Source organism: Amblyomma maculatum, chromosome 3 (assembly GCF_055883805.1).
Source record: "Amblyomma maculatum isolate TAMU_Amacu chromosome 3, ASM5588380v1, whole genome shotgun sequence".
Taxonomy (NCBI): domain Eukaryota; kingdom Metazoa; phylum Arthropoda; class Arachnida; order Ixodida; family Ixodidae; genus Amblyomma; species Amblyomma maculatum.
Genome location: NC_139346.1, coordinates 118,039,780 through 118,111,868, shown reverse-complemented (window position 1 = coordinate 118,111,868; position 72,089 = coordinate 118,039,780). Strand labels below are relative to the sequence as shown.

The window sequence follows — 72,089 nt, the reverse complement described above, 5'->3', positions numbered from 1 at the left end:
GGGTCGGAAAATATTGAGCTCCCCAAGGTGTTCATTCACCCCTTAGAATTTCTCATTATTGTGATCTTAGAGGCGAATGTTCAAAGAACGCTCGGTTTGTTTTATGTACGCTAGTACGCAAAGAAAAGGAGTTTCCTAAACCACACCGGTTTCACAGCATACAAACTTCTTTCTAGGCTTCACTTTGCAAGAAGGGGAAATTGTGCCAAGCTTTTCCGCTTATCTTTGCACAAGTGGACAAAATTTACTCAATCTTAACAGGGCGGAAATAGCCGCTCCTAAGTCGTATCGTTTTTAAACGATTCTTAGCCCTTGTGATAAACGGTGTATATAAGGAATAAGAGCATGCATTTTTTATCGCTTTTGCAGGGAATACAAGACCTTTAATAACACTTCTTTTTGGGCGAGTTGGTTCATTTTTGGAAAACTTTGAAAGAGCGCAAACACACACGACCACTAAGGACAAGGACAACGGCGCTTGTGTCTTGTCTCTTGTCCTTAGTGGTCGTGTGTGTTTGCGCTCTTTCAAAGTTTTCCAAGAACAAGACCTTTAACACAATTCATTAATTCGCAGAGGACTGGACAATGGCACTGTTAGAGTAGCATGCTTTTATCGATTTATCAATTATGGCATTGAAGCTATATCGTAGAACATGTAGGCAAGGTTTACTAAGCCCGAACTTGAGACAGGTAACACCGATTTCGTTCACTAGCTCCGAATGTTCAGAAGTGGCTTTTTCAACCTAGGCCAATACTGACATTAAACACGCGTGACATTGAAGCGCAACATGAGGTCAAGGAACTGTAACTGGTTTTCTTTTGGAAGCTCGAGAATGAAATTGAGAACCTAGACACATCCTTTGAAGCTTTTCAAAATTTTTACCATGCGGTTATTGAACCTCCTTCTATCAACAAAAAAATAAACATCAACAAAGGAAATAAGTTTTTCTGTAACCCTTCCATCGTGCGGCTGAGTACGCGATACTCTTTGCTCAAATAAATGTTGCTGAAAACAGGTGCTTCGGGCAAGCCAACGCAAATAACAGACCCCTGAAGATAAAATCTTTCGCTCACCATACGTTATCAAGATACCCAAGAATGCTGCTACTGAAACTTCTGATTCATTCACAAAGTTCATTTCATGGTTTTCTTGACAGCAGGGGGTAATGTGGCAAGAAGTAGTACATGTCTTCTGAGTCCATACTGAAGGCGTACTACGTGCAGGTGTCAAAGAGCACAATAATGACAAATCTTTAGGAGTTAATGAACACATCCCGGAATGCGACAATTTCCGACCCATCTTCGACACCACGCAGGTGTTTTATCCGCATCCAGAGCAAAGAACTAGAGATGTGATGGAAGCATTCCACCTCTCCTTGTGTAGAAATTGTGTGAGAAACCCTTCGCTCTCGCTATCGAAAAGGAAAATCGGCTATTTTTTTTAGCGTTGTGTATTGCCTGAGGGCATAATGGAATATGCAAAAAAAATAAAGGGCGTATTAGTTAAAAGAAAAAAGTTTATCTGATCTAATCAAGTTCAAGAAAGAGCGATGATAAGGCCCTTGAGTCTATGCAATGTATGAAGATGAGGCTATCTTCGCAGGTTTTGAGCTTCGTTTCTCTTTCTTTTTTCTTCCTGCTCCAGGTTTTTCGTATTCAATAATCTTCGTTCTCTACCCAATAAATTTGTTGTTAAAAGACTGTAGTCCCATGTTTTTCTTCTTTCCGCATTGATGTTGGATAGCGCCCACCCAATCATCATGAACAACAACTCGCCGAACTTACCCATGTGTTGAGCTAGTTTGTATGGCTGAATACTGAAAATCTTCAGTCCAAGCACTGTTTCATATTTATTTTCATAACTTTAGAAAATATAATGTAACGCTTTTTGTTGCGGTATATTTTTGAGGTATTGAGGATTGTTGAAGGAGAACCTAATAAAATTGAAGATGATGTTTCTTTTTAAACTGCCATCATGTTATCATTTGTTTACTGTTTTCGGGTGTTGGGCAATTTCAATGCGTTGTGGAGGAAACGCCTAGCAGTGCAGAGTTGCAGCTTTTGCCTGAAATAAAGAACATAACCCCCGTAATTAAGAGAAAATGTTTATTGATAACAACTTCAAGCATCGTGCCAGAACGCAAGGTTTAAACTGACTTTTTTGCGGCGACTTCGGCACGGAGTAATGTCTGCGAGCTTTACTTGAACGAGTGCGACAGCGCAGTGTTTCTAATAGTTCTTCTCAGAGCAAAAATTACATAGATTCACTGACTAAAAATTATGCTTGACGAAATCTTGCTCCGAGAAGAGCGAATCTCCAAATCAGCAACTTTCTTAAATTGAAAAACCAGCCTTTTTGAACTTTTCCATTTCAACTCAATATTTATTTTGCTGGAAATGGTCAAATAAATATACTCGTTAATAATATGTGCCTTTAGCCATCTCGGCTGGACTCAGGCCCATGCAATGTGTACAGAAAAGAAAGTGGTGAAAGAAACTCAGAGACAGTTGCCAACAAAAATATACACTGGCAAAGTTAGAATGAAATAGGTAAAAGAATGGTGAGCATAAGACATAACTAATATGTATAACCAATTATGCTGGCAAAATTTATATGATAGTTACACAGAGAAGTGAAAAAAATTAAATGCACTTAGAGCAACACTAATTTATAAAGGTGTCACATACTGGTCACATCGGTAGAACTTTTGGAGTTCAGCGATAAAAAGGTAGCCTGTTTTTAAGTTCTATGGCAGCATAATTCAAATTGTGGCAGCAGCATAGATGAGCGTTCTTTTGCCATTCTCGTTATTAATAATGGGAAGGTAAAACAGAACTGAAAATGATGTCTTGTTTCACGAGGTGGGAGTATGAAAGCAGAAGAGGGTAATTGAGTGCTATGATTATGTATGCGTATAACCACACATGCTAACTTATAATTTATAGCAGCAACGAAAGGCATAATACTTAAGTCACGGACGATTGGAGTAGATCGGTCCATACCTTTACTGGAACTTATAAACCACAAGGCTGTGTTTTTGTAATTTAAGAATTTGGTTTAGGTGCATAGTATGCGTGAATACAGGAAGACTCAACACAATAAGTCATTTAATAGTGGAAGAGCCAATATTAAAGAAATATCTTTCTAGCTTTTAACAGGATGTAGATAGCATGTCGTAGCTTGCAGGCTAATGGACATATATGCGTAATTAAATTACACGTTGATTCAAGAGTTACACGTAATAATATGTATTGAATGACTTTTTCGAAAAAGTTTCATATCTTAACTGTAATTGAATGTGACGGGCATAGTGAGGACTGAAAACATTATGTATTTACTCTTAGAAGTATTTGCTTTTAATTTGTGTTTTTTTAAACTATTGAGTTACCGCATAAAGGTCTGTATTTTCTATATCTTCAACCGCATTCCAGTCCTGACTGGAGAAGAGAATGGCAGTGCTCCTCAAAAGGGCTGCGCTGCTTAGTTGGACACAGACAAAGAAATTGGACAAACGCTGAGGTTAAGCGCAATCTACCAACTGAAGTTTTATTCCTAAAAATAGAGAAAAAAAAAGAAAACACAAGCACGCGACGTAATCTGAGGATCGCGAATACACATAAATCATAACAGTGCACCTTAACAGCAAGAACACCTAAGGAATGAAACCATAAAAATGCACATATGAAAATAAAAATCGCACTCAAACACCCCCCCCCCCCCCCCCTCCGCTTCTAACAGACATGCGCGGGTGATCCTTATGCAGTTCTTTTGTCTCTCCGCAACATATATATTTCCCTGCGGGAAAGGGCTACGGAAAGTGAGCTAACGTCCAACTAAGCGTGTCCAACTAAGCAGCGCCGTCCTTATGAGAAGATGTTCCATCTAGCCCAGTTCCAAGCACTTCTTAAAGGCAGTGCCATCTTCATACATAACAGTCACGCCATGACTCGAAGAACTCGGAAGGTCATTCATGTACAAACAAAAAGTAAGGGGTTCTGATACAGATCCTCGCGGGACACCACACAAAAGGGAATCAACGTTGGATAAAATACTGCCAATTTTAGCGCAGTGGATGCGGTCAGAAACATAGTTGAACAAGAACTGCTGAGATGGTCCTCTAAATCAATACCATTTCAAGTTTGATAGCAGGATATTATGATTTACTGTGTCGAAAGATTTCATAATGTAAATAAAATGCAGACTGTGCATTTTTTGTTTTTTAAAATCTTGTTTACGAATTCGCTCAACCGTTGCATGGAAGTTGAAATAGACCTATTTTTTTAAAACCCGTGCTGATTGTTTGCTAGATTATTGTACTCGTAAGAAGCGAGTCTTTACCAACAGTTTTTGGGACACCGTATTAAGAGCAGAAAGTATAGATATTGGACGGTACTTTTGCAGTCCATTACCAGACTTAAAAATATGGTTGACCTGAGCCATTTGGATATGTCAATATATCAATTGTCGCATGAAAGGAGGCAATGAATAATAATGCTAAATACGCAGTGAAATTTTCAATGTGTTGTTTTATGCTGAAAATGGGAGCCCTGTCTATACTCCGTGTACTAACATTGCAGACAATTTTATCACTGGTGTAGTCACCATAGAAGAGTGTTTGGGGACTAAGAGCTTGTAACTCACGAGCTATAAATATATTTATTTGATTTGTAAGACTTGCTCTTATGTTAGAGAAATTTTGATTGAATTCTTCCACTAGGTTTTCTGTGGTTTTATTGGGCGGTGTTATATCTGGTAATATACGACTATAGTTGCGACTTTTAGTTAGAGAATTAACTATTTGCTATATTTTTTTCGCAGCATGTTGATTCTTATCAACCAGGGCGGTGTGATATATCTATTGTTTGCACGAAGAAAGTCGAAACGTTTTATTTCTGTACTGTTTGTACTAGCTTCTATAGTAATCGTTATCTGTGAATTTATAGTGCTTCCTTATTTGAATAGTTGCCAAAATCTCACTTCTCACTCCAGGATACACTGGATGGGAATAATAGTATTTTGCATAAAGATTTGGTTCGGTGAGACGAGATGTAAGAGCACTGTAGGTAGTCAAACACTGCGTCAAAATTCATGTCGTTGCGAGTATTTAATTTCAAGCTGCATAAGCGCGGACTTAAAAAGTAGCGATCTACAGTTGTGATTAAGCTTTTTTCTTAGTTTTCTATCTAGGGAAATGGATGGCTTTAAAAAAAATGCGGGAAAATCATCAGAGATATAAACATCTATGGCACCGGTGAAGACCACTGAGGCATAAAATTTACAAGAATGTGGTGAATAAAAATAGCGGTGGAGGAGGCCACTCGAGTTGGATGTCTTAGTTAATTAAAGAACCCATAGGAATAATTCAAGTTTAGATACTGTGTTTATACTGACTTAGCGTGTCGACGTTCATGTCACCGCATATTACTGCATGAATATTATAGGAGACAAAGTGACCTAATATATCTTCTACGTTGCGAAATATAGGCTCATATTTGATCTTGAAGAAGTAAAAAACCCTACAGTTAATTTAAACATGGACTTCAAAGATAACATATAATGTGCTCATGGAATCTGGGTGGTCACTTTTGGACAGAGTTTGAAGGAGATATTCTCGAGCACATACAATGCTACTCTACCACCACGTGCCAATGTTGGCCATGAGATATAGACGGCGTTACAGTTAGGAATATTAATGAACTCCTCAGGCTTCAACCAGGTCTCAGATAAAGTAGACATCATACTGAAAAGAATTGGTAGCTAATAAAGCCGATTGAGAATCTATAGTTTTACTTTGACTCCTATATTCAAATGCAAAATTGTGAGTTTATTTGCAGTTCAATATAACTCAATTAGAAAAGACACCCAAGATATACATGGAGACGATTACTTAAAGAAGAAGTGATGAAAATCAATTTTTTCAAGTCATCTTCAGAGGTGCTGCGGATGGCCGACTAGTTGTCACTTTCTCAGGCAAGTATTTTTTTCATTTCAAGCCCAAGAAACCTTCCACACTATTTCTTATCTTTTTTAGTAGTTTTGCCAAGCAGAATTTTCACTTCAGGACACAAATGCTTATTTATGTATATCGGATTATCATCTTCAAAATGCAAGCTTGCCGTGGAAATTTTCGTATTTATTGCCAGTTAGAGCACACTGCCCGTATTTTGCGCGAAGCAAACCGTACCACAATATTGGACAGTTTTTCATCTTTGGTTGGTACTCGATGAACATCATCAATGTCTGATGCATAGACCTAAAAACACCGAATTTAACTTCGAATGCCTGCACGGAACCCTCAAGGTTATCAATTACAGTAACAGGCAGACCTCTCATGTCCAAATTCATTGACCTGCTGTGTTGCTTTAGGTCTACAATGTCTTGCTTTGCAGCAGAGGGTTCCTGTTTGAGCTGTATGGTCTCTCTTTTTAGGTTTGAATTTTCATCTTTGAGTAACTTGAGATCTGCACAAGCACTCTCCAACTTTGCCTTAAAATAATCACGTAATTGTTAAGAAAAGAAGTGGAGAACTTCGATGTCATCAAGATCTTTCTTTACAGTGTCTATATTTATTTATTGATACTGTCAGCCGTAAGGCCGTTCCAGGGTGAATACAAATACAAATTAAGGAACACACAGCCATAAGTACCACCTTATACAACTTCTAGAAAAATCAATTCAAAAATGACAAAACCGTCCCGCTTTGTAGATACAGGACTTTAGTACAACACTGGCGAACAAAATATTCGCTAAATAATTCGGCCTGCAAGCCACCAATATCACAACAAGGGAAAAATATGAAAAACTAAAAGTGGCAGGGATATCTAGTCGGGTATGTGACAATATAAGCATTTTTCAAATTGAAGCATATTGTGTGTGTGCAGAAAGGCCTGAGGCAGGGAATTCCATTCTGTTATTGTTCTGGGGAAAAAAAGAATATTTAAAGCAGTTAACACGGGCATTCATAGGTGTAACCTGATAGCTGAGAGAGCTTCGTACAGGACGACAGGAACGCTGTTGCAAATAGGTGCTTGTGTTTATGTTGAAGTGATTATTATACAACAGATAAAGAAATTTTAGCCTGCCGATCTTTCGTCGTTTAGATAGCGAAGAAAGTTGAAATTCATGTAGCATGTCAGTCACAGAATCTGTGTATCTAATTTTGATAAAATAAATCTGGCCGCCCTTCTTTGAACCTTTTTATTCTTATCAATATGTTTTGACTGATAGGGATCCCATATGACGCTCGCGTATTCCAATGTCGGACGTACCAGCGCGAGATAGCCAGTCAGTTTTGCTTTTGTGGAAGCAAGCTTCAGTTTCCTTCTAATAAACCACAACTTATTTTCGGCTTTTGAACACATGTTATTAATGTGTGAATTCCAACTTAGGTTGGAGGATACGGTAACACCTAAATATTTAAAAGAGCTTACGCGTGTTATAAGTCGCCCCTCTATTTCATAACCAAATGAAAAAATATTTTTAGTTTTGTTAGTCACTGTAATATATGAAGTTTTTGTGCAATTAATTTTCATTTGAGAAGTTGTGCACCATTGATTAATAGAGTTCAAAGCCGAATTTAATGCCAGCTGGTCTTCTGGCTTTGAAATGACTGAGTAAATTGAACCATCATCCGCAAACAGCCGGACTGTAATATGGAGAGGAGCTGAGACTGCAATGTTATTGACATAACATAAAAAAATGTGGGCCCCAGCACAAACCCCTGAGGAACACCTGATGGCACACCCAGGATGTTAGATTTCACGCTACCTCCACAAACTGGGTTCTGTTTGTGCGATAAGCTTTTATCCAGTGTACAATATGTTTGTTTACGCCACGGCCAATCGGTCTGTTAAGTAGTTCATCATGGGGCACACGGTCAAATGCTTTGGACATGTCTAAGCAAATTGCATTCACTTGATTCCTATCATTTATTGCTTTTGAAAAATCATGCAGGGTTTCTATAAGTTGAGTTACAGTAGACCATGTTGATTGGGATTTAGCATGTTTGTGTCCTCAAGGTATTTGGATAAGCAGTTGGCCACAACGTGCTCAAGCATCTTGCAACAAGTGCATGTGATAGAAATTTGTCTGTAATTGTCAGGAGTGTGCTTGCTTCCAGGTTTGTGTGCTGGTACTATCCTAGCCGGCAGCCAGTCGTTTGGTAAGGAATGTTGCTTCAGAGATGCGTTGAATATAATAATTAGATATTTAACGACCGCCTCAGGAAATCATTAGGAATAGCATCAGGACTGGAAGACTTTTTTGTATCTCAATTAAGGAGGAGGGAAAAAATACCTTGTTGGGACAAGGTAATATCTAGTACGTCAGACGGCGGGGAACACAATTCCCTTCTAGAATTCTTGTTTCTCGTTTATTTAGTCCAAGCGCTGCTGGCAGCGCTGCATTACTATAACGCACTAGCGCAGTGAGAGAAATTTTTTCATACTTAGTGGGCTTTCTTGAAACGCCAGAAAAAATGGTCACGTCAGAGGTATATTGTATAGTTCCAATAACATCTGAAATGTCTTCACAAATTCTTTGATGTGGCAGGTGCCTTATCTGTCGTATCTCCCATCATGGGTCATGAGCAAGAGCAGCGAAAACTCGGACAAAAGTAAAGTCGAAATTATCATACCTGCAAGATTGTTGACGGTGATTTTATCGGTGAAGTTTCACGTGCTTCTATCACTGAGTCGCCCGCTGCTCTGTCAAAGCTATATCGAATTTTTAGCGACACAGGGTTTTTTTCCGAGAAACCTACGGCATATATTTCAAACCTAAAGTTCATTTCTTTATGTCGAGACGTTTACCGACCACATATAAAAATTTAATTGGAAACAAAAATTGTCACGAGACCTCAATTACCATTATTTTCAAATTTTTCGGAGCCTTCCACTACGGCTCCTCTCATATCCTGCTTTTTGTTTGTTCACAGCAGCAGCATTGTCATCTCGTGCCTTTTTATATGTCTTATCCTTGCCTTTTGCTTGTTTTACCTTTGTTTGGAGTATTTGTTTACATTTCTTTCAGTTAGTAAAAATACAGAATATTGCAAAACGAAGTGCTTTTCATTAAGTTGTGGAAAGGGCTCATATACGACCGACTCAGTTTTTTCGGCTAAGGTGCTTCGCGCATGATTTTTTTTTTCAGTATTAAAAAAAGTGGGCGAAATATCCAAAATGCGATATGACTGCATCCTTGCGCTGCCGTAGTTTATGACTTCCAAATGCGTTTTGAATCAGCGAAGCGTGCGCGCTCGCTGTCTTTCAATGAGCGGCCGATGCCACTTCTAGCAGTCTCCAAACTGCGTTAGCACATTTTCCGGAATACGCAAAGCACGAGTCACAAATAGAGATGAACAGCCAGTGACAACCCACCCGGACGAGCTTTTATCGGACTATCACACTCATAACACAAAACAACAAGCGAAACACTGCAGTCGTTTGATTTCAAAGCAGGCTCAGTTTTCTTTATTTATGGTATGTGCAGCCCGTTGAAGTGAGCGGTGGCCGCTCACTTCGGTGGACTTAGAGCACTCGTTTCTTTCGTCCAAGCGTTGCTGGCAGCGCTGCAATATTATAACGCACGAGCGCAGTGAGAGAAATTTTTTCATACTTCGTGGGCTTTCTTCAAATGCCAGAAAAAACGGTCACATCAGAGGTACGTTGCTGGAAAAAACAATTGGATATGGTAATTCCAAACACCCTCCACAACTTGATCAAATCAACCTGGCCCCAAACTGCATAATATATTTTTGCACAAGTCATCTTAGACAATGAACCTATTGAGTGGAGAGTAAAATATTCTGAAGAGGCCTACATGACGAAAAGCGATATGCCGTCGTTTCACCAAGCTTCGCTGCATAGCTTTTTTTTATCCTTGGTTCATTTTACGAAATTTTTTTTGTTAATCTTCCAAGTCGACACCTCTAACATCTCCGAATAAACTGTACGGCTTCAGACAGCTGTCAGCCCAGGACATCTTATTTCAGGTCATCGTGGATGTTTACTGACCGCCTTTACAAAAACAGCAGAAGCATTATTTTTGCTTTGCATATTAAAGGTGCGTTTTACAATGTATCTCATGCCGCAATTCTTCGCGATCGGCACGACAGCAGATGCGAGGAGGGAGAATATAATAAGGCCCAAACGTTCTTGAAACATCGTACGGCCACCATAAGCCTGCGGAACCTCAAGACGGACAAATTCCAAGTATCTGAAAAATGCACCCTTCAAAGGTCAGTTATATTGCCCCTCTTATTTAATATCTCTATGCTGAAACTCTCTAAGGCCCTTAATAAAATCAACGGAATACTGCACGCCCTACAGGCCGACGGTATAACAATTTCAATTCGAGGAGCTGCCCACGGGAGCCTCCCGTGCAACCAAAGGACACCAAACAGCACGTCCGGGGATCTGCTCATATACCACCGTAGCCCCCATCCCGCAAAATACGCCTCCTACATAGCATAAAGACCGGCACAAGGCCTGATTTCGGGCTCTTTGCAAAAGTACAGAGAACAAATTCGGAAACAAAGCACACTGACGCAGCATGATAATCAAAAAGGCACGCCCACTCAATTAGCGTCATCAAGTCAACGTGTACAGAAAAGATATCGGCCACTATTCAAGCAAATCACACTGACGCAGCAGAGGAGTATGCAGTTGCCTCTGTCCGCGTGAAATGAACATGCCATAATCTCTAGTGATCCGCAGTCTGCATGCAGAACTTGCCAAAAGGAGGAATTTCCAGCAGAGCACTTGAAACCCTTTATCGTACTACAGGACGCTAACTTCCAGACGATTACACCATATAAACTCCGGGCGACAGTTAACTAGGAGGAAACGATTCGGCCAATACATCAGACCACAGGTACGTTAAATGGACACCAATTCCAAAGGAATTTTGGACAACCCAAGATATACCCAAGAGTACACCGATATCGTTCTGCATAATACTGAGTGTCCAAGCTAACTTTAGCAGCCAAGGGTTAAAAAAATAGAACATTTGAAGCAGACCAGTACAAACACTTGTATACAGCTGCCAGCCATCATGGTGCACCACAGGCAGTTTTTTGTATGTTTTTAGCGTAATATGGTTAAGATAATTGTTCGAAGTTACTATTGCCTTTAGACAATAACTGTGATTTGCAAAGTTGGAGAGTGCCTTCTGAAACCCCATTCTATTTATTTCTGATAAAGAAAGCGTCACGTGTATGTTGTTTTGAAGCTCTAAAGAAAGCCTGCGAAATACAAAAATATCATGTGACTTACGCATCCGCGCGCCACGATTGTAGTGCTCTCAACCGTAGTTTGACTGAACTAAATCAGCTGTAGCCATTGATTTGGTTCACTCAAACCACGGCTGAGAGCACACAATTGTGGCGGGCGAATGCGCCAGTCGCGTGATATTCTTTTTGTTTTTAGTATTTCAGAGGTTTTCTTTGAAGATTGGAAGCGAGGCTTTCCTTACATAGAACTAGTTAAGTCAGCGCTGTGTTGTCCAATCTTCCTTCGTCCGTGTCATAATGGTGCGTGGTTTCTTTCCAGTCGCTTAAGATTTATTGAAACTTACTAGAGAGCAGTTTTCGCATTATGGACAGTAAGCGTCGGTACCGAACTGAGTGGTAGTATTGCACAGTGCAATGTAACAATCGTAGCAGGTTTCACTCGCACAGTTGTGTTGCGCAATCCAAATACAGCATATGCGTTCCGAAGGTCACTTGAGACGCGTGGAATTTTAGCGTTCCAGCTCTTGTTCGCAGCTAGGTGTTGATGATCGGTGAAACGATAGTTAGCATGCAGGGGAAGGGCTGGAATCATTTTCTATTTTTTGATACACGCTATGTGCTTTCATCACACGTCAGCTAATACCATCATTCAAATTTACTGCAAGCAGCGAAAAAAACGTCTCAGCTTACCAGAAAAAAGCGCAGAGATTCAAAGGATCGATAAGCAGTGCGAAAAAAAAAAAGACTCGTACAAAACAAATTGGCACATTACAAACGACATCAAAGGCACATAATTTAAGGTATTCAATGATTCAAAAGAATTCGTGCGCAGTATATGAAAAAAGTAAATAGCAATAAAGACGATCGCAACCCCATATATCATCAGCGCAAGCGCCATCATTAATCGCGGGTAAAGGAATAACCTCATCGTGTGCGCCGTCGCTTTGAAGAGCACAAAATACTAGCGCCTTTCAAGCGGCCAGATACACCGTGATATTACAGCGTTCCTTGGCACTCTCGCAACGGTTTCGGCAGTCGCTGCTGGCAGACGGCTAATCAGCAATCGCCCTTCGAAGAGCGGCTGTGGGCAGAGGTTACGCGTGACTAGCATGAAGCGCTCCTTTGCGCGTGCTCATTACATCGTATTTCCGCCTCAGATGAATAAAAAAAGTAAAGAACCCGTTGTCCAAAGTACGTACGCTCACTCTCGTCCACAGTCATGTGTGGCAGTGCTACGACAGCAGCAGACCCGTGTACTTTCTCCTTGCTGGTGCAGCAAAAGAAGGCTGCCTTCCGTTCTTGTGTATCTCAGCGGCGTTTATGAATCACCTTTTGCTCGTCAAACCATTCAAGTAGGTAACTTTGGCCTTATTCACATCAGCGCGCCTTTGGATTTTCTATGGACGTTATTTTAATTTAGGCATTGTGAAGTTATTAGTATCCAAAGGCTAAGTTTTGTGTTTTAGTTGCGTAACGCTGTACTTGGAGTCTTTTGCAGCATAGCTCGTACAATCCAACTGCAAATCGCCAGAGGCACTAGATAGGGTGTGGTATCTATCACAGTCGCATTTTCTTGCAAAGGACCGCACTTCAGATCACGTGCCGACAGTTAACAAAATAGTGCCGCGAATCTTTCTGATCTGTATTTCTTGCCTCAGGCAGCCGCTGGCGTGTGGCCTTATCGGTTTACGTGTACCGCACGGAAAGATTGTGTGTTCTTGTTTTTTTAGTCACGTTTTGCATCCTTATCTAGAAGTTTCTTCGCTGACTTTAAAGTGGGCGTTCTCAAGTGCAACGGAAATGCGTAGTTCGATAAGCAATGAGGGCCTTTTAATGCCATAACTTCTGCCGAGTTGCTTAGCCTTTTGAGGGCGCAAGTCAGCCCAGTAAAGAGTCCTTTTCAGTGCCACACCTGTAACGGTGGTTGCAGACAGCATTGTCACTACCACGTGACAATGCTGTCAGCAATATTGTCACTGGTCACGTGGCGAAACACTGCAGGCACTGCAAACATAATGAAGATGACGATGATACCGACGTCTGTGCTCCAGAGTATAAGGAATGTGCAGTGATAGGAAAGAACCGTGACTCGTTAGCTAAGGAGATGATAAAAGCTCACTTGATAAGAAGGCTCTCGGAAGTATGCGTCAGAGGTTCATCTGTCACGTCGACAGAAAAAGAAAAACGATACCTTAACTGTGAATATTGACAAGTGCCTGCTGACTGATCTTATCGTATTCGCACGCATATCAATTGCGTTTTGACACGTGCCTGGTGTGCTAGGGGTATGTCATTCACGCATGTCAAGTGTGCACTGTATTCTTCCTGGCCGCCAAGGAGGTATTTGTACCATGTTGGCATCCAGTAAATCTTTTAGCTGTGAGTAAACGCTGTGTGGTGCCCCTCTTTTTTCTATGTCCCGTCTTTGCGCTGTAGTCATGGAGCATAAAAAACACCAAGGCATACCAAGCGTAAGCCTCCTAAAACCATCTATGTATAAGTAATATAAAAACAGGTGTTTAAAATGCTATACTATATGCCTAAACAGCCAGTTTAGCTCCCTTTCTGTAATGTGCAGATTGGACGGAGAACTGAGTACCACTTCTGCCTCAGAACAGTTTGGACGGTGACGCGTAGAGCGGAATAAAGCTACAGCCAATCGATATGGCGTTTTTTTTCTACGATACTTTTGCAATAAATAACTGCGAAACTTTTTAAGGGGTTAGCTGGTGCTTATATAATTGGATTTCCTATCTAAACTTAACCGCGCAGATCTTTCACACCGCGCATCGACATAAACAAGCCAGTGTTACATTTATCCCGTTTTTATTCCTCGCTAATCAACACACCCGCTGCTCCTAATTTACTTTTCTAAAAATTTTGGCGCAGACCTCACTACACTTGACATACGCGAAGAACTTCTTCAGCAATGGCCTTAAAACGTTTAGTTTCACATTTCGCAGGACAATGTTAACCTTACAGTTTAAAAGAGTGCGTTGGTGGGCGAGTCGGTCAGACATATCTTCAAGGAATACTGCGCAAACACAAAACAAGGACGAGAAGGGTACACAACAAGCGTACCCTTGTGTACCCTTCTCGTCCTTGTTTTGTGTTTGCGCAGTATTCCTTGAAGTTAACCTTACAGCAGCGCGACTCAACAAACTTGCTGTGTTCAGCACAGATGATTGCTTGAGGAGGAAACCACTGTGCAACGACAAAGTTAGCAAAGGCCAAATATTGAGTAGATAATCTAAAGAACATTTATTATGCACACAACTGTATCTGTCCTTGGTGTGGTAAAAGTCACATTTGATTACCTCCTCAGCATCCTACTATTCACCCACCTGGAATCTAATGTGTCGTTGTTTCAAATATCTATTACGTTTTCGTTTTTTTTTTTAGTAAGATAGTAGAAAGCCCATGACCATAAAATGTTTCCGGCGCTGACGCTTGAAATCGTCGTCAGTAGGAGGAATAGTGAGAAAGATGTATATACCCTTGTGTGCTTTCATTATATAATTAGGATTGAAAATTAAGGTTACCAAGAGGAAGAGAGGTTAGGCTGCTACGAGCGACGACAAGTTATGGGGGGCGAAAAGGAAACGCGGTCACAATCAAAGTTCAGAAGTGGGTAGGCTCGATTGGAAATTTCCGGGTCTAACTTTGTCTACTGAATTGGATTGGAACAGCCGAGCGAGCATGTGTGTTTTCGTATAGTGATTGATCACGCTCCTCGCTCGCATGATCTGAAACCGTCATTGCTAGTATATGCTCTATCCGCCGGAACAAAAATGCTGATGGATTATAAGCTGCATAAACTGCATCAACCGTTTTCATATTAAGATCTACGAGTACGTTCTATTGTTTGATATTTGAAATGTGCGTATCCGAAGGTATACTAAGCATAAATATTCTCCTTTCCTCAGTACCCTGGTTTTCTGCCCTAATGTTCTGTAGCACGTTGTTCTGCTAGTAACATCTGGCATTAGAACAGGAACAACTCTACCAGTGGCACTGAATTTTGTAGTGCAGGCCGAGCAGCAAACATTTATTTGACAACATTCCGTAAAGACAAAAAGGCATGTTTGGAATCAGTACGCTAGAATCGCTTCAAAGTGTGTGAAATGTTTAAGAAAACACCTCTAATATATTACGATTATTCTTTCTTATCCTCAGGCATTTTCCTAACTCTTCAAACATTTATCCTCAAACATTTTCTTAACTCTCCGTGAAAGTCAGACCAGATAATCCGTATTTGGCTTCATCAAAACTTTTATAAGCCGATTGAAGCACCAGTATAATAGAGTACTATATACGGCTAAAACGTCAAGCGTGGGTCCTGACTGTACCGATATAAATGCTGATTTCTCGTTTAATTCGCACGGCAAGCTAACTACAGCCGTTGCGCAGATTTACACAAAGGTGTGAATGTTAGCTCGGTACTGTGCCACTCTGGGCGGATATTCCATAATTCCTACAGCCTAAAACAAAACCAAGATAGCAGTCGGAAACAATTGCTAAGAAATAGGACTGAAGGACATTTTAAGTTGGGGCTCTGTACAGTGAGCACCACAGCAAGGGCTAGGTGCCTTTCGTGAACTTGTGGGTCGATATGAGTGGCAATATGGCAGCAGAGCAGCGTATGCAAAGAGCCTATGTACCACTGTATTTCTTTTCAAACTTCCCGAGTCAGGAGCCGTCTTCTATGGTACGAATACTCTGTTCCCGATGTCGTTTTTTATAGCCAAAAAAATTGGACCGTTTGTAAGTGTGTCGAAGGTCGAAGGCGGCAGGAGTTTTTGATTTGCACCATGCCTTGGTGCCATCCATAACCAACGCTTTTAAACGGACACAAACAAAAATTGCATAAAGACTCTTTTGTTCATTATTTAACGCTGGAAGGGAAGCACATATTTATTATTTCTTTTTTATGATTAAAGACTAAAATCGCGATAATTCCGTTTTCGTGGAATCAATTGTACAAAACACGTGATGTTTACTTGTCGCATTGTGCATGTCAATTTTAGTAAGCATCCGTCTGAAAACAAATTAGAAAAAAGAGAAATCACCGTTGAGAATATACAGCGAGCTTCAGAAGAAGTTCTTTGCCGCAGTAGTACGGTAGTCTTTGCTTTGGGTGCCTTGACCCTCTCGGTTGTAATTAATGAGCAAATTCATTAAGAACAGTGAAGAACATAGATAACAGAACTATTCTGACACCGTGGGTGCTTTATGCCTTTTTGTTGCTCTGTTGCGCACAAGGCTGCTTGGACGTGCGTGCTCTGTTGCGCTTCACGCACGTCCAAGCAGCCTTGTGCGCATAAAACACAGTAAACATCACATGATAATAGATGGTAATATAAGGCAATTAGTCGTTATTTAGAAAGGACGCGTTATTGAGTGCTGCTGATACTGCCACGCATGATGCACCCTCAGTAAATCTAGCGCATATATTGTACAACAAAAACTTAGCGTACGTTTAAAAAGATAGCACAGAGCAAAGATGCCAGACCAGGCAGTGCTGAAGCCTCCGTTGATACTTATAAGCGAAGTTGTGGCTTTTCTTGTAGCAAGTATTTGCCATGGCACATTTTTACCAGGCGTTGGTCAAACTTGTGTCGTTAAAGGGGCATTTACCTAGGGGATGCCGGCGAGGCTGGGTGTTTAGGAGGTGCTGGACGTCATTGGTAGGGCAACTCCCCTCCTTGTACCGGACTCACACGTTCACATGGGCGATGAGAGCCGACAAGTGCCATGTCGCTTTTTCCAGCAGCACGCAGCGTGCTGACGCAGCGAGGCAGGAACGGCGAAGGACGTTAAGCGAATGAATAGCTGCGCGAAATAAACAAACTAGTCCAAAAGTGAAGGGATGCCCGGATAATGGTCGAATACAAAATACCAGGGTGCGGCAGATGTTATCGGCTTGGACGCTGCCAAGCGTCTTTTCCTTTATCGGGGAGTCGGGGATCGTTTGTGCCGTCCCTGCGAGATGTGCCCCTGTCCGGACACGGCGAGCGGCGGTGCCAAATCGGAAGTTGCGATGCCACGCACCCTCTCAAAAGCGGCACGTGAACATATATAGTCGCCTTTTCTTAGAGAGGTATGCCATCAGCCGTGCGAACACAGCTTAATATTTGCACGCATGACCTCAGAAAAGAATGTGAGGCATTAGGCAATAGATAATGAACATTGTCAATATTACTCGAGTGGACACTGTTCTCTACTTATATTTAGTTCTCCAACAGGTTGAGACCGCCTAGGGAAAGCAGAAATGTTTAGTGGACACGAAAAATCCTTTAATCCGAATCTGCTCTTGTTTCCCTTCGGAAGCTGTCTCTAGCATGTAAAACATTTTTAGACAGTAAGCTGCGTAAGAGTTACGTAAGAGTCAGTTATGCCTTCAACGTTTTACGTTTGGTTTCTTTGCATCCGATCAAAATATAGTTGGTATTGACGCGTAACGTAAGATAACTTTCTACCTTTTTTTCTGCCGCAGGTTCGACCCTGGTAAATAAGAAGAATGATCCGGCCTTGCGCAATCGCCTTTTTGCTACTTCTCATTCAACTATTCGGCAAATCTCGCTGCGATCTCGCTGCGACGAGGTGTACACTTGCGACAGTGACAGTGTCCTTCCATCCGGTTTGGTGCGTGAGATTAGGAGTTATGCATCAGTCGTCAACCAGATCATCGACACTGTGGTTTATGGTGCAGAACAGAACGTGACTTATGATGAGCTGGCCAAGTTTGTGGATACCTTTGGAGCGAGGCCTTCCGGCAGCCAAAGCTTGGAGAACTCTATTGACTACATGTTTGAACTGCTCCGGGACAAAGGACTCGACTTTGTGCATTTGGAGAACGTAAGCGTAGTAAACTGGCAAAGAGGCCATGAGGAGGCCTGGATGATAAAGCCAAGGCAAAAGAAGATGGACATCCTAGGATTAGGCAACAGCATTGCCACACCGACTAAAGGCATAGAGGCTCCAGTGCTGGTTGTTCAGTCCTTCGGTGATCTTGAAGCAAATTCTGTAAAGGTAAGTCAGAATTTCTCTCTTAATTTTTGTAGATACCGCAACAGCCGGTAAGAAATCATGTAATGAGGTATATAATATTGGCTTCATTTACCACGTATTAAATGGGTGTGAAGTTTTATGTTGCAGATCCATGGCCATATCATTAGTTGAATCCCCCACAACTTTGTCGTTACATAAATTATGTGAGGTTCTATTTATGTTCTCTTAATTATATGAATTCTTTTTAGAAGTTTGTATTTTGCGCAATTGCATTGCTTGTACTTTTATTTCTTGTTGGTATTCCTTTTCAAACAGTGCCACAAAGGTTAAACCATTCATTCTCATAAAATAAATGCGAACAATTAAGCAAAATACACGTGCACGGAGCAAATGCGACTTTTCGCTAACTTCACTTTGAGGAGAAGCAGATTATCAGGCGAAAGGAGAACTTGTTTCGTTTCGTTTGTCACACTTTACCATCCCAAAGCAGCTCAGGTTATAAGGGACGGTTTTGAGAGAACATCTCTCGCTAAAATCATTTTTGTTCATTGCTTTAAAATCTGCAAATATTTAATCATATATGTTTAACCAAGCCCTACGTTTAATACAACTCTGCATGAAATAAAGCAGGGCATTTAGCTTCAGCATTGAGTGTATGACCCAATAGCGTTAACAACATGCCAGCTCCCCTTGGGGGTCGCCTTTCGCGTAATTACTTTTACTACCCGGGTATCATATCTCGTTAATTTTTATTTTATTATTCCCCTATCAATATTTGGCAATCCTACTGCCATGCGGCAGACCAGCCGACGCATAAAGCTTCGTTTTAACTGAGGAGTACGAACGTGTCTTTGTGGTGTAGGATAAGTGCTTATGATTCGGTATACAAAGGTTTCGGAAGACTACCAATCTCACCCCTCCATCTCAAAGGCGAAACTCCAACTGGCAGCGCCTGCGAAATTGGCCATGTCATGTGGTGTCTCGACGACACAAATTGCGATGAAGGATCAGGGCACTGCCGTGTCACCGGCCAACTATACCTGCTGTCACTGGCATGTCCGAGATTTTTCGCTCGCAACCTCTACACACGACATTCTGCGGTACATCGCCATATACGCCTTTGCAGCAAAATTATCTAGTCTCTAAAAAATTGCGCACAAAATGTTTGGAATATTGGAGAAGGCCTTGCTACTTCCTTCTCGTACTTTACACGAACTGAGTGCTATAACCTGGGGCGTCCTGCTACAATGGCGGCGGTCGGAAACTGCTGGCGCTTACCCAGCTGCTAACTGCGATGTCTCATAAATCTTTATAGTGCGCTTAAGCCTCCCTTCTGCGAACGACGATTCGGGCATTCGTGAGATACATAAAGGAGGTGCGAGCGCACGTTTTGATTGCGCTGCTACAGCGGTGGTTGTTCCACATTGAATCCAACAAGCTATCACGTTCCTCGCGCTCCTCTTCAAGGTCCCAAGCAAAACCTTCACATAACGTCAAGCATAACGCGGAGCTTTATTCAAAGAACTTTACCCCGTAAATGAGCATCGATGACTTTGGCTTGTGAAACGCTGATGACGCGAAATAAACTTCAGCGTTGTTGTCACGCGATTAGCAGACTGCCCCGTCTGCAAGGTTTTTCTTACTGCGAATGGTACCCTTTTGTCATATATTAGGGTGAAATGCTTTGCCTCAGCGTTGTCGAGAGAAAGTTTATTTGATTTATTTTGATTTATTTTATTGGAAGGGAAAGGCGCGGTAACTGTCTAACTTGACGAGAGAAGGTTATCAGCAGAGGTGTCATGCTTTCGAGAGCAAGAGTTAAAAAATAAATTTATAAACCTTGTCTCCACCGCAAATCAAACCTCCATCCCTTAGATCCCCAGCCCAGCGCTTTATTACCACAGCGCCACGCCCCGGATTGTGAAACGATCTTCATAATTCCGCTTGTCTAGCGCAGCAGTGATAGCGGGATTCCACAAGTGACAGATATTGCACCTTTCCTTTCCTGTAAAAGAGGTATAGAACGCCAGTGAACTTTGATGCGTAGGAAGAAATGCTGGTTGGGTTCGAGAAGGAGCGCGCGATGTACCGTCACGACAGGTCATGACGCAACTGACGATTCATCCATATCTGGCGGAAAAGGTTGCAACAAGCCAAGGGCTACATGCCAGGCTCTAATTCATCATCATCATCATCATCATCATCATCATCATCATCATCATCATCATCATCATCATCATCAGCCTGATTATACCCACTGCAGGGCGAAGGCCTCTCCCATATCTCTCCACTTAACCCGATTTCGTGCTAGCTGCATCCACTTGACCCCTGCGAACTTCTTAATCTCATCCGCCCACCTAACTTTCTGCCGCCCCCTGCTACGCTTTCCTTCCCTTGGAATCCAGTTTGTTACCCTCAGCGACCATCGGTTATCCTCTCTTCGCACTACATGTCCTGCCCATGTCCATTTCTTCTTCTTAATTTCCACTAGAATGTCGTTAACTTGCGTTATTTCTCTGACCCACTCTGCACGCTTTCTATCTCTTAATGTTACCCCTACCATTTTTCGTTCCATAGCCCTCTGGGTTGTCCTCAACTTAAGTAGAACTCTCTTGGTTAGCCTCCACGTTTCAGCCCCATAGGTGAGTACAGGCAAGATGCAACTGTTGTATACTTTCCTCTTGAGCGATACCGGTAAGCTGCTAGTCATAATCTGCGAGTGCTTGCCAAATGCGCTCCATCCCAATCTTATTCTTCTTGTTATTTCCTTTTCATGGTCCGGATCTGCGGTTACTACCTGTCCTAAGTAGTTATATTCGCCTACTACTTCCAGTATCTCGCTACCTAATGTAAACTCCTGTTCCTTCCCGAGGCTGTTGAACATTACCTTAGTCTTCTGCATATTGATTTTCAAGCCTACCTTTCTACTTTTCCTGTCTAGGTCATCAATCATTATTTGCAGTTCATTTCCCGAGTTGCTTAGCAAGGCAATGTCATCAGCAAATCGCAGATTACTGAGGTATTCTCCATCTACCCTTATCCCTAACTGCTCCCATTCCAAGTCTCTGAATACTTCCTCTAAACAAGCTGTGAATAGTACTGGGGAGATTGTGTCTCCTTGCCTAACACCTTTCTTTATGGGAATTTTGTTACTTTCTTTATGCAGAACTATGGTTGCTGTGCAGCCACTATATATATCTTCCAGCACTTTCACGTACGGCTCGTCTACCCCCTGATTTCGCAATGCCTGCATCACCGCCGAGGTTTCAACTGAGTCAAATGCTTTTTCGTAATCAATGAATGCTATGTATAAGGGCTGATTATATTCCGAGCATTTTTCTATCACCTGATTGATGGCATGGATATGATCGATAGTAGAGTACCGTTTCCGAAACCCTCCTTGATCCTTTGCTTGATTGCAGTCTAAGGTTGTCCTGATTCTATTAGCGATTACCTTAGTAAATACCTTATACGTAACAGACAGTAAGCTGATTGGTCTGTAATTTTTAAGGTCCTTAGAGTCCCCTTTCTTGTGAATGAGGATAATGTTTGCATTCTTCCATGCTTCCGGTACCGTCGATGACACCAGGCACTGCGTATACAGGGTGGCCAGTTTTTCTAGCACGATATCCCCCCCCGTCCTTCAGCAAATCTGTAGTTATCCGATCCTCTCCAGCTGATTTCCCCCTTTTCATAGTTTCTAGTGCTTTCTTGACCTCGTCCTTCGTCACTGGTGGAACGTCTGACTGTTTTTCCCTATCGCTAATCTGATTACGGTCCTGACTACTTTGGCTACTGTAGAGATCTGTATAGAACTCCTCGGCTACTTTGACTATCTTTTCCATATTAGTGATGACGTTGCCCGCCTTGTCCCTTATCGCATAAATCTGGTTTTTGCCTATGCCCAATTTCTTCTTTACCGCTTTAAGGCTTCTCCCGTTCTTTACAGCATGCTCAATTTTCTCCATGTTATACTTCCTTATATCGGCCACCTTGCGCTTATTGATTAGCTTTGATATCTCGGCCAATTCGATCTGGTCTGTTGGATTGGAAGCTTTCATACTCTGCCGTTTCTTAATCAAATCTTTCGTCTCCTTAGACAGCTTACCGGCTCTAATTCGCGGGCGCACTACTCCCCGTCTTCCCCGGCATGCGTGCTGGCCGCGGGGTAGAGGTCACCCATTTCCGGTTGAAATAACTGTTGTCCAACCAACCAAATGCATATACGAAGCTGACCCCGCCGGGCGTCCGATCCAGGCGTCCACGCGGCGCGTGGTTGCTCCTGACCCCACGGCGCTGGAACTGGTAGGTCACCACCGCTTAATTGCGGCGGAGGCTAGCCTGCAACCGGATTTGTATCTGTTTTAGGTCGTCATTGCACCCGCCACCGCTTCGGTGGTAGACGACGGCTGATGCAACGCGCGTCTCTATCTCCCTCTTCTTTCTTTCTTTCTTTCTTTCCTTCTTTCTTTCTTTCTATCTTTCTTTCTTTCTTTCTTTATGTGTTTATTTTCCTTTCTGTCCGCACCAGGTGGCGGTGGGGGCTCAGGTAAACAGCCAGTAGCAGGCCCGTGCATTTTCTTTTCCTTCTTCCTACAGGCGTAACAAGCAAAAATAAAACAATCCGGTGCACATTTTCGTTGTGGGCACCATGTCAAACGAATTCAGACGACTGTCAACAAGGTTCATTGCTGTTGTAAACGGTAGAGAGACCGCAGCTATCCTTCCGTACTAGGAAGGTAGGCAAATGTTTTTGAATGTCTCAACCTTTCATTTGCCGCTTCCTCGAACGCCGCTCTACACAGAAAACACAAGCATACCCAGATGTCTAAGAGGCGTTATTACATAAGGCATCAGCGGCGTTTTAAATTGATTTAAAGGTTAGAAAATGCGCAGTATCTGTCACAATTCGCGGACACATGTACCACGCCGCAAAGGAAGGGACGAAAATGGGAATGAAAGAAGATGTGTTTGGTTTGGTTTGTGGTGTTTAACCTCCCAAAGCGACTCAGGCTATGGGAGACGCCGTAGTGGAGGATTCCGGAAATTTAGACCACCTAGGGTTCTTTAACGTGCACTGACATCGCACTGCAAACGGGCGCCCTGCTTTTCGCCTTCATCGGAAAGATGATGGGGATTTAGAGGTGCCGTAGTGGAGGGCTAAGATCCACCGCGCTATAATGGTTTTCGCCTCAACGCACTTTAGTGGTCCAAAGTGCCCTCTAGAAATTTTGCGTGCAAAGACATTCATGAATATTTTAATCCACTGCAAAAGATGGGCATGCTGTTTTAATGCAGGAAAAGCCTACGAATTTAAGAGGTTTTGTTGATAAGCACAAGCAATCAGTGCAACTCACACATACGTAAAATATCTACGCCTATGCCATACCGTAAGCAGATTTGTACTTTTATGTTCTTGACATGATTATGTTCGTTGTGTGCTCATTTGTACCTTGGAAAATCACCGCTGGTGTACTAGCTTTGTCTATTTAGTCCCTCACTGTAGATCGGTGCCGGGGTCGAGGGTCTTGAGCTTATAATCTCTGTGATGAAAAACAATACAACAGAACATTCCTGATTTTCTATCCTTTGGCTACCTTTGTTAACAGTGGCATTATGCTGGTTATAAATCCAAAGTTTTACCCCTCGCCACTGCGCTGTATTTCTATAGCTATGCAGTGCAAAATTAAGATAATGAACGTGACAAATGGCGATAGAGGTAACAAAACAATAATCAAGCAAATCATTGCGCCATATCACCGAGTTTCTATGAGCGACCTAATTCAGTATGTCCGGTGAGGGAGAGTAACTGGCTTGCTTCATTGGCTGACGGCCCGACTTCAAGGCCCACAGCCTCGTGTTTTGTAGATAAAGCTGCATTAGCCACGATGCAGCGATTTCGACGTGGCACTAATTTTTACCATGGTTGCCCCGCTCTGACCGCCGCTGCTTAGCAGCAACCTCCTCGCCATCTAGCGTGTATACAACCGGACCATTTAGCCGTGCTTAAGATAGACAACTAGTGCGCATGCGCGGAAATAGGAGAGGAGGAACAGGTGCGCTGCCCATGGCATCAGAGCGCATTGCAGCAGCAAAGAGAGAATGAGCGTAAGAAGGCGAAGAGAGCAAGGAGACACTCGAGAGAAGAAGCCGTGCGCCGCGCCGTTTGGCGTGCAGCCGGGGAGGTAGGAGGAGGATAGCAGCAAGCACGCGTAGCTGCAATATATAAAAAGCGGTTGGTTCGTCGGCACCGCCGTGTGTGGGGCCATGGAAAAAGAGTCGGAAAGGCTTTAAAAAACCAGGCTTAATAAAAACCGGCGAAGACGACGAGCCTAAGAAACCTATCCAGGCAACCGCACTAACCTGGACGTGCAATTATCTTTCGCTACGTATATCCTGGCCCAGCCGAGCTGTGCCACAAACAATTTTTTTTTGCTCTGAATTAGCGACAACCAATTTAAGCACTGCGTAAAAAGTTATATTTATTTGATATCTGTGCATTTCAGTACATGCCGAACGTAACCTTTTTTCAATAGTGGGGTGATGATTGCGTTCTTTCTTCTTTCACTTTATTAAAGACACCTTCACGTCGCGAATAAAGATTCTCCGTGAAGCCAGGTAGTAAACGCAGCCGATGTTCAGCATTAAATTAAGTCTCCAAGCTCAACCTCTTGTATTTGAATACAGTCAGTACAGCCACAGAAATAATATCGTTCTTCTTTTTGCGCTTCCTCATCACAGCCAAATTCTCAAAACAAAAAGCTCACTTCGCGGTGTCTGAGGTGTTTTCTTAACGGATCTTGGTGCAATGACCTTAAAGGTTTTAGCGAAATTTTCTACTAGCGTCTAAACGTACAACGGCTGGTGTTTAACCATCGAGAAATTCTTACGGACTTGCTTTTTTCTTAACTGTTTAGGCGAAACAAATGCACTTTCTATCTGTCTAGCGACGCCGAAGGACATATTGCAAAACAGCCACAGAAATCTCGTGAAACCTGTTCAATATTTGATCCTTCCTTGCAGGCGGCGGGTAAAATTGTCGTGTTCAACCAAGAGTTCGTCTCGTACAAGGCTACGGTTAAGTACCGTGTGCAGGGTGCTTCTGCCGCAGCCAAGGTTGGCGCCGTGGCAGCGCTGGTGCGCTCCGTGACTCCCATGTCCGTCAACAGCCCGCACACAGGCTACATGATGTACGACGAGGACACCCCTAAAATACCGACGGCGGCGATCACCGTCGAGGACGCCGAGCTCATGGCCCGACTGCAGGAAAGAGGTGGGATCTGCTTGAGTTTCATAGCATTGTACACTGCTCCGCGAAAAATACTGGCTGCTCGCTTGGTACATTTATAGCACGCAAGCCTAATGCTTTCTTGGGATATATGCTGCATCAATAGCTTTCCTCACATGCGTCTCATACAACCCCCAATTTAATTGTAGCATTTTTGGGCAAGCTGAAACCAGTTCATATTATGGACTACTTCAAAAGAGACAAAGTACCTAGGAAAGAGAAGATGGAAGCGTCCATGTCGTCTTCTCTTTCCTGGGCCTTTTGTGTGTTATGCGCTAGCCCACATTATTGATTATTAGTGCCTTCGCCAATACCAAAACTTCAGCACTTCTGATGAACAATGAAAACGGTACACAGAAACACTGTTATTTATTTCGTATGTTTTGCTGTCTAAAATGGAAAATAAGGGCAAGTGTGTCTAAAAATTATCTTAAGCAAAAATATTGTTTTTAATGTATAACTTTATACAGGGTGTTTCAAAGACCTTCAAGTAAGTTTTAATAAATGAGTGGATTCCAAATATGAGAAAATCTTCATAAACAAACTATCTCTGGCAGCAGACACAATTTAATTTGAATTGAAAATTAGGTTTATTTGCAGGAAGAAACACGAATAAATCCGGTGTGGGGTGTAATGCTAAAGGCTCGAATGCCTGACCAGACCTTAGCCCCTTCACACTTGGTACATACAACCTGCAGCAGCAGAAATACATTTTCTTCAGTTCAATACACTGCAAACTTCCTTAAGTTACATAAAATTGATAACAACTCATGAAATAAATTTTATTATCGCATTCAGGCGGTTAGTGCCAATGGTGTTATAAAAGGCAGGGAAAAAGGTGGTGCCGTATAATGTTTTGAAATGTAGAAAAAAATCATTTTCTAAATTCCGGCGACGCGAGGAAATCCAAAACTTTTCTCTTCACGAAAGCGGAATCGAGGGCAAGTGACGCGCATAAAGGTCGATACAGAATTGACGTCCGGTGATGACGGAATACAGTGGCAATGATGTCAGGTTCTGGGTTCTGACCGCCTGCTCTACTGTGACATGTCATGCACTTTATTTCGCTCGTCGCTCTTATGCATAACGACCCCGAAGCTGACAAAACTCATTTTTGTCTTGCTCCAGGTTTCTAGACAACAAAATGTAGAGTGTCAAGCACACTTAGCGGGAACATGGCTCCGCGTGGCCTCACTTGGACGCAGCATCATTGCGCGCAAGCCGTTAGAAAATTCACGCAAAATGGAGGATAAAAGAGGCACTATGCCGAGGTCAACGTAATCGGGCGGCCCACAGCATTTATTCGTAGCCGGGTTATGCGCGATGGAGCAAATCACGTGCGTTGCCACGCGGCGCCGTGTTAACGCTAAATATGATTGACACTGTACATGGCCTGGTGCAATACCGCTTGATGCTCTAACTTAGCGCGGCGTTGATAACTGCTCAAGTCATCACCGTACGTTTCTTTTCTATCGAGCTTGCTGCGTATCGCTTGCTGCGCTTCGTTTCAAAAACTGATAAAAGCATCGTCTTGTTCACGCCTTGAAGATCCCCATTAGGACTAACCAACCCACTGCGCGATAATGAAAAAGTCAATACCTGGGTTTTAGTTTACTTGCTGGCTAATAATAAGAGATTTGCCCACATAGTCTGTCCGCCGAGGCAATTATAGCTCCCGCAAATATTGTTTTCTGATTTTTAAGCCAATACTTCTTAAATTTAGTTAAAAGCTTTTCTGAACGATTCACTACAGTGACGCCAGCTAGGTATCAAAAGACGCTTTCTTTTTTAGGAAATTTGTTTCAATAATTCCCTCGCCCTTGAAAAAAGAAGTTCACGACATACGTATTCAGTAACACTGTTTGCCACCACTTCGAAATTCAATGGCACAGTAGCCCACCCTCGGGGATCCGTACCAATGTTTAGGGCTACCGTAAGAATTCAACCTGCGAAGTCGGCCACTAATGGTGACATGTGCTTTTAATTTTCTCTTTACCTATGTTATAAAAGGTCTGTTTTTGTGGAACGTTTGCCTATTAGGGATTAGAGCACGGTCCCCCAGTGATGGTGCAGCTTTAATACGTTTTGGAGGCCTCGTAAAATGAGACCGGACAGCAGTTTTTGAAGTGCGCTACGCTGCCATAAGTCGCAGCTACCGTCAGACTAAGCCGTACTTTATTCCCCCGCCCAGCCACTACGGGTAATGGATAAACGCTCGGTGAGCCTGCATGTAAGGGGTAGATGGATATGGGCGGCGCCGGTAAAGACCGTTGGCTCTTTTTGGGTCAATTGGCCAACGCCAGCTGCAGCCGTCTCCCACTTACCCTCTGACAGGAGTCGGGAAGAAGCGCACAGTGAGACATATAGGCAGCTAGGGCAGGATCCAGCTTAACCGCTACGTGTGGAGAGACGAAAAGCAGTCCCCTATTTCGAGCAAGTTTGCGGTTTCTCTCGAAGACGCGGGAACACGCACTTTGTTCCCGCCACTGTTCGCACATGGGGGCTTTAAAGAAATACACCGTTGCTAGCTGTTCACCTAGGAGGCCTTACTACGTCGACCACCCCCATCGGCTAGATGCAGCACAACTTTAAAAGTTGAAACACACGTCCGTTTTCGAAGAGCGGCAAATCGTTTGAAGAACAAGCGCTGCTATACGAAATGATGTCAGACCCTCGTTCTTGACAGGGTGACAATAAAAATGACGATTAGTAGGAGAAGGCCAACTGAACGTGTCTCGCTGATGGCTCCGAGTCTGGATTCCCCCAGTTGTAGTAAATGTGGGCCTACAGAGGGAAACTTCGTGGGACACAAGGGATGTCGCCACCGGGTTAAGAAATGACAGCGCTGACCGAGTGTAGGGGCACGTTGGTAACAATGATCGATGAGGGGCGGAGCGTGAGAACGCGGTTCGACTCTTCTATTGGGATCCGCAATGGTGGTGACTCGGACGCCGATAATTGCCCTGTTCCCAGGAGCCGTCAAGGACGCGAAGTTTAGGGCACGATTGCGCACGTGGGACTGCGTTTTGACGTGTTTTACCGTCCTTTCTGTTTTCTTTTCATAATGAGAAAGATCACGTAACACTGTCATATCATGTGGCGTAGCATGTTACTTAGTCAGCCAATTATTTCGAGGCTCATTTTCTAAATTGCGTTTCTTTTAAAACGAGTCTGTTGCCCCTTTTGCACTGTCTGTTTTAGGCAGAGGTTGATGAAGCCTACATTGAAAGACGTGCCAAAATTTTGTAAACCAATCAAGTGTGAGTTCGTTGTGATTTGGTGATGAAAAATGTGAGACGGGCCACGAAGTTGGTAAAACCCGGCTCCGCGGTCTGGAGGAGTTGTTCTTGTCTAGATCTCGACCCCTGCCCCTTCGGCCATGCCGAAGTGTTTAGCCAGCTATATGCTATCGTGGCCGTTCTTCAACCTGTTGTAAATATGTGCGTTCCAGTATAAACTCTACGTTTATATCCCCTCAAGTCCGATTGTTGCTGCCAGATTCCATATTCCCGGGATACTGAAGAAATCCGTGGTACCAATTAGTGGGCTTAAGCAAGAAATAATTTGCTAACCAACCGCTGAGATTGAGGTCAGATTGATGATTTAAAGGCAAACTCCAGAAAAAAAAATCAAAAGCAGTCCTCCGCAAAACAAGAGCCAGAGCCCATGCATTTTATTTTGTTCCTACCTACAGTGGCAAAGTAAACTACAACAAGCTTCGCAGAGCTATGGAAGAGCCGGTTTCAAGTGATAGCCCTTGGGCTTTATATCAATAATATTTGGACATATTAAAGAAATTGCCAAATAGAAAAGTGGTATGACGACTTGATTAACATACGTGTTCACTCAAAAATAAGACAAATGCGATGCCTTTATCTCCCCCAAAATTAACTTAGAGAACGATATGAAAAACATCTTGGAATAAAATAGTGGTGCCACAGTGGCTATCTCTTCCACGGCGATGTTTGGGCCTCCCTCGTCATTCAAACCGTCAAACCATGTACAACCTTGTATACAATTCACTACCATGCTAACACAGTTTTCGCTCTGATCGCTCATTTGGCTGTCCAGTTTTTTTACTGCGCTGGCAATTACTGTCATGGGAATTGGAAAGTTTTGAAGAAAGCAGAAAGCTACTCCCATTCATTATGGCTTTGCCCTAACTTCGGTATATTCGCTGTCTGCTTTACCTTATACCTCTTCTTTTTTTCAGGAATTGAGCCTGTCGTTCGACTCTTAATGGGTGCGAAATCATTGCCCCCGGCTCCCTCTCGGAACACGGTTGCAGAGATTCGTGGCAAACACAAACCGGAGGAGGTAATATCGCCCCTACATGATTTTAGTTCCCCATTTTCTCCACTTAGTTTTGTAATAGGTGCGTTATTTTATCTTAAAATTTTTGGATGTAGAAGTAAACGCGTGACCCCTTCGCACAAATCCACGTTGTAATGCAAGACTGACGCATCCTATGCTATAGTTCCCGCCGATTACAGGACTTAAGCTATGCTTTATATCGGCAAAAAAAAAAAAAATAACAGCTGGGTGTTATTTGATTCGTATGGTTTAACGTTCCAAAGTGATTCAGGCTGGTGGATGCCGTAGTGGAGGGCTCGAGAAATATCGATCCCAGGACGTTTGTAACGTTTAATGGCATCGCTCTGTAGCAGGGGGCCTTGTTTTTTGCCTGCATCAAAACTCGGCCGCCGCGGTGAGGAATCGATCCTGCGTCATTGGGTTCAACAGTCGAGTACCCTAACCACTGTGTAACCACGGCAGGGCATTATAATTGAAACTGCACGTTTCGTAGCGTAACTGCATTCGCTAAACGGTAGGGTCCTCCAACTTTTCACCTCACTGGCTGTGTCTCACCTAGTTAAACGGCGATTGTTGCGGAAAGATGTTTCCGAACGCAACCTAAAGGTAACATACATTCACTGAAGGCAGGAATTGATTACCGTGAAGGTAATTGCATAGCGTAAACGTTGTTATACCGTCACCTCATTGCTCTGTTCACGGCTGGTTTTGCGGCTATTAAGAACCAAAGACATCTCATAATATAACCTAAAGGGGAACACACCACATTAAAGATGTTGGTCATTTATTTGAATGTTTAAATTGTAAAACTAATCCCAAAAAATTGCACTCAGGGGATTTGAAGAGATGACTAAGTGCTTAGATAAGTAGTGTCGATCCCCAGCACCTTAGAAGCGACGGGAACGGCGAGCTTTAAATGCGCTCTTATTCGCATTGACAATATTTCAGCTACTTGTAGACAGGTGACGCTGCTCAGAGGACCCTAACGTTGCGAAAATGGAATCATGCCGTTTGGTAACGCCTACGTGCATACATGTTCTATAGTAAGTGGTTTTTAATGTGATTATTTTCTCTAACAATGCCTGAGGTATCACGTAATTTATATCTCTTGATAGGTTATGATTCAAGGATTTCTTCAGGATGGCATAAAAACGTTTGAGAGCATTGCCCAAGACTAAACGAAATGATTGCGTGGGTGTGGTGCATTCACGACCACTAGATTTCTTCTATGCGGTTTCGCCGCGGTGACGCAGGGGTCACGGCGCTCACCCGCTGTACTCAAGGATGCCGGACCGAATCCTGGCCACTACGGCCGCTTTTCAATGGATGCGAAAACCAAGGCGCCCGTATGCTGTGCGATATCAGTGCACGTTAAAGGACCGCACGTAGTTGACATTTCAGTTCAGTTCAGTTCAGTTTTATTCCTTAAAGGCCCCCATTTCAGGGGGTGTTACATAAGGGGTGGGATTACATTTGTAGTGAGGAAAACAAACAGCGATGGTAATTTAACATTGAAGGTGATCTGTTACGCGTTCTTGAAAAGCAGATGTTGAAGCGATGGCGACGATGTCATGGGGTAGGCCGTTCCAGTCCGTGTCTGCTCGAAGAAACAACGAAGCAGATCTTTTGCCTGACGTCTCTCAAAACCTCAGTCACCTTGAGACGTTAAACCCCATAAATCAAGCCAGACTATACTCCAGATATATTATTGTTGGTAATAATAGATATTGCTAACAAAGAGCTGTCACTTTCATCTTAAAACTATGACAATATTTATGAATGAGACATCATAACTTAAAAGGGTAAATTCTGAAGTTCTTGATATTTGCACGAATAATGATATTCAGTGGTTATAAATGACAAAATAGCCGACAGGCCAGTGAAGCGCTAACAAAACATGCCTACAAGCAGAGTTTTAAAGTTTGATTCAGTACTTCGCTCTATGTTTACCAGAATCATAAACAAATTCAAAATAATGCCTCCTGTGCGCGTGATACTAAAACACAAAAATTAAATAGCTAAGTATCCGCATTGACGCACTTCCTACATATGATATCAGAGACTTATTCATTTAGAAATACAGTCCAACTCTTTAATACAATATTTAAGTTGCAAGAAAATATGATGGATATAACTGTGTAAGCAGAAATCGCAAAGCAAATATAACAAGATTGAGGACTGTTATTCAGAACGAATAAGCTTACACCCTTTATTTGCATACAGAAGCTCTCAATCAGCCTGCTTTAACCGATCTACCACAATAATGTTGATATTTATCTGCAGGGCTTCCAAGTGCTGCATGTAGGCGAGCGAATTTTTTTTACCACTAATGAAGTACAATAGTCGCTCTATCATTCTTTGGAATTCGTGGTGCAATTTGGCTGGCACGACTGCATCGCTCGCGAGTTTTTTGCCTTGTATGGTTGACACTCAGTGGCAAAATTTAATTCTTGTAACAAACAATCAAGTGTTACCACATTATTACGGCCTTCTTACACATTGTTACATTTTGCCTTGTTACATTTATTACCGACATGTTACATGTGGTCATAAAACGTATGTGAGAGCTGACGGTGCTGTGGCTGATCACTGTAATATCCGACATATTGTTGAAAACAGTATATTTATAGGTGGGTGAGACGATATCACCGGGTTAAGTGGAGAAATATGGGAGAGGCTTTCGCCCTGCAGTGGGTATAATCAGGCTGATGATGATGATGAAGAGACGATATATTTGAAAAAGCCTGCTTGAAAGGTACATTTAGAACATTCTTATCTCCAAGCCTAAAAGTGGAATTTGCGCATAATGTTGAATCTTGCTGAGCACAGAAAAGAACCTGATTATAGCCAAGCATCTACAATGTGGGAATTTTCGGACTCCAGACTTTAATGGATACCATTGCTGCTTAAAACGAATTAGTTTTCTGACTGCTAGAGTACGTAAATATATTTATGTTCAAGATCCCATTTTAAATCAGCTGATAATGACCCCATGCCGAAACGCACGAAGCAAACGGCGAAACCTTCTTTCGCGCGCCTAGTAGATGCCGTCTGTGTTACAAGGGTCCTCAGTTGTAGGGATATGACGCGATGCACCCATACAAATATGCTTGACCACCACCTGTAAGTAATGCAACACTCAGTTTTACACTCAGTTACAGAAGGGTTATGAACAAAGAGTTAACTTTCCAGTAATGAAACAGCGGTTGCATGAAGGTAGTTCGCAGCTTTCGTTCAAGCTCAACATAAGCCTCAGTAATTATTATATGCAAATTTATCTTACTGAAAACAGGTTTTGCGTGAAATACGTACCAATACTTTCTCGGACAAAGCCCGCTACAAATATGTGCTACACCGGTAACGCCAATCAGTACCATGCGGCAGGCACTGATTCTCAGTTCGAGCCATCCCGGTCAGTTTCCCAAATTGTTCGATAAATATAATCAGAAATTACCTTTCCCGCAGGTTGTGCTCCTATCCGGTCACCTGGACTCTTGGGATGTAGGTCAAGGTGCCATGGATGATGGCGCGGGTGCTTTCGTCTCATGGAGGGCCCTGGATGTCTTGCGCAAGATGGGTCTCAAACCAAGACGCACGCTACGCTGCGTCCTTTGGACTGACGAAGAAATAGGCACCGTAGGAGCCAAACAGTACTTCCAGCGCCACTTCGATCACGAACGCCACTTTATGAACCTCATGATGGAATCAGACTCCGGAACGTTCCGACCTCTGGGCCTTGGTTTCTCTTCCTCGAACGACCGTGCGCGGTGCATTGTGGCCGAGGTGCTTCGTCTGTTCGCGCCAATAAATGCGACACGATTGACTCTGGGTGCGTCGGCGCCCGACCTCACTCTTTGGATCAAAGAAGGCATCCCAGCCGCGTCTCTGAGCACAGCCAATGAGAAGTACTTTATATTTCACCACACCGAGGGGGACACGATGAGCGTCCTCGACCGGCGGGAACTGGATCTGTGCACGGCCCTCTGGGCCGCGGCGTCCTTCGTTTTCGCAGACTTGAGCGTGCGTTTGCCTCGATGAAAATGATCCTGTAGGCAGTTCCTCGATGACTGATCAGTCATGAATCTGGCTGGGAGAGACTACACTTAGCCAGCAAATTAGGTCCTTCATTGTTCATTGCGTCTGCTCAAGGCGTCGCTTCTTTGCTCAAACGATGAGTTTCACAATGAATAATTTCTTCTGCAGCGACACTCTAGCTTCAACAAAGCGTCCCTCAGTAATTGTGGGATTTTTGTAACCACTTCGCAGTAATGGAAACAAAACTTTAGTCATAAATCCAGCTCTTGGCCTTCCTCAGATGCTAAATAATTTATGATGGCTAAAGCCACCATTAAATTCCTGTTGTAAACTGATTTTTTTTTCAACATCGTTTAGTTGCATGACTTCTATTTGTCCGCGCGGTAATGTTAATACGAAATGCCATTGCTCCTGTCCTGTGCACTCGCATACACAAGTCGTCACATTGCCCTACAAAGACGCATGTATGCATTTCACGCTTATCTCATAGCCTAATATAATCGGCGTCTCGAGCTAGGTTTTCTTGCTTCTTGTACCAAGAACTGTCCGCACTTCAGTGGGTGCTTCGGAATGCCTGATATTGTGGGTGTATGTCCGCTGAGAAAATGTTCGGCTTCTTCGAGCATTTAGCGATCTCCTCCAGATTCCGCATTGGAACACGCAGTTAGTGAGGGGAAAATAGAGGCACATGAATGGGACCCCGTGTTTGCTGCTTTCGGCGTAGGACTAAGTAGGAATGGTAAATCAGTGTGGAACACTATTTACGTGTACGTATAAAAACACTAGACAAGCCCCGCAAACCCGCTGCAGACAGGCGCCACTTCGGTTATTCATGGAGCTACCCCTTCCCTTTGCGGGTGATGGAGCTTGAAACACGGATACCAGCCATTGCAGAACTACGCGCAACCTGTCCTGTGACGCAATAAAATTCTTCTCCGTGTATAACCAAAATGCGATAAACAATTACTGCCTTATTTCAATAAAGCACTCTGTATTTTCTAACCCTATCGCCAGTTTAGATGTAACAATAATGCCACGTGCCTAGCGCCGCGCGACAGCCGTACTTGGTGCCGACGACGACGAAGCGGTTGTTGGCACGAGCGGCGCGCTGTTGCTGGACTATGTGATCGGAACTACAAGCCGACCTTATTCTCGGGTCCTCGGCTACGTCTACCTTCACGGCTCCCTCTGACTGGAGTCGTGACACTGGTGGAGGTGCGGGGACCCGAGAATAAGGTCGGCTTGTAGTTCCGATCACAGAGTCCAGCACCTGCGCGCCGCTCGTGCCAACAACCGCTTCGTCGTCGTCGGCACCAAGCACGGCGTCGTCGGCACCAAGCACGGCTGTCGTGCGGCGCTAGGCACGTGACAATATAAAAGCGACATAATATCTGCGGATTGTTGTGCGGCTTTCAACTTATTCGTTTCGTAGCTGATGCTGCAATTGGAAATTACCTGTGACCAGTGAGGCGCAACACTAATTTGTAAAAAGGGGCTGTTAGGGTTATACACATCTCTTCCCTGTCGTTCTAAAACCGATCCTGACGGACATCAGGACCCATGTGAAGCATACTGACCTCAGATTAGTTTCCAGAACAATCAAAAGGTGAAAAACACAAAGGCGAAAACAACTTTCAAATGGCGAAAGGTGAAAGATCCAACTCTGGCGAGCGATAAATATACGTGCATGTTATAGTTGCAGAGCAAAGATGTTCTCGTGACCCCGGTGGCTACTAGTTACAATGATTATTGGCTTGTTTTCGGACGTCTGCCACAGGTGATAGAGGTAAGCAGTAGGAGCCGTCTTAAAGCTTCAAACATCCTATTTTAAAATTTCTTGGCGGATTTTCTTAAATACACGGTATAGAACTTGTCATGTAGTTCTTCTCTGGCATGTAATTTGTGCTTTGCTTGATAGCCCATATCACAGAAGAAAAAAAATCAACCGCGTAAGTTGCGCGAAATGGTACGAACCTCAAGACGTTTTTTTTTTAAATACAGATTTTAGAAGATTTCTCAAGCGCTACTCGGAACGATGACCCTAAAGTCTATGCGGATCTCATGATGGCGATATTCGCTGTTATTTGGGCAACGTGAAGAACGGTGAGACATGTGTGAAGCAAACGAAATGCAATCGCCGCTAAACGTAATTGTTTTCGAATTTTAAATGCGGCGTTTGCAGCAAATAGAAATGAAATGTTTGTTCCAGTAACTGATTATATTCACATCATCTTCAGAACTGCCATTTGTGGTGACTACTTTCGTGACTACAATATAGATCACAGTAATACAATATAAAAGAAAAATGTAGAATTCTCCTTTTTCGGTCGTTGAGCTTAAATATTCTGTTTTATGCTGTATCATTATCCTAATTGCGGTTCTTTACTTTCAAAATAAAGCATCTTTTCACAGCTTTGCCCATTTATTACCCTGCGCCCTACGCCATAATTTCTTCAGTATTCCTGCTACAATAAATCCAGTTTATTTTCATTGAAACTTTGCTTACAACTTTGACTCCTTGAGGCAGCCATATCACGTACCCATCTGTAGAAGTCGCGTGCAGGCTGCAGGCTTTACCAACGCAGGCATGTTTAGTGGGTGGGTGGAGGTAATGGTAATGCCATTAAAAAGTGGTCAACGTTCCAGAGCTCAACTTGCAGCTCCACAGCTTTCTCTGTCTACTTCTTCTTAGGTTATATTTTGCGAAAGCGCAGGAAAAATTTCGTCATTGCACGGACCCATATAACGCGTATACCCATGTAAGAGTGACTGTTAATATACGTTGCTTAAAACGGCCCGCATAGTGCCATGCGCTCCCTAGCAAGCTGATATTTATCATTCGTGCAGGCAGACCTGGTACCCCGAATAAAATTCCTCTGTTCTCGGCACTTCACGTGTTGTTACACGCGGCTTCCCAATTCATCTCGCACTTGCAACAAATAAAGATGTTCAAACAATGTTCTCTCCCTTAATTCAATCGCGTTTTGCCTGTGGACACAAAACTGGAGTGTGTTTATAAATTCATAAACACACTCCAGTTTTGTGAAGTAGAACTACCTTCAGGCACTATTTATCTTTCAGCGCTCCACACGCACAGGAATTGAAAAGTTTTTTTTTTTTTTTTTGATACAGCTCTATCTGATGTTATCTCCATCCTGCTGCAGTAAATTTGGTTCAAGGAAGGTCTTCCATCGTGGAAAAAAGCTCCCAACCGAAATCCTGCTTCAGTCTTTATTCAGTCACCCACGGTTGAAGAGATGCTTTCTGGGCTTCTGGTGGCGATGGGCCATGCACAGGTGTATTAAAAATTTTGTGTTGACGATAACAGCTGGCTGCCACTGAGCAGGAGCTTTTTCTTTTCCTCATTGATCGTGCGAAACGGCCTTCGTACGAAAGGTCCTTCGTGCAAAGGGGCACTTTTCCGATTAAATTTATAGCAGCCGCAGTTTTATGTGAGAACTTGTCTGGCAAAAATAGGCCACAACGTCCTTTCTAATGTTCTAGTGTCCCTGGCCATCACGCTGTCCTTGTTGTCGGAGCTCTCGATTATGGGACATGTATGGCATGTGATAGAGCGGACCAGATTGTCTTGTCGGTAGCAGCGTACATTGGTGATAGATAGAAGTGGGAGTAAATCAGAGAGAAGGCCGCGCAACTACTGCTGCCAATTCCCTGTCGCGAAGCACAACAGAGTATTAGCGTTTTGGGGCCCGTTTATCCAACCGTCATGTGTCTTACGCCATCTGTTATACTCAAGTTTATTAATGAGGGCTGAATTCCTTCGTCCAGTAGGCTACCAGCTATCATCCTTGGAAAGCCCCAATACGTACTCTTTTGGCTCTGCTGTGAGGAGCTTGGAGCTTGGTCACGGAAGTCCATTGCCAACCTCTTCGCAAGGCATTCCAGAAATATTTCCAAGCTGCCCTTCAAAGCATTATGCTTCTCGCCCCATTAAGACATCGCTTGACCATTGCAATCGTCGTCAGATTCAAACCTAATTTTGCAAACTGTTGAAGAAGGAATGCAGGGAGGAAAAAAATGGGCTGAGGCTACTTTGTATTACCCAAATTACATGTGCCTAGGTTAACACGACTATGACAATGATTACGTTGCCAATACCTGGAAGTGAAGGCCCCCTAGAAACAATGCGAGGGACACACTACCCTCACCAGTTTTGAAGCAGGGAGAAGAGCACTATCTATTACAGAACTCAGTTTTGTGATAGTCGTCAAGCGCTGGATTCACCATTCGTTGTATGGTTCCATAATGCACCTGCGAAAACAGCTGTGCAACTGACGTCACCAGTGCTCGCAGCATACAGTCGGCGAACATTTTTCTGCTTTCAGTCGAACTGGTCACAGGTGCCATCTGCAACGTGCATTTATCGACGTGTCTGTTTATGTGTATTTTAGTTTTTAGAGGGTCTGCAATGCATAATGGCGTAACGATCCTTCGTACAAATATGTTCGGTTGTATGTTGAGAAAACCTGTGTGTTTAAAATTTCTGTACCATCTTTTTATTTCTCGCTTATATCATCTGCAGGTGCAGTGGTTGAGACATTGAATGCAGGTGGTAGGCAGCTTCGCGTGAAAGTTTTCTTTCTTTTTTCGCATCAGTCGACTACGTGGAACTCCCTTACTGAATGCTGAAAACTTGACTTGCTCCTCAGATCCGAATAACCACGGTGTTATATTCTGCCAAAGGCAACCGTGAATACAGGAAGAGTGTGCAGCCTTTTGAATAATTGATTTTTCTTATTAGTTGTTTCTTCCGGAAAGGTAAGTGTAATTTAGCGTACTTTTCGCTTTTAACTAACGGCATGTCCAGTGTACTTTTGTCAACTTTCATCACTACCGTTATCTCCGGGCTCCAAGCAGGCGTCAAAATGTATAACTATACCTTCGATGACTGATTTGGCAACGCGAATGGTCGAAGTGCATAAAAAGCACATTTTCATTGCACCCTCACGAATATTTTGAACTGTAGCTTTTTTTCCTGTTGTATATTTATTTTTGCGTGCTACCATTTCGTTATAACAAGAACGGTTTTCAAATCTAGGCTGTTGTGGACACGTTTTCAATATCTCAATTATGTCGCGCTAGCTGAAACACGGTTTTTTGAAGCAGTTTTGCACGTACGTTCCAAACAATATTCGTAAGTAACACGCTGAATGGTTCTTTGGAGTGGAAAGAAATGTCAGTTGCTGCTTCTTGCAGGAGCCTCATGCTTCTTGTGGTTCGTTTCATAGGTTTGTTGTGAGAGTCAACATCGCTCTCCTGGCATTAATCACTTTGAGCACGTGATTAATGACTTAGAGTGGTTATGCTATTGTCCAAATGGCATAATTATATAAGTGTGTGCTGTCGAAAAGCAGACGTCCTACGCCAACATCCGTCATCCTGCACTACTGTGGGAATTTAAAATATATATTTGTGCAGTGGCCAATGCAGCAGAGCCTCTCATAAACAAGCTTAAATAATACTCCTAAATTATTACTAATACCTCTGTCACACGAGCCGATTTAATGTCATTAGAATCGAATGTCATTCGATGCATCGAATCTCATTCGATTTCTTTTGGTGCTACACGGTAAAATATAATGTCATTCGCAAACGGTGAGAATTACGATCAGCTATAAAAAAATACTGCACTTAAGGAACATCAGTGCGCATAAACGGCTTTTGAAATCACTGCGTAATATTTTAAAGCTGATCAAACCATTTCTGTACGACATTTCAAGCGAAAAACATTGCGTTTGGCTGTGCTGTAGCACTTAAGCCATGAAAATCCAAGCCAAGTATCGAGCCACTCCCACATTTGATAAATGTAAACAAACAATATGGCTGAACACAGCGGACCGCAGATACACAGTGCGGAATCGCACGGAAACACGTAGAGCATGTAATTGACGTCGAAACTGTGAGAAGCTGAGTCACAATTTTAAATATTTCCGAGATACGGGGAGATGCGGCCGCCAAGAAACGAAGAGCCCAAAATGATCGTGAGGTGCTGCCATGACTGGACCACTGCTGTGACCGAGAGTAATGCCGTTCCGCGAAAGCTTGCAGTGCGAATAATGCTGCATCTAAATTAACAGGTTTTAAAGCAAAACTCTAGAAATATATATTTTTAATTTTAATGTGTGCAAAATATGTTGCTGCGTTACTTCTTTCTGCTGCGTATCTGGCATCAAGAGTACACATTCGGTTTGCGATCGAATGCGAATGAGTTCCCCAAACTCATTCGATGAAGAATGTCATTCGAAGCTAATGACATTACATTTTCTCGTGTAGCAGGGGAATAATGACAATACATGCTAATACCATTCGATACGAATGACATTAAATTTGCTGGTGTGACAGGGGTATAAGCCTACCATCGGCAATTATCATTTTTCTCTAAAGTTCATTTCGCGGGCTACAAGGCGGTGGTTTGTGGCATAGCATCCGCCTGGCATACGGAATGTATCAGGTTCGATTCTTGGTGCCGCCGGCTAACCACTGGTTTTTCAATGCATATAAGATTTCACCCGGCCTGTTGCTCTGCTCTTCTGGGATGAAATGCTTGCGGAGGGAGTCATAAAGAAACTTTCCCCCTTGGGTCCGGTATTTGTTCCCCCAGCGGACAACCATAAGTCCGCCGTGTTCGGCACAAGCCCGTAAGTGGCCTCTTTTTAAACCGAAGCGTAACCGTGCGATAGAGAATCGGCCTCGCCTTTAGATGGTACCAGGATCGATCTCTGGTGCAGCATGGTACCCACCGGTTTTTCAGTGGGTAGAATATTTCCCATGGACTGGTGTTCGGCTCTTCTGGTGGAAAAATTCTTGGGAAAGGGATCATGGCACCATGCATGGTAAATGAAAATAGGCTTCACGACAGCTAAAGTGGTTTTTGATTAGGGCGTCGCTGGCTGCTGAATGCTGCCAATAAGACAGTCATTGATCTTCCTGAACACCACTCTGTTCTGTCTATGCCTACGCTAGGAGCGTTTTAAACAACATTTGGTAGATTTATTACATAGCGTATTCTGCTTCAGATTCCCAAACCGTTTACTGTTGACACTGTGAGTTACGTTTCGTATGCCTCATATAAAATGTGGTTACTAGACCCAAATAACAATTGCTGTGCTTTATTAGACAACTCAAAATCTCGACAGCCCTTTCTAGGCAAAGGCACCTTGTAGGTGTTACCTGCGCAGATTCGAAAGTTTCACAATAGAAATTCGAGTGAATATAAAAGCAATCAGACCGAATCAGGTATCACCAAAACAGCTCCTCGGCAAATTGCGAGCAAACTTTAGCAGAGAAAGTACAACGCCTCTAAATTATTTCCGAACATACCCCCAGGATTTTGATTTGTTCAAGACTGATCAGTCTCTTTAATCGCATGTTAAGTAGACGTACAAGCCACTCTCAAAGGCGGCAACTAGTATATTATCTTTTTGTATGGCCAACTGAGCAAAGACAAAATAGTTTGCGGATAGACCCACTGCCGCACCGTTATATTCACTGCTAGGCTGTTCTAAAATGTTCCGCAGAAGCACACGACGTAGATACTGTGAAACAAAAATCCCATGTACCATCAAACACACGGCCACTGCCACTGAACCCTCACCGGATGCGGATTGTCTGTTGTGGTGAAATTTTCCCGTTGCACAGGAAGGCACTACTTCTTACTACGGGGCTACAGTGGCTGGCTTAGCAGCTATCCATAAAGAAGACAATTTTTTGGTCATGCAGATGATCCTGAAACAGCCACCTGTGCAGGCTCAAACATTGCAAAGTCAGTGAACGACGAGTAAACGATACGCACCTGTTACGTTGTTTTTGTAGTAACCTGTCGTTCTACGTCATCAAAAATCGATGTGCCAGAAGCTCAGAACTCTGAGCAGAGTGGGCTATAAATATGTTCAGGGACAATATAAATATATTGTCAGGCATGCGCACAGAAGACGAGAAGGAAGTGCAAAAAGAGGCTCTCCGGAATAGAGCAAGAAGAAGAAGAAGCTCACCATCTGTTAACACATCAGGTTAAGGTGCAGAATCACTCTGTAAATAAACCCTAACAGTGTGGTGGAAGGTGCTGCAAAGATCACCACGGATTCCTCTCTACCTCGTTCGAGCCGACGACTCGCTGGGCTTCCCCCTTTGGCCACCACAATGATGCAAGACGGCGACGGACGGCAGCCAGGTCCAGTGGCACCCGCATGGCAGCATTACCGTGAGCCGCGGACCTTTTCTGGCAAGGCTGGCGAAGATGTGGATGAGTGGCTCACCAATTACCAGCGGGTGAGCAAGTACAATCGCTGGGATGCCACTGCAATGCTGGCAAATGTTGTTTTTTTCATAGACTCTACAGCCGACGACTCGCTGGGCTTCCCCCATTGACCACCACAATGATCCAAGACGGCGACGCACGGCAGCCAGGTCCAGCGGCACCCGCATGGCAGCATTACCGTGAGCCGCGGACCTTTTCTGGCAAGGCTGGCGAAGATGTCGATGAGTGGCTCACCAATTACCAGTGGGTGAGCAAGTACAATCGCTGGGATATGCCACTGCAATGCTGGCAAATGTTGTTTTTTTCATAGACTCCACAGCCCTGACATGGTTTGAGAACCATGAAGCGTCTCTAACGAGCTGGGATCGTTTTCAAGAGGAGATTCGAAATTGTTTCGGGGATACCACGGCAAAACGGAAATGCGCTGAGCAGACTTTATTCCAGCAAGCCCAAGGGCCTGGTGAAACATGCACAATGTACATAGAAGAGGTCCTAAAACTCTACAAAGCGGTGAATCCGAGCATGTCTGACGAAGATAGAGTTGGCCACCTCTTAAAGGGCATCGCGGTGGACGTATATAACTTTTTAATTACAAAAGAAAACTTAGATTCTCCCGCGGCCGTGATCAAGCACTGTCGTACGTTCGAAACTTTGAAGCTGCGTCGCATAACCCCGAAATTCGGCCGTCTGCCTAACGTGACCACTGTTGCAAGCGTGGATTCTTACGAGCATTCACATGAGCCTCCGCATTTGGCCGACATGATTCGCCAAATTGTTTGTGATGAGCTCTCCCGCCATTAAGATGTGAACCGCAGTGCAATCGCCTGTGATAGCTGCTCCCTGCAGGCAGCTCCAATCGAGCGCTTTTCTTGGTGTTCTACCGCTCCTCCTCCCGTCCGTGACTACCGAAACGACTCATATGGCCCTGCTCCCCTAGCTCGTTTCCACTACAGGGCGCCACCTCCTCCGCAACAACCCCAGCGACTGGATTTTGCTGATTGCTGCGATCCTGTTACCGAGGGCTATTATTTGGACCGGGCTCGTGAACCACCCATCTGTTACCGCTGTGGTATGCTTGGCCACATATCCAGATTCTGCCGCCGCCGGAACCCGGCATCACGCTACCACCGCCAATGGACAAATCACCGTTCTACTGTGAGTCCAGAAGTCCGTGACCTGACCTATCCCCCTCCTTCGGGCTCCTACCGCTACGTACCACCACGCAACGACTCACCAGTTTCTGATCGCAGCCTGACTCCTCCTGCCCGCCGCTCCCGACAATCGCCTTCTCCCCGCCGTTCTTCTCCGCCACCGGGAAACTAGCGTGTGCGGCCGATGGAGGTGCGGTCGCCAGGTCATCGATATTGCCAATTCCTCTACCGCTAGTTATGCTAAAGAACCGCTTGGAAGTGTTAGTGGATGGTGTTTGTCTTATGGCCTTAGTGGATACGGGTGCTACAGTTTCCGTGATGAGCTTAGATTTTAAGAACCGTCTCAGCCGCAAAATTATGTTTGGCTGGGATAGAACTGTCATATTTCGAGGTGTAGGGGGAGAATCGTTGGTTCCGCTTGGTATTTGTTATGTAGATGTAGCGATGGCTGGACATGAGTTTAGAACTGAATATACGGTGCTCCCTCGCTCTACGCACGACGTTATTCTAGGACTTGACTTTTTACAGCAGTGTGGCGCAACTCTCAACTTCAATAGTGGCGAGATATCAATAAGCCCCAGCCTTCGATCGGCCCTCATAGAAGAATCGCCGCAGGCGGTCCAAGTGTTTTCTGTCTTCGAGGATACCGTCGCTCCGGCGATGTCCGCCATCTTCGTCCCAGTTGTGTCTTCGGGTGCGGTTCCCAATGCCTTCGACGCTCTGGTGGAACCCGCTATCCTTTCCGGTGCCAAAAAGAGTGTGTTGGTGCCCCGCAGCGTTGTTCGAGTGAACGAGGGCCGTGCCACGCTTTGGACTGTCAACCATACCAATGAACCTGCCGTATTGCCGCGTGGTTTGAAACTCGCCGACTTTGAAGAACGCCTTTCTATGCACATCGCCGCGTTCAATGACGGCGTTGCTCGTTCAACTAGACGTCCCGATCATGCTGATTCCCAGTTTAAGTCTATGATAAATGAATCGCTACCCACCAACGACCGGTGAATATTGATGGAGGTTCTTATGAAACATACGGACGTGTTCGACTTTGCTCGAGATCAGCCACCACCGATTCCGCCTTCCCGCACCCATCACATGATCGACACTGGATCTGCACACCCGATTAGACAGAAACCATACCGTGTTTCACCTTCAGAGCGTAAGATAATTGACGAACAGGTCCGTGATATGATGCAAACAGGAATAATTCAGGAATCATCTAGCCCATGGGCCGCCCCTGTGATTCTCGTGAAAAAGAAAGATGGCACATGGCGATTTTGTGTCGACTATCGCCGCCTCAATACTGTCACCAAGAAGGATGTTTGCCCGCTCCCGCGTGTTGATGATGCCATTGGCTGCCTCCATTCAGCTTCCTACTTTTCATCTGTTGATTTACGGTCCGGATACTGGCAGATACCGATGCATCCGAAAGACAAGGAGAAGACGGCATTCGTGACTCCCTATGGGTTATATGAATTTAACGTGATGCCTTTCGGCCTATGCAACGCTCCGGCTACCTTTGAAATATTTATGGACACTCTTTTGCGTGGTCTGAAGTGGCGAATTTGCATGTGTTACCTAGATGACGTAGTGATTTTCGGGAGGACCTTCGCCGAGCATAACAGCCGTTTAGCTGTGGGTTTAACTGCATGGAGAAAGCGGGTCTAGTGCTGAACTCTAAGAAGTGCCGCTTCGGTGAACGCCAGATCGTTGTGCTTGGGCATTTGGTTGACAAAGACGGTCTTAGGCCTGACCCACAGAAGATTGAAGCTGTCAGCTGCGTCTAAGAGCCCAAGTCTGTGAAAGAACTCAGGAGCTTCCTGGGACTTTGCTCTTACTTTCGACGCTTCATCCCTAAGTTTGCTGACGTAGCCTACCCCCTCACATGCCTCTTGCAGAAAGATATTCCTTTCAAATGGACTCCTGAATGGGATTCTGCGTTTCGCCAGCTCAAGTTTCTTCTTACCTCGCGGCCCATACTGCGTCATTTCAGCCCGACAGCGCCCACTGAACTCCACACTGACGCAAGTGGTATCGGCGTGGGTGCTGTGCTCATACAACGGCATGACGGAAACCAACACGTTGTCGCTTACGCAAGTCGCACACTTAGCAAGTCTGAACGCAACTATACCGTGACGGAGCAAGAGTGCCTTGCTGTTGTTTTTGGCGTAGAGCGGTTTCGCTCGTACCTTTACGGACGTTCCTTTACAGTCATCACCGATCATCATTCGCTTTGCTGGCTGGTGAATCTACGTGACCCCTGCGGTCGGTTGGCCCGCTGGGCATTACGCCTTCAGTTCAACTTTACAGTGTCGTACAAAAGTGGCCGCCAACACGCTGACGCTGACTGCCTCTCGCGGCTGCCTCTCGCAACTACCCTCTGCGATGACAACTTTGACGACTATCTTGCCGCCGTTTCCGTACAATTTCCGGATCTTGCTACTTTCCAGCGAGAACAACGAAAAGATCAAGACTTGGTATCACTTTTTGAAAAAGCTCGTGATCCGGCATCTGCTAACCCTTTCTGCATTCGCGATGGTTTGCTGTATCTTAAAATTACTCGTCTGGCGGTGCACGCTTTCTGCTAGTCGTTCCGGCTAGCCTCTATTCTTCTGTTCTACACTCTGTGCACGATGACGTTACAGCTGGGCAGTTGGGGTTTGCCAGGATTCTTACGCGCATTAAGGAACGTTTCTACTGGCCAAATATGCGTCGAACGACTAGCGTTACGTGAACTCCTGCGTGCAGTGCCAGCAGTTCAAGCTCCCCACGACTTCTCCGCCGGGCCACTTACATCCGGTGACACAACCGACCACACCATATGAGCAAGTGGGTGTTGACCTCATAGGCCCGTTTCCCCGCTCGTCCAAAGGCAATCGCTGGTTCATCGTGTGCGTTGATCACCTCACGCGTTACTGTGAAACTGCCGCCATCCCTTCCGCCACCGCCGCTGACGTCTCGTTCTTTCTTCTTCACGCTGTCGTCCTCCGTCATGGGCCTCCTCGTGTAATTATCAGTGACCAAGGCCGCCAGTTTACGGCAGATGTTGTGGAACAGCTTCTGCGCTATTGTACTTGCCAGTTGCGTCACTCTACGCCGTACCATCCCCAGACAAATGGCCTCGTCGAACGTACAAACCGGACACTGACAAACATGCTTGCGATGTATGTTGACTCGCGGCACAAGAACTGGGATGACGTGCTTCCTTTCATTACTTACGCCTATAACACCTCGAAGCATGAGACAACTTCTTATGGTCCATTTTTCCTCCTCTACGTCCGTCCGCCTCGACGTTCTCTTGACACCATTTTGCCATTCTCTCTCGACACCGAGCCGTCTGTTTCGAGCACCCTCTGCCGCGATGAAGAGGCTCGTCGGGTCGCCCGATTACGCAGTCTGGCCTCGCAAGACGCTCTAAGCAGCGCTACGATCGTGGGCATCAGGATGTCTCCTACCTTCCCGGCGACTTAGTGTGGCTCTGGACACCTCTCCGCAAGCGTGGTTTGTCCCAGAAGCTGTTGTCGCACTACACATGCCCGTTTATTGTGCTCAAACGCATCAATGAGTTGAATTACGTAGTGTCTCGCCAATGTTCCCACGGTCGCCCCTCTCGGAAAACACAGGTAGTTCATGTCGCAAGAATGAAGCGCTGCCACTTTCGCTCGGGACTCTGCCCAGGGGATTCGTCTGCGAAGGGGGAAATGTTAGGCATGCGCACAGAAGAGCAGAATGAAGTGCAAAAAAAGGCTCTCCGGAATAGAGGAAGAAGAAGAAGAAGCTCACCATCTGTTAGTTAGCACATCAGGCTAAGGTGCAGAATCACTCTGTAAATAAACCCTAAAAGTCTATATAAAATGTAGTGTGGTAATTTTCGTCTTCATAGCCACTGCCATGCATCGCGTGCTGGCGCGCTCGAGGACGAAGAAGTTGGTCGCTGCCATGCTGATTCGCCACGCCTGACGCTCCGCTGCGAGTTCCTCCGGAGCGGCTATATCCATCTGAATAAACACACCCCTACAATTGGTGGAGGTGCTGGGTGCGTTCCCATCCACCCTGGAACTTAGAAGCCGCACATTGACCTCTGCTTCCACCCATACCAACCACGGTACTGTGTTCTGGCGTTCTACGGCAACGTGATCCATGCCTTTTCAGTGGCACGGCTGACCAAGACGTCGACGACTGGTTTTCGGCGTATGAACATGTCAGCAGTTATAACAGATGGGACGACACTATCAAGCTAAGTAACGCAATCTTTTACCTGACCGACGTGGCGAACATCTGGTTTCGCAACCATGAGGCAGACCTGCCATCTTGGTCTGCATTTAAGAAGAATTTTGTGGAAGTGTTTGACCGCCCTGCAGTTTGAAAGCTCCGAGCAGAACAACGCTTGCGTGAGCGCACTCAGCATGCCGAAGAGTCATTCACAAGTTATATAGAGGACATCGTTGACCTGTGCAAACGTGTCGACCCACTAATGTCTGAAGCGGCTAAGATCGGACACATCTTGAAAGGTATCTCCGAGGACGCGAGTACGATGCTCTGGGTGAAAAATCCTGCCTCCGTCAGCGACGTGATTAAACTTTGCCAGAGCTACGACGAGCTTCGAGAGCAGCGCGCTTCTACTCGGCGGTCCGGTGTTAGAGACGACACCATCTCTACACTAGCACTGGGTGGTTCTACTTCATCAGAGGACAGCACTTTGATTCAACAGATCAAAGCCTTCGTTCGCGAAGAGGTCGCCCGCCAGCTATCCCTGGTCCCTCAAATACAAAACACTGGTCGCCTTGTTCCTGACATGGCTCCATCCTTGGCCCCTACCATACGGCGTGTCGTGCAAGACCACATCGCTGATGTCCTTCCGCCTAGCCCCGTGCTCCCGCCTAGCCCCGTGCTGCCGCCCAGCCCTGTGCAGGCGCAAGTAATGGCACCATTGACGTACGCCCAAGTTACAGCCAGGCCGCTAATTCCAACCGCAGCTGTTTCCTACCAGGCCGCCCCTTCCAACCATCCTTCACCTTTGCCTGGGTCGGCGTTCCATGTCCCTATTCTAAGGGTACGCCAACGCCCTACGAACCCTTGGTGCACCGCAGATAACCGGCCAATCTGCTACTCTGGCGGGCTGCCGGGCCATGTAGCCCGTCTTTGCCGCTAACGCCTTCCACCTTCTCGCCCTGACCACTGGAGCTACTCGTACGACGCCGACCAGCCCTTGCCGAGAACTCAACCCGGTTCCGACTTCGTTGCTCGGGACACTAAAACGTATACCTCTCGCCGATCATCTTCCCCTCGTCGCCGTTCACCATCACCGCTTCCCCGACGTTCTACCGGCGCTGTTGAGGGAAACTAACAGTCGCAGTTCCCGGGGCAAGAACTGCGCTTGGTTCAAACTGTTCAAGTCCTCCGTCTTCTCCCGCTAACGTAATACAAGTGTTCGTCGACGGTGTCGCAATGCTCGCTCTTGTTGACACGGGTGCTGCCATATCCGTCATCAGTGAATCTCTTTGCCGTCGTCTTCGCAAGGTGACCACCGCACTACCCGACTTTTCGCATCGCACCGCTTCATCCTAGCGCATTCATCCCTCAGCAGCGTGCACGGCCCGTGTTCTCATTGAAGACGTCTTATACACCATCGAGTTTATTGTACTGGCTCACTGCTCACACGACATTATCCTGGGCTACGATTTCGTTTCCACTCATCGTGCCGTTATTGACTGCGCCCGCGCGGAAGTTGCCTTTTTTCCTGTGTGTCATATTGTCTTGTGTGACGTCCCTACCCGGTCTGTAAAACTCCTTGTCGCCAATGACACAGACATTCCTCCATTTTCTTCTGCCCTCTTTCCACTCTCCTGTGAAAGTGTTACTACTTCGACTGTCTTCTTCACACCGTCCGATGCCGCTTCACGCCATCCGTGCCTCCTGCTTCCATTTGCTGTTCTCAAGTTCGAAGAAGGTCTTAGTGCAATATATGTATGGAATCCATTTTCGTGCCCATCCCTCCTGCTACGCGGCGAGTGTCTCGGTCGTATTGAAGAACTTGATCCTGCGCGGGTAAATACTCTTCCTGCCACGCCTACTTCATTAGACGTTAATGTTCTCAGCTCTTGCGATATAGCGACCGCTTCGACACTACCCGATGTTATTCAACAAGCTATTCACGCAGATCTTCCACCCGCGCAACGCGATCAACTCTCCGCCCTTCTACGCAGCTTCACTTCTGCCTTCGACCTTCCTCACACTGCTCTGGGTCGCACGTCTGTCATTACGCACACAATCGACACTGGTACAAACGCACCTTTACGACAGCGTCCTTACCGCGTGTCGGCCTCTGAGCGCCAAGTCATTGATGATAACGTGGACGATATGCTTCGCCGAGGCGTCATACAGCCATCAAACAGTCCATGGGCTTCTACGGTTGTTTTGGTCACCAAGAAAGATGGTTCCATCCGGTTTTGCATCGAATACCATAGGCTAAACAAGATCACGCGCAAAGACGTCTATCCTCTGCCACGAATCGACGACGCCTTGGACTGTTTACAGGGAGCCGAGTATTTCTCCTCTTTGGATTTGCGCTCTGGCTACTGGCAGGTGCCGATGGCTGACGATGACCGCTCGAAAACTGCCTTTATAACACCTGATGGCTTATACGGGTTCAACGTTATGCCCTTTGGCCGTTGCAATGCCCCGGCTACTTTCGAGCGCCTGATGGACACTGTTCTTCGTGGACTCAAGTGGCAGACCTGTCTTTGTTATCTGGACGACATTGTAGTTTTTTCTACCAACTTTTCATCTCACCTTCTCCGCCTAAAGGATGTCCTCACGTGTCTCGCCGACGCTGGGCTTCAGTTGAATTCGAAGAAGTGCCACTTTGCCGCTCGAAAACTCACAATTTTAGGCCACGTAGTTTCTAAGGACGGCATTCTTCCCGACCCCACCAAACTTCGCGCAGTTGCAGAATTTCCGAAGCCAACCTCCCTGAAGCAGCTCCGGAGCTTTATAGGCCTTTGCTCCTACTTTAGATGTTTCATCATGACCTTCGCCTCTATCATCGCTCCTCTGACCCAGCTCCTTGCCGGCAGCTCCGACCTTTCAGCCTGGACTCTGGCCTGCGATAAAGCCTTCGACACTTTACGCCGCCTTTCGGTTTCGCCTCCCATTCTACGCCACTTTGATCCGACTGCGCCTACGGAGATTCACACTGACGGCAGCGGTATTGGGCTTGGTGCCGTCCTTACCCAAAGTAAGCCTGGTTACAGCGAGTGTGTTGTGGCATACGCCAGCAGAACATTGACGAAAGCAGTGTCCAATTATTCAGTCACAGAAAGGGAATGTTTGGCCATTACTTGGGCCGTCGGAAAATTTCGTCCCTATGTGTATGGCCGACCACTTTATGTTGTGACCGATCACCACGCGTTGTGCTGGCTGGCCTCTCTGAAAGACCCATCCGGTCGCCTTGCTCGCTGGGCTCTCCGTCTCCAGGAGTATGACATCCATGTCATTTATCGATCATGTCCTAAGCATATGGACGCGGATGCTCTTTCCCGCTCGCCATTGCCTAGTGATACCTCGTCTGAGCACTTCTGTGCTTACGATTTGTCGACGCTTTCCACTGTCGACATGGTTACCGAGCAGCGAAATGATCCGTGAATCAGTGCACTTTTTCATTTTCTTTCAAGTCCTACTCCCGGTCATTCATCTAAAGCGCTCGTTCGGCAAGCCCACCACTTCTTTATTCGTGACGGTCTCCTCTATCGCCGCAATTATTTGCTTGATGGACGGAAGTGGCTTCTAGTTATCCCGCGTCATCTCCGCGCCGACATTTGTGCTGCGTACCATGGTGACCCACAGTGTGCCCACGGTGGCGTATTGAAAACCTACACGCGCCTACGTCTGCGATTTTATTGGCGTGGAATGTACCGCTTTCTACGACATTTTGTGCGCGCTTGCGAATCTTGCCAATGCCGAAAAACTCCACAGAAGTCCCATGTGTCGTTGCAGCCGTTACCCTGCCCTGCTCGTCCGTTTGACTGTGGCCCTCTTCCTACTACTTCCACTGGAAACCGGTGGATTATCGTGCCAGTAGACCATCTTACTCGCTGCACTGAAACATCACCGTTACCCTCTGCCTCCGCAAGAGACGTTGCTTTGTTCCTTCTCAACAACTTGATTCTTCGCCACGGGACTCCGAAGGAACTGCTCAGTGACCGCGGACGCGTTTTCTTGTCTGAAGCTCTTGAGGCACTACTGAAAGAATGCCGCATCGTTCACCGCACCGCAACTTCTTCCCACCCTCAGACGAATGGCCTGACCGGGCGCTTCAACCGTACTCGGAGTGACATGCTGGCAATGTAGGTCAACGACGCTCATTCCAACTGGGACCAAGTTCTTCCCTTCGTAACCTGCGCGTACAATACTGCGATACAAACCACCACTGGATTCTGAACCTTCTTTCTTCTTTACGAACGCGAGCCAACCTGTACAATGGACGCGCTCTTTCCCTACCGCCCTAATGTCTCTGAATCGACACCACTCTCGGACGCAGCCCAGTACGCAGAAGAATCCCGTAAGCTCGCCCGTTCGCTTACAACGGAAAACCAGTGGCAACAAAAACACCACCGCGACACCTGCGAGCCTTCTACATATGCACCTAACTGCCTGGTATGGCTCTGGGTCCCTGCCACAACCACCGGCCTTTCAAAGAAGCTTCTTGTTCGATATCATGGTCCATACCGAGTCCTCCAACAAACATCTCCTGTCAACTACGTAGTTGAGCCTGTTACGCCCTCTGCGGACTTGCGTCGCCGTGGACGCGAAACAGTTCATGTCAATTCAATCAAGCCATACTACGATCCGTCTGTTCTGTCGGCTCCATAAGTCGCCAGGATGGCTCCTTCTCTACCCGGGGGGAGAATGTAGTGCGGTAATTTTTGTCTTCATAGCCACTGCCATGCATCGCGTGCTGGCGCGCTCGAGGACGAAGAAGTTGGTCGCTGCCGTGCTGATTCGCCACGCCTGACGCTCCGCTGCGAGTTCCTCCTGAGCGGCTATATCCATCTGAATAAACACACCCCTACAATATATATATATATATACATATATATATATATATATATGTATATATATATATATATATATATATATATATATATATATATATATATATATATTGTCACCAACACAAGTAGCAAGCAGCACAACAACCGAGCTGGCCCTTTTTAATCAAGCGAAAAACTCGAGAGAGACGAGGATGACGCTATAGTGTACTAAAAACGCTTAGCCACGTGCCAAGACATTCGGTCACTTGGTGGCGCCAGAAGATGGTCAGCGGTGTGTTATTGCCCCCTTCCAAGGGGCATCGACCCGATGCCGCAAGCGTAGGGGAATAGTAGAAAAGCAGGACAAGTTATACGGGAAAGTCTCTGGCTCTGGTTTGGACAATGAAATGTTTTACCGATTGTAATATGGATTCATTGTGGCAACGTGAACTATTTCAGATTTCGGCTGCCGAGAGGAGCGTAAAGTGCCTTGTGGTAGCACCTCGTAGTCCACCGCGCTGAGGCGGCGGAGCACCTCGTAAGGTCCAAAGTATCGCCGCGGAAGCTTTTCAGAGCGCCCTCGCAACCGTATTGGGCTCCATACCCAGACTTGGTCGCCGGGCGTGTAAGTCACCTCTTGGTGTCGCAGGTTGTAGCGCTGGGCGTCGTGTACTTTTTGGTGCCGAATTCGCTGTCGGGCAAGCTGGCGTGCAGCTTCAGCGTCACGAAAAAATTGGTCAGCCCCCCCCCCCCCCCCGACAGCGGAGGGAGCAGAATCTGGAAGGAGCATGGCATCCAGCGTAGTCAAGGGTTCGCGTCCATGAGCCAAATGAAATGCAGTGAAGCGTGTTGTTTCCTGGAGTGCAGTGTTGTATGCGAACGTGATGTATGGCAGAATTCAGTCCCAGTTCCCATGATCGTCTACATACATAGAAATCATATCGGCAATTGTCTTGTTAAGCCGCTCAGCCAGTCCATTAGTTTGAGGATGATAGGCTGTTTTGCGGTGGGTGTTGCCACTGAGTCGAAGTACCTCACTCGTGAGTGCCGACGTAAACGAGGTTCCGTTTTTCATTAAGACGCCTGTTGGCATACCATGATGGAGTACAATGTTGTGAATGAAGAAATGCGCAACTGCGGTACCACGGGGAATGGCCTTGGCCTCACAGTAGCGGCTGAGGTAGTCAGTGGCAATCGCTATATACCTGTTACCCATGGAGAACTTCGGAAATGGGACCAGTAAGTCCATGCCGACCTGTTGAAATGGGAATTGCGGGGGATCGATAGGCTGTAAGAGCCCAGCTGGTTTATTGGGTGGTGCTTTCCGCCGCTGGCACTCACGGCAGGTACGGACGTAGCGGTGCACAACGGCAACTAGCCTGGGCCAGTAGTACTTTTGGCGTATCCGGGCCAGTGTGCTAGAAAACCGGATCTGGCCGGGAGAAAGGTCATCGTGGCACGCACGAAGAACTTCGTCATGTAGCATTGTGGGTACTACAAGCAGATAAGCAGTTTCTGTTGGAACGTAGTTCTTCTTCTAGAGCACACCATCGCGCAGGCAAAATGACGACAGTCCGCGCCTGAAGAGCTGAGGAGGAGATGACACGGTTCCTTCGAGGTATTCAATGAGGGGCAAAAGTTCAGAGTCAGCCCGATGCTTTCGGGATAAGGTAGACGTCTGCGATAACACCGAGGAAAACGGAATCGTCGTCGGAGCCGTCCGCGTGGCAGGGCGTGGTACAGACAGAGTGTAGTTGAGTCTAATTGGAGTAGACTCCCCGCACCACTGCGGTCAGCATCACGATTGTAACGTCAAATTCTTGCAACCGAAGGCTCCATCGAGCAAGCCGACCCGATGGATCTTTCAGGTTTGCCAGCCAACACAGAGAGTGATGGTTGCTTACGACACGAAACGGACGACCGTACAAGTACGGACGAAATTTCATGACTGCCCACACAGCAGCGAGGCACTCCTTTTCGGTAGTTGAATAATTAACTTCGGAACGGGACAAAGTGCGACTGGCGTAAGCAATGACACGTTCTGCACCGTCCTGCCACTCAACAAAGACCGCACCGAGACCAACGTTACTGGCATCCGTGTGCAGTTCCGTGTCGGCCTCTTCGTCGAAGTGGCCAAGTATTGGCGTACATTGGAGACGGGACCTGAGTTCCGTGAAAGCGTGTTCCTGGTCGGGGCCCCAAAAGAACGGCTCGGCGTCTTTTGTCAGGCGGGTCAGAGGATCAGCGATCTTGAAGAAATTGTTAACAAAGCGACGATATTACACGCAGAGGCCGAGAAATCGACGCAAGCTTCGTTTATCCGCTGGTTTGGGGAATGAAGAAATGGCGGCCGTCTTCTCTGGGTCTGGGCTAACACCTCGAGCGCTGACACTGTGGCCGAGAAATTTCAGCTCGTTAAAAGCAAAGTGGCATTTTTCGGGTTTTAGAGAGAGACCGGCAGATCGGATGGCCTCGAAGACAGCGCGCAAACGTTTCAGGTGCTCGTAGAACGTGTCCGAGAAAATCACAACGTCGTCGAGATATACGAGGCATGACTGCCACTTCAGACTAGAGAGTACAGTGTCCATCATTCGCTGAAATGTGGCAGGGGCCCAACACAGACCAAACGGGAGCACTTTAAATTCATACAGAACCGTCCGGCGTAATAAAAGCGGTCTTCTCACGGTCTCGCTCGTCAACCTTTATTTGCCAATATCCACTGCGGAGGTCAAGGGAAGAAAAGTAAGTGGCATGGCGAAGGCGATCGAGGGAATCGTCTATGCGTGGCAAGGGGTACACATCCTTTTTCATGACGTTGTTGAGGCATCTGTAATCTACGCAGAAACTCAAGGTTCCATCCTTCTTCTCGACGACGACAACATGCGAAGACCAGGGGCTCGTCGACGATTGGATAACGTCGTCCTGGAGCATTTCTGTTACTCGGCGGCGGATGGCATCACGTTCTTTTGAAGACACCCGATAAGGACGCTGACATAGTGGACGTTGGTCATCGGCAACTATAATTAGGTGCTTCGTTAGTGGCGTCTGTCGGATCTTGGAGGTTGATGCAAAACAATCGCGGCATGAATTGACAAGATTCTCTATGCAGCGTTTCTCACCGGGCAAGAGGTGCGGGTTCACATCAGTCTGAATGGCTGTAGGCGTCGCATTGTCGAGGTCTGACGTGTTGGATAAAGCGTACTGGCCTGTACATTCTCCAAGTTCTTCAAAATAAGCGACCGTCGTGTTCGCCGTCAAATGTTGGGGTTCACATGTGAAGTTTGTCACTAGCACTTTGGCTTGGCCACGGTCAAGTTCGACAAGGCCCCGAGCTACACAAACTTGTCGAGTTAGAAGCAGTGACATGTTAGCTTCAGCAATGCCACGCGTGCCGTAGCTGTGATCACATTCGACTGTGACGAACTTGCTCGCACGCGGAGGGACCGTTATGTGGTCGTCACAGACGCGCAACATCGTTTTCCGTTTTCCGGAAGTCCGTGTTGCTATCAACGGCTCGCTTGATTGAAAACGATACCATGAGCTGCTCCCGAAGGTCTATAACAGCACCATACTCTTGCAGAAAATCCATGCCGAGAATCAGATCTTTGCAGCACTCTTGTAATACGGCAAATGTGCCAGTGAAAGTAAAACTGCAAATCTCTGTGTGGCAAGTGCACATGCCAATCGGCGTCATTACATGACCACCGGCGGTACGCATCATTGGCCCAGACCAAGGCGTCAGAACCTTACGGAGTGCCGTGGCTAGCTGGCTGCTCATGACGGAGAAATCGGTGCCGGTATCCACAACTGCGGTCACATCACAACTGTCGGCGGTTACAAAAATTTCCCCGGAAACAATGCGTTCGCAGCACGTCGGTAAGTTCATCGGATTGGGCCGTCGCGTCCAATCGTCGGGTGGAGGCTGTTTAATCTGAATCGTAGCGGCGGCCCCACCCCCGGAGGTCGCCGTGTTTAGTTTTCCCGGTGAGGGGACGTGCCTCTGAATTGCCCAGAGGAGGAGTACCGACTGGGCGAAGCAAAACGCTTCGAAGATGTCGATCGCGACTGCCGTTGTGGTGACGTTGGCTGCATCTCGTTAGCAGCCAGGTACTCCTCAATCTCCTGTGGTTTTTCGCCATAGCGGGGTCGAGGCGCATCTGGTTGAAATCCTCTCAAGCCTATTCTCCGGTATGGGCAATTGCGAAGAATGTGACCAGGCTCGCCGCAGTGATAACAGAGCGGCTGTCTGTTGGGCGTGCGCCACAAGTGCGCCTTGCTGATAGCGGGACGCTGGTATATTTGCGGCTCGACGGGGCGCGTGTAGCAAGGCGGTGGTCGACAACGGGACGGAATGGATCTGGCTCGGGGGCAGGTCGACGTAAGACATCACTATAAGTCATGACGCATGGCTCCGGTTGTGGTGCTGGTGGTGGTGGTTGCTGCACCGCTCGCCGAATTTCATCACGGATGACGTCCACGGTAGAATAATTCTTTCCAGAGGGAGCATTCAAGTGGAGATTTTGCAGCTCTTCGCGGACAATGCTCCTCACAGGCTCCCGCAATGCCTCGTCCCTGGCTGCTGGCACGGACGCGCAGCAGGGTATGGCCGCTACGCTTCCTGGCGGCCGTATTGGGTACTCCGTTCCTGCAGGGAACGCTCCATGGTGGTAGCTTCTCTCGCGAAATCTTCGACAGTTCTTGGCGGGTCGCGAATGAGGCCAGCGAACAACTGCTCCTTCACCCCGCGCATGAGATGCCGTGCCTTCGTTGCCTCAGGCATGGTAGGGTCGGCCCGATTGAAAAGCCGCGTCATGTCCTCGACAAGCATGGCCACACTCTCATTTGACTGTTGAGACCTTGAACGAATTGCAATCTCTGCGTTTTCTTTGCGCGCACTCGAGCTGAATGTTGTAAGCAACTCACGACCAAAGGCTGCCCAGTTGACAAAGGACGCCTCGTGGTTCTCAAACCACGTCTTGGCCGAGTCTTGCAGCGCGAAGTACACATTCATTAGCTTCCGCTCGTCGTCCCATTGGTTAAATGCAGTCACACGGTCAAAACTGGCCAACCAGTCTTCCACATCCTCTAACCGGTCACCATGAAATGGCGGTGATCGCGGTGCGAGAAGGACGAACGGTGGGGCGTTGCTGGAAGGCTGACTTGTCTGGCTGCTCGTCATGGATGTCATGGTTCGTAGCGGGGTGGATAGCGGTTCAAACTCATGTTGTAGGCCTCGGAGGCGACGGCTGACTTTATGGACAGGAGTCGCGTCCACGCGTTGATGAGCAGCGGCACTGACGTCTTCGGGGGCAACGTACATGGGATCTTATCCTGCACAATCCACCAAATGTCCCCAAAACACGTAGCAAGCAGCCCAACAACCGAGCTGGCCCTTTTTAATCCAGCGAAAAACTCGAGAGAGACGAGGATGACGCTTAGCCACGTGCCAAGACATTCGGCCACTTGGTGGCGCCAGAAGATGGTCAGCCGTGTATCAATATATATATATATATATATATATATAAATATATATATATATATATATATATATATATATATATATATATATATATATATATATATATATATATATATATATATATATATATATATATATATATATATATATATAACCTATTGAATATTGCCGCAATGCAATATTGTCACGTAGGGGGGACAAGGCCGTTGACACCAAAAGAAGACACAGGCTTGATGGTACTGACATTAACTCTTTATTGAGCTGACTTGCGCCCGCAAAAGAAGTAAGCAACTCGGCGGCAGCGATAGCAACAGACGTGCTCGTCGATCGTCGAACAAACGAATGCCCGTCACACTCGTCAACGCTCAATTTAAAGGCTGCTCAGAGCAATCTAGATAACGTGGCTAACTGCTACCAGCACAACCTGGAACATTGTAGAAACATACGCATGTGATCGGAATCTTCGAGACAGATCTCGGCGCATCGTTCGCAACAAAGAAGATCATAACGCGTCGTATCGCGACAACTAGCATGAACAAACCTGGGAAACAAAATTAATACGCTTGCCAGGATAACAGTGATAAGCCCGCATGCCGGCGGCTGTTAAAAAAGAACGAGTACAGTTTTAAAGGTTTCGCGGCAATATTTATAGCCATATGCAGTCTAGAAACAATGACAGTTAGCTTGGCTCCGCAAAACTGTTAATATCTAATATCAGGCGTCAGCGTCCAAACAATGAGGGTAGAATGGAAGCGCTTCAGGAGGAAAATCGGGTGTGCGAACAATAGTGCAAACCAACTGATACAATTCAGTAATTAAGTTAGGAATTCGGTCGCCACTTTCTAAACTCGACAAGTGTGTTCTTCCCATACAAAAGTTCTGTTTCTACTGAGTGTAGCCAGGTAGCCCATTCATCCTCGACATAGTTACCTTTGCGGCCACGAATATGTTTGAAGAATGCGGCCGAGACAGTTAAGAATGGATAAGTGTCGGAATGAGAAAATCGTGAGTGAAGTGGTTTTGTGGGAAACCTTTGAGACGTATCCGAGTGTTTTTCTTCTGATACTGCATACGGCTTGTTTATGTGGCTGCTCATTGGAAGTAAACGGCCGTGCTTTTTACGGCATCAGGGAGAATAAGCCTCGTTTGAAGAATTTGAGGTGCATAGGTCACTGGTTTTAGTCCCTTGTCACGTATCCTCTTGCAGCTGCATACTAAATGTCACGAGAAAAGATATTACGCTATCAGGCATGCAAATAATAGACGCCAACAGTAAGTGAGGCTGGCGATACCTTAGTACACTAATATATAAATTTCCGGCTATTGACATGAATTAGCACTATATTTAGTACCGCAAAGGTGTATGGAAAACAGTTGCATCTCAGTTTCATTAAAAGGTAAGGAAGACATCATCGGTTCGAATCTCGGTGACGAGCTAGCATCTAACTTTACTACCAGAGGTATGATATTTGCAACTTGGAATAGTACAGCACCAATCGATACGCAGTATGATTAATGGTTGAATTTCACCCTCAATGGAAACGTCGGCAAGACTTCCGTAAAATCGAGGTACACCGATTCTGAATATATAGAAAGGAACGACATGAATATCTCGCCTGAAAGAGTCATCTCTTCAGAAGCGGGTAGGTCTTTCACAAGATTTTGTAATCATAGCTTTTGCGTCATATGAGTACACACATTCTTGACGCATTTTAGGGCCATTTATCGTAGATAACGCCGGCGGCCTTTAACAAAATCAGATCGTTAAAGTTTTCTGCTTGAAAACAGCCGTGTACCATTTCTCACCTCATATAATGCTTTCCGCTAGCGGAGTGACATATATTTGATGTGCAGCGCGAGAACTCGTAACGAGGAATATGTAAGGCTTTTTTTTTTTAAGTCGTCTTCATGCCCGAGCATTCTCTACAGCTTTAATCTGAGTTTTTTTTTTTTTTTTCAACCATTGTTGACATATGAGACACTGGTAGGAAATATTCTAGCTGCGGTCAAATCTCTGCTCTCGGTTCCTGTAGCAGTCAGGATATTAGGGTACTCCTCTTGATAATCATACGCAGCAGTAACATGCTGGCGCGCTGTCGGCTATATCGCGTGGTCCTTCTCAAGACCAGTAAATTAAAAAACAAGGTTTTAGCTTGTACGGCTGCCGTCTCACGGCGCGTGGCGTTGAACGTTGAAAATCACCGCAGGACTTCTGAATGCTTGGTACAAACTAGTGATTTTCTTGCGTCATCGGACGTGGTCCAAACGAGCGCGGGAGGCATTTATAGGTCAGATTTGGCAGGCAAGAGCGAGTAGCGCATGATAATCACTATTGACACCCATTATGTGCCTATAAACTTTTGTTTTCTGAACAATGAGAGTTAAAAAATATCACTGGTGTTTGCTACTTGCAGTCACGCGATGGTGCTTTTTATTCAATTTGAAGACGAGCGAAACATGACCGTTTGTTACTTTGTGGCACTTCAAAAGAACAGGTTCACATGCGCGAAACCCTGCCTAGTACTGTGTAAAAAGTTACACTACAACTGAAAAAGGGGGCGATGTCATATATTAGGATTAAGCCTTCAATGGGAGAGGATAAAAACTACATAAAATATATTTTCGCCTGTAATCACAGTCTTCCTAATTCAGATATCTAGCCCAGACTAAGTCTGTAAGCCGGGAAAGAGAAGGGACAGCCAGTGTTCATGTGAGGGTGTTTAGAGATTGCGGATAGGTGGATGGCACTTGTGTATGCTATCGTATTGCACGATTATGCAGCAGAGAATGATACTCACATGCTAAAATTACGCAATAAATGTATTCGGGTGGAGGGCCTTGCACGTCGGTTTTATTGGAGGGCAGGGACATGGACATAAATATTGGACGCAAAAATGCTAGCAGTGTTTGTCATCCAGACTCTAATTCGCTTGGAACAAGGTTCTACGAGGTCTTGTGTCAGCAATCTTTCTTTGTGCGCCTTGGAACTGGACAAGGAATGATTTCAGGAGAAAAAAGTATCAAGCTCCTAATTTCTTGTTCGAGTATTCATCTCTTAAGCAAAAGCCACTGGCAGATAGCGTAGCTGCTATTCGAGTATTCATCTCTTAAGCAAAAGCCACTGGCAGATAGCGTAGCTGCTACCCACTGCTGTTGAATGCTTGTAACGAAAATGATTTGCTTTGTGATCACTGACAGCCAGAGGTCAAGGCCAGGTGAAATGTTCAACTGCAGATGGTTATTTACTTTACTCCTGGCACATACATTCGTTATCATGGCACTTGGTGAGTATATTTTGCACCTAAATTACATTCTACTAAAACACCGTAGTGATAAATAGCAAAGCGATTTCAGTCGTTTTCGCTTCAGAAATTTTCAGCTAATGATTCTTTACAACCAGAACGCTGCTCCCGATTCTGAGTCCTGCTTTACATACAGCATTCCAGTCCTTTCCAACAGCAAAAACTGTTGTGTGGTGCAAATGTGTGATCGAGAATTCTACGCATACCATGTGTATAGAATAAGGAGGGCAGACTCTACGACCCCTCTACACTGCGTTTAATCCCCGGCTGTCTTCCCTGATTGTTAACATCGCAACATCGGGCTCAGTCACTTCCGCGCGCACTGAGTCTGAGTCAGACGCACTGTCTGACGTCTGAATTTAATAACGTCTGAATCCCCGGCTGTCTTCCCTGATTGTTAACATCGCAACATCGGGCTCAGTCACTTCCGCGCGCACTGAGTCCAAAACTTCTTCAACCTTAGATTTCCAGTCGCAGATTCCTGCGAAAATCTGCAACAGCGTGTGCCACCGAATGGTAACCCAACATTAAAAAACGGTGGAGTGTCCTAGCCTATGTGAAACGATATCTGTGCTTTTGGCGGTAGCGCGGCGTAGTCTACAGCTCTTTTTCCATTGACCAAAGTGAATTATTAGCTCAGCCTGCTTACCTAAGGTCAAAAACTGGCCTCAAGCGCAGAGCTTTAATAGAGAACTGAGTGCCTGAAATGTCCGTACCTAGGAACCACTCACAGTTTAATTTACCCTCTACTGGAGACATGAACCTACTGGAGCATATCTATCGGCCAATGCACACGCAAAGCCCCATAGGAGACACCACTCAAAACGAAAACCGACTACGTTCTTGGAGATGCTTTTTGAAATGTTGGAGCAGCCCTGCTTTCACATGGGAGCTTTTCATTCTTCGTCACACCGTCATCTTGTGAGGATGGTGTGACAAAGCAGCATTATGTAAATGGTACCTCCAGGCCAATATTTCAATCACCTGTTTTCCACAATAACGTCTGAATTTAAAGTTCGTTTTAAATAGACCCACATTTTTATTAAACAACAGTAGTAGATTTACTATAAGAATAATTCACTAGTATTTAATACTTTAAAGGGAGAATAATTGCGCAGCCAAGGCTCTAATACCCTAGATCAACAAGCCGCAGTTAGTTTGAATGGGCTATGCACTGTCTTTCTTTAAAATAAGGTTAATATTGCTAGAACACTCGACATACCGATTAGAACAATTCCTACGGAAACTACTTTTTCACTCTCTCCAGAGGTCTCAGCGATCGGTAACAATTAACGCAAAGCAAATTATTCTAATGTATTCTGTTATGGACAAACTGTGCGCCAAGGTGTGAATACTAATGATCTTTTAAAGTATACAATAAAGAAAGAAAAGTAATGGTTCGCCCGCGGTATGCCTTTCGCTTTTTTTTCTCGGTTTCAAAACATGTCTATTTTGCACTGCCTGTGGTGAACATCGCAAGCGCTACACGTCTAAAACACTTTTGCTTATGATTGAATTTCAAATATAGATTTCAGTGTATTTTCGGTTTTCACTGGCAGAAAGAAAACGTCGAGATTTAAATATAAGGAACTAATTAACTTGTGGTAAGCATTTTGAATATGTGTATGAGTGCTTTCTAATGAGTTTTAACCCTAAATGTTTAGGCATACTAAAAGACTTAAATTTCTACTGTTACATCTGTTACAACTTCATCTGCAAATTAGTAAGGCGCTTTGATGGCTCGTCTACATTGTGTTCTAAAGCCATGCCGTTTTATTGCACTGTTATAGGTGAAACTATAGTGATTGATGGGGGGTCTTCTGACTCCACAAACGTCGTCGTTCCATCGTCGGGCTCATCTTCTACTATCGTCATACAACAAGAGCCACCAAAAGGTAGGTGTGCAAGTAATGAGCATTTATAAGAAGCGTCTCAATTGAACAAAGTTTCCTACCAGCACTGGCCTCTTTTTTCCCTCTTCAACTTCACAGCGCACTTTCTTGATACGATATGCAGCCAGGTGCAGCGTACCTGTGGCAAACATGGGTGTGCACATTTCAAAGATGAAAGGCTTAGTTCTGACGTTAATGAGAAGATCGTCCCTGACCTGCGCAATTTTCAGCCCTTCACTATGCCCTTGAGATGTGCATTGAAACCAATGATGCTTTCCACAAGATGATTAGCTATAATTTACACTGCTTTTACATCCTATAACTTTTACCTTCCTTAAAATAAGCACCCATGTAACAATGGAAGGAGTAGCGACTGAAAAAGCTCGTTATCATTTCTTTAGAAGACATAAAAAGCTTTTCAGGCCTTACATTACTTACCAGTCTGTTAGCATCGAAGAAGAAAGTCCACGTGAAATTTAAATGGAGATAAGGCAGGAAGATGCGATTATGCAAAACACGAATCATTCAAAGAAGGGGCTGAGGCAAAGAATCACTGCGATAGCCAACGTTTCGACAAGAGGACTTTTCTTTGTGCTGGCTCAAAATGAGGAAATTTGGGGACGACTCTTCCCAACCTTGGTTCATTTCGGTTTCCTTAGCGTCAGTATCATCTTTACATTAAATAGCACGCGGAAAATTACTAAATCAATTCGTATTTTCGATGGCGCAGACAATGTCACAACCGCTTGGTAAAATGTAGTTTCTTCACACAAAAAAATACGAGCTTGACGTTGTCAAGCAAATCACTGTATACGCATTACATTTAAGGTAATGCTGTCGGATGTTAACCTTTTGTCACTTTAAGGAGCTTTCTGCTCTTTTTTTTTTAATGTAATTAAAAAATACAAAGAAATGGCATAATGATGCTAATAAATTTTTACTGCACAAAAGTCGAGCATTATATCTTTGTTAATGCATCTGCATTTAGCTTTAAGCTCGAATATCATTATCCGAATAAGGACTAGATATGTTTTTATTTATATCTACCAGCATCGAAACGGGTATTTCATTTTAAGCCTGGCACAACAATTCGGCCGTTCACCCACTTCTCTTTCTCAGCTTTTAATACAAAACCATTTCCTTATGTCATGATTTGCGCCACCAGATAATATCGACAGAGTTCATGGCGCAACCTCTCATCAAACGTGTCCGCATGAGCTTACTTAACGTCAGGCATCGAATCACTGTATTTCAGTGTCTCAGCCGAGCGCACTAAATAGCACTCTACGCCGAACTCTTGCCAACGCGTCCGTAATTGTCCTCGTTTAGCGTAAGGACGCTGGACAGCGTCGAGGGAACTGAACAGTAAAAGCATTTATGAAATGAAAGGAAATAAATAAAAATAAACAATGAAACATAGGAAAAAGTTTAAAAAGGGCGATAATTATTTTCTTTCGTATTTTAACCCCTAAACAGAAAGAAGTGCAACCCTGGTATTTTTTGTTGATTTCGTGACCAATGCTGTCTATCTGTTTTTGTTTCTAGTGGTCGTCGTGAAAAAAGAGTCGCCCATCGTCATTCAAGTAAAATGATCCATATCGGCCGCCAATTCTGGCGCAGAAACAGTTCAAACCCCAGCGGGCCAGCCGTGCAGGCGAACTACCAGCTTCCAAGTTGGGCACCAAGGACTGCTAACAGTGCATATTGGATCATGTGCCTTCAGAAAAGCACCACCATTTTTATGGCACGCCAGTTCAGCGTCTTTAGGGCATACCTCTAAATGACAAACTTTCATAGCATTATGAAAAGGTATTGTTATCTTATATTTTCGAATGCTTATCTTATTACAACCGGTCTGGATCCGTTATACCTAATAGGGAGTATTGTATTTTGAGCTTACTGCAAGCTGTAACGAAATGACGACGTTGAAAGATGACAATAAGCAATGCCACGAGTTCTTCTCCTGTAAAAATATTAACCCTCTTCCAAACATAGGTAATGATTTATATAAACATGTAATAAGAGAGTTTCGAAAGTTGGGATCACGTGCTGCACTATAATGTGCGAGCCCAGTGTGTAAGCGTAATGTGAGATGCCCAAGTACCGAATAATTTAGAAATAAAATACACTGCAATGATTAAGACTAAGCCCAGCCACGTTATAAACTCGACCGTCGTGTAAAAAATGAACAAGACAACGCTGCAAAGTATGACACGTTTCAAACATGAAATTCGAATGTCATTGATCCCGTATATTCTATGCCGAAGAATGCATTTGTTTTGCATTACGTTCCATTTTACTCCACATTATGAGTAACCTTTTATGTTCAGTAATATGTCAGATTAAATAGACAACAGTGTAACCTCGGTTTACTGGTCCCATATGAGGATTACTCCACCATATTCCCACTATATGATTTACATCTTGTAATCAAGGTACTTGTCCTTCCCTTCAAGTGATAATAAAGCAACAAATCAAACTATTCGTTTTAGTTGTGAAATACTTGAAGTAGAGAGCATATCAGATGCCAGGAAACGTTCTCCGTCAGTAACATTGCTGTGCCACCTATAGGTTGTTGTAGCATTCACAAACTCTTATTCTTTTGTGATAGGTAGGACATATAGCTCTGCATATGCAAACTGCGCTTGCGACGAGACTATAGGCCGCATTCTTTGTGAGTGCCCCATATACAGTGCGGAAAGACAGTGTCTGTTCCGTGCGCTGGAGTGTCTTCATGGACGCCCACTGACGGAAATCAAGATTCTATGTCACTGGCCGCGGCGATCGTCGACGGAGAAGGCCTCCCAGGAACTGCTCCGCTTCATGAAAACCACGGGCTTGATCGATAGGCTGTTATTTTGCTGTTATGTGACGTGACATGACTGTGACGTGATGTTATGTGACGCGATATGTCTTTGATGTGACTATATTGACTTCACCCATCAACCTCTTACCCACCACTTTTATATCCCCTCACCCCCACCCCCCCCCCCTTTCCCGAGTGCAGGGTAGCAAACCGGTTTCTTTTACCGGTTAACCTTCCTGCCTTTCCTCATCCTCCTCCTTCCTAAACTGTAAACATGGTAAAAACACACTGGCACACAAGCCTTTGCACTTTTTTTTTTTCGAAGAGTTTGCCACAAGGCATAAGTTGAGAAAGGGGGAATGGGATGCAGGAGATAGAAAGTTAAAAGAAGGAGTGCAGTTCAGTTGTGCTTATGAATTCGAGAAGGTTGGCAGTATAGCGATTGTCCATTGTCCATTTGTCATAATCACTATCGCGATTCCACCGCAGGCCCACCTTCATGATTATCCGTTGCCTGATGTGCGTTGTTGATGGACACGTCCACAACAAGTGGCGCACATCGCAGACGTCAGGTGGAGTGTCACAGTGAGGGCACCTGTCAGTCACTGGTAGGTCTTTTTCCCGCCATCGATGTCGAACAGATGGGGTCAGAGCCGCCCCTGCCCGGATCCGGCGCACTGTCACCTCCTCCTGCCGAGTAAGACTACGGGGGAGAGGGTGCGAACACGGAGCAATGAGAGCGCGTGTTCGGTGGCGCAGAACTTGCGAATCGGAAACGTGGGACAGGAACGGATCTGGGGGAAGAGGGGAAGGTGGTGGATCGGCTGATGTGTTTATATGCGTCATAGCATCTGCTTGTATGTTATGGGGATCGCGAGCATGGCCGCGAATCCAGTGTATGCGAATAGGACATGGGTACTTTGAACATAGCAAATGTATAGACTGTGTTATTTGGAATGTGCGTCGAACGGCCTTAAGCTGTTTAAGGGCAGTGAGAGAGTCTGTGTAAAGATGAACTGCATTGAATGTAGGAACTGGTGGGAGGGAATGTATAGCATTGTAAATTGCTTGGAGTTCCAGTGCCAGAGGGGTGCACGTATCCGCGGTATATGTCACGTGAGTGTTGAGATGCGGATGAGAGGGACTATACACGGCAGTAACTCCTCGCTCTGCAGTATGTGATGCATCGGTATATAATATGCACCCTTCAGGCAGATGTGCGGATGATACCGACGGGGAAGCAGTGGGGCGATTGTCCGTGAGCTGGCAGTACGACCATGCAGGTAGTGTCTTTAAATGATGTAATTGTAAAGACTGTTTGCGAGCTCTGTTTGCCGTCCGCTGATCAACGAGTTCAGTGAGCGTATTTAGCTGGGCATACTCCTGAAGTACTGGTATGGGTGTTAGGCGGGGGAGGTACGTTATTGCACGCATAGCCTCACGATTGATGGCCTCAAGGGAGTCCCACTGTCTGCGGGTGAGACGTTGAAACTGTGCCTGGTATATTATACGTGGCTGGAGTACAGAGCGAACAAGCTGGCGGGCCGTGTGAGCACGCGCGCCGCCAGAGCGCATAGCTATGCGACGAATGAGACCTAAAGTAGCGTGAGCGGTCTTACGGATGGCTGTCAGCCACGGTGTGCCAGTCCCAGAGGAATGTAGAAGAAGACCAAGAATGCGAACGGTTTGTACCTGAGGAATTGGGGTATTATCTATCATAAAATTTATATTGGGAGCTTTCCGTAAGCCAGCTTTATTTCCAATTCGAATGAAACAGGATTTTGTATGCGAAAGAGTTAGGCCCAAAGGAGGGAGGCGAAATGTCAATATATCTAGCGCATGCTGGAGGGCCGCCTGATGGACAGACGTATCTGGGTGACAGCACCATAAGGTTATATCATCGGCATACGCAAGCACCCGTATAGAAGGGATGGCCTCTAGGGCTCGAATAAGTGGAATGAAGGCCACATTAAATAAAGTAGGGGCGAGAACGGAGCCCTGGGGCACTCCTCTGTTTGAGGGGAAGTGACCAAAGGGCTTTCCATGGACACGCACACTGAATGTTCTATTTGTTAGAAAGGCGTGAATGGCGAGGAGAAACCTGTGAGGAAGACCAAGAGTTTGTAGGGAGGCAAGAATGGCTGAGTGAAGGATGTTATCATATGCCTTTGTTATATCTGTAGCGATCACAGTTCTAACAAGATGACTGTGCGGAGAGTGGTGAAGCACGTCAGCAGCCAACGTAGCAAGACCGTCCTCCGTTCCTATTTGCGGGCGGAAGCCAATTTGGGATTCTGGATAACAATCATGGGATTCCAACCACCACGATAAGCGAGTGGCGAGAATGTTTTCGTAAAGCTTGCAGATTGTTGGCGTCAGGGAAATTGGACGAAGGGCCGAGAGAGAAACTGGAGGATGACCTGACTTCGGTATTGGAACAACAATAGAATGCTTCCACTCGTCCGGCATGACACCAGAATGCCACACGTCATTGAATTCATCAAGCAGGGCCTGCAAAGCAGTCCCTTCCAAGTTGCGGAATAAGGTGTTAGGTATGCCGTCGTGGCCGGGAGCAGAGTTAGATTTGAGGCGTTCAATGGAGGCCAGCAGCTCTGCCATGGTTAGGTCAGAAGTAATCTCATCGGGGGGTTCGGTAACCGGTAAGCAAGGTGGAGAAGTTGAGGTGGAATCATAGTGGGGAAAAAACTGTCTGGCCGCCTGTTTTGCAAATGTGTCCTCATCTACATTCATAGCAAGGCGAATGTTCTCTGTGTAATCAGAGACTTGAGAAGAGCGCTCCATGGCGTGAAACACTCTCCAAAGTTGTCGATTACTCTGCTTGGAGGACAGGCGCTCACACCATGAAGCCCAACGTTGCCTTGCTAGACGCTTTTCATACCGCCTCGCACGCGCGGTAGCCCGGTGAAGAGCGGGGATAGCCGATGGGTCATCGGGGTTACGAGCAGCATAATGATCTGCCTGGCGACGCAGAGCCCAAAGATTCAGGAGGTGGATGTCCGGGTTTGGCTCGTCTTCATTTACAGTGGTGGTAATCGTGTGGGACGCAAGAACAGCAGAGAGAGTAGACAATGCTGATGATGGGGTGAAATCAGATAAGCGATTGTCTGCGCGTACAGAGTCCCAAGATGTTATTCGTACGCTACGGCGTATTTTACGTATCCGCGAAGGAGTGAGAGAGATAAAGATAGGACTGTGATCACTACCCCAGGTATCTGGTTCAACAGCCCAACGAGGGCTACCAGGGCCTAACCACCAAGTCAAATCAGGGGAATAAGGCCCACCTCGTGGACGGGTAGATGTATGCGGGTGGTTTAAAAGGTGAAAAGAATTATCTGAAAAGCTTCCCTGGATGTGTGCACCCCTGGGAGAATCCGATGGGTAACCCCACGAGGTGTGTGCGCCATTGAAGTCTCCACCGACTAGAATAGAGATACCCGAGTAGGTAGAACGCAGAAAACGAACCCATCCAAGATTAGGAGATGCGGAACCAGGACGGCCATAAAAGGAAACTAGTATAAGTGGCGTGCGTACAGGCTTAACTAGGAGTGCTACCACCTCTTGGCGTGTGTTACACCAGCGTGAAAGGTCGATCGGTGTGTGGGGAACTGAAGTGTGAATATAAATTGCAGATTTACCTGGGCTGTGGGAAGAGGTGATGCAACGGCGATCAGGAATGGAAGGTGAATGGTAAGCGCAGAATCCTGAAAGGCGAGGAAGTGAGTTATGCTCTTGAAGTAAGAAGGCCCACGCCTTTAGCTTTTTGTCGCGAAGACGGATGTTCACTTCAGAGGCCTTATTCGCAAAGCCTCGACAATTCCACTGCACCACCAGAGACAGTGCATTATCCATTGCGAGGCCGAAGAGCTTCTACGATGAGGGAGGTCACCTGCTCCATAAGGGCTAATATTTTATCCACTGTCGGGGTATTCGGGGTTAACGTGTTGTCTGCACGTGATTGTGGATTGTTGCTTATTCGAGGTGATTCATTTGAAATCTTATCACGAGGTATTATAGTTCTTCGAGAGGGGTGAGCGCGACGCTGTTCTCGGAGCTGGGTGAGTTCGTCTAGACGTTGGCGAGCCTCTGCAATGGCATTGTCTAAAACAGCGTCTTCATCTGCGGCATCCACATGTGATTGGTGCACTGGCCATTTTAGTGTACCATTTGATCCACGAGGGTGGGTCGCTTGTGCGTATGAACCATGCTGAGATGACGTATGATGAGCAGGTGGGTCAAGTAAAGGAAGTGCAGGGAAGTCGGTTTCTTCACATGTAAGAGCAGCGAAGCGATTACTTGTAGGAATATTTTCTTTTCCAGGCGGCTTGCGCGACGGCCTCGTTCTCTTCGTCTTTGGATAAGCGGGGGAGCGCATGTCATGGTCCGCCGATTTGCATAGGGCACAAAGCGCTATTGGTTCATTCATGTCGGCCACAGCTGCCGGATTAGGGCAGGTATTTTGCATGTGCCCTTCTTTATGGCAGTGATAACAAAATATACGACGAGGTCGGAAGGGCTGTGGTTTGATAATCGCACCATAATAGGTTAGGTACTCAGGTAAAGTCAGCGGGCCTTGTAGAGTGAGTAGGTATGAACCCCTGCGCCCCAGAGGCCGTGCTTGCAACAGTGAGTGAGTTGAACAGCGAATGTTTGCTCGCACCTCCTCAGAAGGACTTCTGCTGTCAACATGGTAAACGACGCAGCGGAGGGTGTCAGGGCCAGAGGCAAAATATATTTGCACTGGGACATGCTCATTCGCATCCAGGGGAATTTGAGTAACTGCACACATTTTCTGGGCGTCCACCAAGGATGGCAAGTTCACCGTAATGGTGTTCGATGGGCGATGGACGACAAATCCACAGTAGTTAGTAGAACCTAGAACTTGGTCAATTGTGGCTTGGACACACCGGGGAGGGATAGTCGTTATATCAAAGCGCAATGTAGGCTTGATGGTGACGCGGAACGAGTTAGCAGCAAGTGGAAGCGAGGCTCGACTCACTGGCGGCATCTGTGGTGGTGTCAGGGCTGACACGCTGTAGTTGGCCTTGGAAGGGAAGACTGAATCGGTGCGACGGGCACAGTTCCTTGAGGGAGGGTTACAGGCACCGAGGCGGCGGTGCAATCCATGGGACAAGCCGAAGTCGTTCCATCCGAAGACGAAGCAGACTGGGGGCATGTAAGCGTTGATGATTGCGTGGACGTGGATGTTGCGCCAGGTTGTAACACAGCGGAAATCCGCACACCTGTCGTCGGCGGAGCAGAATCCATGCAGGCGCGTAGCCCAGCCTCGCTCGGCAACGCCGAGCTAAGCCTAGCCTGCGCCTGAGGGATCCGGTTGGACTTTCTTACTTGAGAAAGGGCCCACCGAGTCGGAAATCGCTCCACAGGGGCGTCTTCGTCATTCGTTCTTACGGAGGGCACTGTCCTACCCACACAAAACGACAGTTAATAGGCGAAACAAGATAAAAACACAGAGCTCTAAGCGGACACGTATCAGCTCAGGCGCTTCTTCTTCTTGAAGCCTTTGCACTTTCGTTACGCTTTCCAATTTCGGAAGTAGTACTCACTGCGACATGCAGAGGACGCTCGTAGGGAAGAGCAGCATACATTGATGCATATTTTAAGAGTCTGTTTGGGTGCAGAATCCCAAATGTGGCTCACGGCTTTCATTTCCGTGTATGTATATTTCCCCGTGCATCGGGTGCAGGTCAGTGGAAGGCTTCTTGTCTCATAAGGTTTATTACGTAAAGAACAAAGGAGTGATTCAGTCCCCGTATTTAGACCGAAAATACGACGCCGGTCAGATCCTTCGGGACTTTTGCTAGGCTGCCAGGTGAAACTCGGGGTTGCACGAAGTTCCGTGCAGTAGGATTGATTATAGCAGTAAACTAAAACTAGCACAACACAATTCAGGATGTGCGAAAATCTGGATTGTCGGCTTTGTACCCGTTGCGTTTTGTTGTATTTTCTTAGACTAACAAAACCCAACCAGCTGCATGAAGTCAGCCTTGGAAGCAGAAATAAATAAATAAGAGACGCAGTGCGCATACCTATATATCCTTCACGCCCGGCGGAGATACACACACATCCACACACAGGCAGTCCTTTGCCACGGGTCTTCTAAATTTTGGGAGCACGCGGTGGATACCAGCTCGTCACCAGTCAAAGGCTTGTGTAGATCTGTAGGGGAGTTGCCTGAATAAACGTTCACAAAAACAGAAACATAGCTCAATGAAACAAGTAGCATTTTGAAAG

The 72,089-nt window shown here is 45.6% G+C and overlaps 1 protein-coding gene and 1 long non-coding RNA gene across 2 annotated transcripts; both read left to right on the top strand.

Annotated features, from left to right (window-relative positions):
• Positions 1-18,038: 18,038 nt before the first annotated feature.
• On the top strand, positions 18,039-33,882 carry LOC146195804 (carboxypeptidase Q-like). The gene is made up of 4 exons (XM_084596866.1): positions 18,039-18,263; positions 25,266-25,515; positions 29,744-29,847; positions 33,310-33,882. Exons 1-4 carry the CDS (start codon positions 18,039-18,041, stop codon positions 33,880-33,882), a joined length of 1,152 nt encoding a protein of 383 aa, XP_084452992.1.
• Positions 33,883-38,519: 4,637 nt separating this feature from the next.
• Positions 38,520-65,475, top strand: LOC146195803 (uncharacterized). The gene is made up of 4 exons (XR_014705592.1): positions 38,520-38,658; positions 61,015-61,100; positions 62,909-63,013; positions 64,556-65,475. It is a non-coding gene; the product is annotated as an uncharacterized LOC146195803 (long non-coding RNA).
• Positions 65,476-72,089: the final 6,614 nt, after the last annotated feature.

What these genes read in the sequence shown, in the direction of transcription:
- LOC146195804 (XM_084596866.1), top strand. Translation starts at nt 18,039, where the DNA reads ATGTTTGAACTGCTCCGGGACAAAGGACTCGACTTTGTGCATTTGGAG. An exon ending in TTGAAGCAAATTCTGTAAAG is followed by an intron (nt 18,264 to 25,265) that starts GTAAGTCAGAAT and finishes CCTTCCTTGCAG; the next exon opens with GCGGCGGGTAAAATTGTCGT. An exon ending in GGCCCGACTGCAGGAAAGAG is followed by an intron (nt 25,516 to 29,743) that starts GTGGGATCTGCT and finishes TCTTTTTTTCAG; the next exon opens with GAATTGAGCCTGTCGTTCGA.